The following is a 59,365-nucleotide window of genomic DNA, read 5'->3' on the forward strand; positions in this document are numbered from 1 at the left end:
AAATACACACAAAGAAAATGATCAATAGGCTGCGAAAGTACCCGGATATGTGTAAAGTATACCACGAGATTATGGCTGACCAACTGAAACGAGAGGCTCCGTAGAGAAGATCAGTGAAAAATGAGCAAACTGAAAACAAGGTATATTATATACCTCACCACGGTATGAAGAGGACTTCAACAACAACACCCACTACAATTGTATTTGATTGCAGCTGCCGCGAGTCACCCAACAAAGCCCGTCCCAATGATTGTCTGAAATCCGTACCACCCGCCATGAATGATTTTACAGGGATACTCACAAGATTCAGATTGAACAATTATGCTGTAACCCCGACATAGAAAAAATAATTTCTACAAATTGAGCTACACAAGGAACACCGAGGTATAACGAGATTCCAGTGGCTTTACGATCCATGCGACCTGTCTAGTCCATTAGCCACCTACCTTTTTACAGTAGTCCTTTTCAGTGCCAATTGTTCACCCTTCATTTTACATGCTACGATAATAAAACATTTGAAATCAAACAAATCATCCTCTACAGAAAAATGAAAGAATGGACTATACGTGGAGAACATACTTAATAATTTTGGAAGCGACAACGAGCTTATGTATTTCTACCGAGAATCACGTCAACTTTTTAAGAAGGAGGATTCAACTTGCGTTCGTGGTCATTTAACAATGAGACACTTCGCCAGTTAGCTTCAGATGAAAACTGCGTAGACCTGGACAAGACTATCAAGATCTTAGGACTAAGATGGAACTATGAGAAAGACACAATATCAATCAAGACAGTTTCAACGAAGATTTGGAGAACATACGCTTGACAAAACGGGAACTTTTTATCCCAGTTTCCGTCCGCGCGAAACTGCTAATGCAACATTATTGTAAGAAAAGTATGAATGGGACCAGCCACTACCAGAGAACACCAAGAACAAATGGACTGAAATTGTACAAGAAATCGGCAAAGCTATAACTATGGAGATTCCGAGATGTTACTATACTGACACGATAGCCAAAACTTCACGACAGAACTACATGCATTCACCGACTCGAGTCTCGTAGCACATGGAGCATTTGCGTACATTGTAAAAGATAACCAATCATCACTTTTGATGTCAAGAAGCAGAGTTGCACCAATGAAAGATATCACAATTTCAAAAAATAGAACTAATGGGAGCTATTTTAGAATCAAGATTGGTCAAACATTTACTTGAGAATCTTGGAATCATGAACGTCATATTTTGGTGTGATATGGACAGCATCAAAGAAACTTCAGAAGAAAGTCATAATAAATCGAATAAAGGATCTCAAGGAGAACGTACAAACACAATAATGGCGATATTGTCCAATCGACTCAAATCTCATCGATTTACTAACAAGAGGAACGTCAGCAGACAATACGAAAAATGAGTTCTGGATAAATAGACCGGAATGGCTCACCATGAAATCGCGATGACCAGAGTGGAATGGAAACACAGAAGAAGTGTTGACATGTTCATTGGAGGACGAAGACGATTTGTAATCGACACATTCCGTTGCTACAATAACTAACGAAGACTCAGGAATTCATACAATCATCAACACAGATAACGTAGGCCGCTTACAAAAACTACTGATAAAGGATCGCCGCCTACGTATACCGTTTCATATGAAATTGTAGAGTTGCAACAGAACTTCGTGAAACAAAGACACTCACAAAGACATTTTAGGACTAATTCAGAGACACAGAGGGAGACTTGGAAATGCACCCGTCTGTGAAAATGCTAAATTTCCCGATTTACTAAAAAAAGGTTTACCAAACTTGTAATTCGAATTGTACATGAACTTCAACTACACGCAGGGATCAACAGCACAATGACTTATTTACGCCAAACTTTTGAGATTCCACGAATCCGACAATCCTTTAGATCGGCCTTAATGAAATGTATGACGTGTAGTAACGTGACCTGTAAACCGATGCCCGACCCACCTTCTTTACCATAGAAGCGAATGCATGAGGACTTACAGTTTTCAGTTTCTTAGGGGGATTCTTGAGGACCGCTACATGCTAAGAACAGCGACAACACAACGAACAAAGTATATACACAAGTGCATCAACGCTAGCCGACCTTATCCGTGGATTCATTCATGCTTGAATTCAGAAGATTTGATGGCAAACATTCTATTCCGAGAAGGTTATATCGGATTATGCATTGGCATTCATAGCCGCTAGCATATAGACATATATTCGTACATTTCTTATGAAGTACACAATAAGTTGAATTCAAAAGGGATCACATGGAAATTCATAGCTGAACAAGCACCATGGTTTGAAGGGTTTTATGAAAGGCTCATTGGACTCACGAAACAATGCCTTAGAAAAGTGTTAGGAAACTTGTGTGTTAACACAGAGACTTTAAGAATACTTCTTTCTGAAGTAGAGGCGACAAATAAGAATCGTCCTTTAGCCTACATCTCAGCAGACTTTTCCGAACCTAGTCCGTTAACACCCTCGCAACTACTGTGTACGGCAGACATATCACTTCACTTCCGTATCCAATGGATTCTGTTGAAACCGCGAAAATTGAGTGTGATGACCGTTTGAATACTAACTTAACACATCGGTGTAATTTGATGTAACATTTCAGCGGTAGAGGGAAAACGGAATATTTAAACACACTTCGTGAATACTATCGAACCATTGGAAACAACAAAAAAATATATTACATACTTGGTGAAATAGTCTCAGAAATCATTGGAAGCTAGGCATCATGGACAAATTTTTTGTATCGCGCTAGACTTCTTACAATTAGTATGCTTCTGGAACAGGGTTATGCTGCTACAAGATTGAAGTTATCACTTCAGAAGTTTTATGGTCGTCATCATGAACTCGTGGATCGTTGTGGTGTATCCATCTGCACCATGAAAACTGATTTATTCAACGGGTCATAGTTTTCCTCTCCTCGTTTGTCTACCCCGGACTTGACTTTTTATAAGCAACTCGGCGGGTGTTTCTAGAAAAAAACAGAGGACGCTTACCTTACCAGTGCACCTGGTCCATGCTCCCAGTTTTTAGTGGAGTCCGAGTTGCTCATTTGCTTTTGTTACTTTGCATGTATGATTTTAGTTAATTTATGTTCTTTGTTGTGTATGTCTGTTTTTCATGCCTGGTCTTTGTCCCTAGATTGTATTCTTTTGATTACAGCTATAACTTTATCTTCTTGATTATCCTTTGATTACCGCTATAACCTTGGTTCCCTTGATTATTCTTTGATTACATCTATAACCTTGGTTCCCTTGATTACTCTGATTACCGCTATAACCTTGGTTCCTTTCATTACTGTTTGATTACCGCTATAAACTTGGTTCCCTTCATTACTCTTTGGTATATTCTTCTTTTGAAGACATGGCATTTTTATAAGACATTCGTCCCTTGGTACATATTTCTATTGAAGATACTTGGAATATACCTTGTATTGAAAAAAAAAAACACACAATTGGTTCATCTGATAAGGTGAAATATATTTTTGTTCGGTAATATAACGTTAATAGGATTTATAAATATTCTTGTTAGAATATGTTTTGTATATTGTGTAAAATTAACTCTTCTTTGTCTGTTATCTATATTTCATAATTCAGTAATATTTGAATTCCAATTTCATATTTAAAATGTATTATATCTAATATTTCTAGAAGACAGATTTTCATTGTTTTTCTCAACGATTAGTGTAAAAAAATAGGTCACCGAACTTGAGTTCGAGATAACTGAACCTTCCTTAGGGCAATTATTTACAACATTTTTTTAAGGATTCTGTCAGGAATTTTCACTATTTTGCAAACTGTTACAAAACTGGTATACAGAATTCCTGATAAATTTATGTAAAGAACAATTAACTGACATTTTTTCATATTCCAAAAAGAAAATTGCAAATTATCTCCCATTGGAAAGAATTTTCCCGTCAATTATTTCCTCTTGCAGGAGGCGTTTGTAATTTAACCCCAATTTTTTTTGTCAAATATTCTTTTGAAATAATTTAAACATATTATACTATTTTCACTCCAATGTTCTTGTGGCTTAAACATGGAGCACAGTGTGATTAACGAACGTCAAGTGATGACATGATGACCCTTGGGTCAAGTGAGGTAAAAACTTGAAAAGTTTTGTTGCAAACGTCTGTCTTTATTCAATTGAAGGTATAAAGTGCATTGAATTTAGTCAATGTGGGGTTCCGTATTTTCTGCTACGCATATAAATTAACCTATCCGCTACCGTCTATGATCTAGACCAATGTGAAACAACCTTTAAACTTTCTGATTTATATACGTGCCAAGTTTGGACCATATACAACACGATCTGTCAGATTTGTTGTAACCCACCTTTTTGTATCCTGTAATAACGCTAACGACTATATGCTGTATACAGTTAAGATGTAACCGTCTTCATTTGCCTCTCCGATAGCGTTATATCATTATGCATGATTAATGTTCTCTAGAATTATATACAATGTTAGGTTGCACTATACCAACGAGATTCAGGTGCACTGTTTCGTACACAAAGCTGACCCTTTGTAATTTTGTGAAACTTACAAATAAAAGGTGAACTTGGTAGAAATATTGATTGTGGGCAGTAGAGCATTCGTACATGAATAGATGCAATACTTGTGAAGGTAAAGAGATGTAAAATGCATGCTTTAAGCTATCCGGAAAGATTCAGGTTCTCGCCGGATTGGGTTCCCGTCCCTGCACCAACTGGCTGTTTTTCAAAGATGCAAGATTTCGCATGAACTTTAAGAATTAAAATCATGTACAAATGAGAAGAAAAGGTACACTTTTTATTTGCTTTTTTACAATAATACCATGCCAACTTTATTTTTTTGGCATTTTTTCAGTTCTTAATATTTTAGAAAACCTGTTTTTTGACAATTATTTTTGGGAAGGTGCCCAAAATTAGTTATGTTACCATGGCTACAAATTTTCATAGCAAAATAGAATATAATATCTACCTTTTTTTCAAGGATCTCCATAATGTAAGGTTTTGAAAAATGTATACTTTTTACAGGAAAAAAGTTGGATTTGCTTGTTAAGTGTCTCAATATAGCTTTATTTCCACAAATTGTCATAAAGTTATCTGTAGCGACATATCTATATAGTGGAACCTTACAGGTAGGTAACATAACATTATATACTCAGTCTCAATGACATGTTTGATGCGTTACACTTGTTACTACCATTGACACTTACGTTAAACTGGCGCAAGGTCTTATCAATAATTAGGTTTTATAGTAATTAATTAGCCAATTAGGAAATACATGACCTTTGGATTACACAGCTGACTGAAGTTTACCCTCCTTGCTTCTCTTTCACATTTTAAAGAGTATCTTGCTGAACTTCAGTAAACAAATACGTAATAAATCGTTTAAATTTACTTCACTTTTTACATCTTGTCCTGCACGAATGTAGATAGCCCTTGAGTAGTGGATACACATGGACATATACCGGATTTCAAATATCTTGTCTCCTAGAAGTCCGAAAGTATGGATCACACTGCATGACAATTACCGCAATTCGTTCATATTGTTTCCCAGAACAATCCCAAAGTAGTGGCTACACATGAACATTTTCTGCACTTCAAACATCTTGTCTCCGATAACAGCCCTTCATTGTGGAAATGTTAATTAACACAATTAGAATACTTTCTCTATTTTATGTGTAATGTTGGTATAAAAGCAGTCGATGCTTTCTGTACCGACGTTTTAAAATGTTTTCTGAGCTACTACACCTTGATCATTGCTCCTATTTGTGAGTTTTCCGTACTGGTCGATGTTCTCCGGTCTATGCTAGGATTTTGTGAGTTTTCCGTACTGGTCGATGTTCCCTGATCTGTGCTCCTATTATGTGAGTTTTACGTACTGGTCGATGTTCCCGATCTATGAACGGATTTTCTGAGTTTTCCATACTGGTCGATGTTCCCTGATCTATGCTCGGAATTTATGAGTTTTCTGTTGTACGTGTCATCTGATCCATGCTCCGATTTTCTATATTTTATGTGGCGATGCACCCTGATCCATGCGCCGATGTCGAATTCTGTACCGATCGACCTCATTAAAACTCCGATTTTGTGTGCTTTCTGTCGCGATGCACCTGATTTGTATGTTCTCTGTACCAATGCACCTAACCATGGTCCGATTTTGCGTGCTCTCTATACCAATGCTCTGATTTTCTGTTTTCTGTTCGGATGCACTCTATCCTTGTCATGATTTTGTATGTTTTTTTTTCCGAACCGGTGTACCCTTATTAATGCTCTGATTTTTTGTGTTTTCTGTACCGATACACCTAACCATGGTCCACATTTGTGTGCTTTGTTTCGTTTTCTTTTCCCATCATTTACTGTAGTTCACATTTTTTTCGTCATTTTTTTTTATTTGTTGTTGATTTATTGTGTTAATTTGACTTTTCGTTTGTTCTTTGTCGGTTTCCTTTTTAACTTTAAATATAAAGACGAAACTGCAAATAATTTTTTCAAGTTGGTTAGTCAGATTAGCACAATAAAACTTGCAGGGAATTAAAAACTAATTACAACTGAGAATTTCACCACTTATTTCAAGAAGAAAATTAACAAGGAAAGCCATTAATATTTATACATATGGAGGTCCCCTAAAATTAACCGATATTAGACTGAAAGTATAACGACAATAGGTATGGTGAATATGTCAAAGAGACAACAATCCCACCTGGATGAAAATGTCTGCTCAAGGTCACCCATTGATTTTCAACGAGGAAACCTTCACTCCACAGGGCAGGCTGCAGCTGGTTCCAAAAGACAACATAGGCCAAACATTTCTGACTTGATAAAGGATACGAAAGACTACCTACACTGTTACATCCTAACAAGTTGGAATTCCGTTTTTCCATACTCCAACGTTAGTATGGCATCTAGTCAGAAAGTAGCTTGCCCGAAAACCTCTAGCATTGTGTAGAGTAAAGCAACCTACGCCGACCTGTACCAGAAGAGGAGTATCAGTTTCTGCGTTGCCAGCACAATTTCACGTACATGGCTCAATGTATGAACGTACTTCCATTAAACTTGATGAACGCGGCTTCACCCTTTATAAATGTATTCCTCTGCCAAAAGAGTTTATTTAATTTTACAAATTCATGAATTAAGATTATTTTAGAAACATTTTGGTATTCCTAGCGATGTAGTTTCGTTTTTAGAAACAGTGATTCCTTTTTAAGCTTATTTCATGTCCAGGAAATAGAATTCACTGATCGAATCTCAAAATTAATCGAACTACATGCAGGTTTATATAGGAATTGTGATAAGAAAATGAATAAACTTTTACTATTAAAAAATACCTTGACGTAACATGACGTCAAACTGAAAAACAAATCTCATTCATCCTTCTTCGGAATGTGCAAACTATTGAAATTACTTTAGTAAAATCTTTATATCATTTTAATAATACACAACAATTACTTTTCAATAGGTTAATTGAATATTATAGACAATGGTTTCTCTCGAGTAAATGTGCTAGACTGTTTCTTTGGTGGAGTATTGTGTACAATTTTTCACACGCTTCCATGATCTGAGTGTGTCAGGTGATCGCTACATACGATTTCATTTTGACAATTCATCTGAAAACAACAAATTGCACTATTTCAGAAATCTTTTAAAATCTTTTGGTGTGGATAATTGTATCTGCCGAGTGGGGTAAATCAGTTTATAGAAGTCTAACTTTCAAATAAGGCACTGACTATTTTATATTGAAAAGGGGTGGGGGTGGCTTGGATTTTTTTTAAATGATAATAAAATAACTCCAAATTAGATCAAACAAAATAATATTCATCCATGGACTGAAAAAAAAATATGGTTCAATATTCCATACAATTAGTGTTGTATATATTCATAGAGGACCAAATCTTCATTATGGCAATCAATGCGAATTTAACCTTTGACCTTAGAAGCACTGAGAACCTGATTTCAGTCTGACAGGAAGTTAGCCTGTAATATCAAAGGTAATACAAAGCAAGGATTTTTTTTCGTTTCATATCTTTCACCAACATTTAATGTTTATAGCTCGCTTCTTAATGTTTTGTTGAATTATGAAGAAAATAAATCTTATTGTATTTATATAACTGTAAAGGGCATCGTTATTTTTTGCAATATCAATATATTTAACTTAGGTTTGCACTCATGGCAATGTTCAGTTTTTTCTTTAATTATGTCAATACAAAATGTATTTCTGCCATCGTGCAGAATGTCATTTACTATTATCAATTTGATTCCGTTTCAAAATTAAAGGTGGTCTCAACTGGAATTTTATCTAACATCCCAAACTTTTACAGCAATGAATTAGATTTTGATTGAAGATTTGATTATAATCAGCAATAAATTTTATTTCTTTCAGAAAATATTCTGATTAAAGTTGGTTAATCGGGCGGGATTGCCTCGATTATTGATGTGATAGTCGTAATTTCTCAATTAAAAAATAAGATCATTTTAAACTTTCGTCCAAAATATGCATTTTCTGTAATTACCGTTAAAACTTAGTTTTTATAGTTGATTAAAAGAAATTACAAGCAGGAAAGGGTTTATCTGCTACATGTAAAAGAGCCCGATTACAAGAAGAGAAGTGTGTCTACTGTGTATATGTAATTATCTCCGTATAAAATAAATCCTACTGGTTATGATACGGTATTTGTATTAACTGAAGGTAGTTCAATCTGTTTGACAGCGCCTTGATACTAAGAATATTCAAAATAATCCGTTTTGTAATTGGGAAATCATTAGTCTTCATACACAATTTATCTTAGTTGATATAAACAGACACTTGATATTTTTTACACTATATATTGCAGATGGTATTCCTCTAACGAATGCGTTGACAGATGTACCGGTGGTTTGGCAGTTCTTGTGGTTACTTAAGGTGAAAAGATTGTATACCATTGTCTGTCTGGCTTCTTTTTCGAGCAAGGGGATCGAATGACCACAAACTTTCTGGGTAATTCTATTATGAAACAGTCGTTTGTTTAGAAATACAGCAATATAACAGGATACGTCATATTACATTTTACAAGTTCATCTTCAGGTGCACCGTTACGGTGTTGGAAAACCGATACCATCATACAAGACTCATTGAATAGAAAATTCACAATGATAGCCTGGATAAAAGACGTTTAAAGCCACAAACGCAATAAGGGGCTTTGAGATCGTATAGAAACCTAAATTGGAGTAAACAAGTGGCAAAGCCCCCTTTACAAAACATCTTCTAAGCTTTTTGAACATACACAATTTTTCGGTGTAAAAAAAACCCAATTCAATCTCAATTTTTACGTCATTTTTTTTTCAGTGATTTACAATATGCAGTAAAGACAGTTGCATGTAGGCGCACTAATTCACACACCAAGTTAACAAAACTTGAAATTAAAAGCTGAAATTTGGTGGACATAATGATTAAATGTAGTAAATCATTTATACAATATATGTGATGGTCAACAAGTGTACATGTAATTTAAATGAAGTAAGGTATCCAGAACTGTACAGTCCCATGCCGTATTAGGGTCTCTCCTCAGCATCAGCTTGCTGATTTGCGAGAAAATGAATGGAAAAGGGTGTTATTATTTTTACCTCTTTTCTATACATGCTTTCGTCCTGATATTTTATAAAACATAGTATTTGGCTGTTAATTTTGGAAAGGCACCCCGATTTGTATTAAAACTCAGTAATATTTTTTTCAGTATATTACTATGGCTACTGGCTTTTATGACAATAATCATTAATTGACTTGTAAATTACTTGAACCTCCACACACCAAGGATTAAAAAATACGTACTTTTTTATGAAAAAAAAACACACTTGAAATCTCTGTGTGGACTCTCTCAAAGCAGTTTTATTTCAATAAAATGATATCAAATTTTCAGAATTGACCTAACCGTATAGTACTACTTTAACAACCAGAGAAATCACACTGCTATTTCTTGAAAAAAAATTCAAATGGATGTAATACACCTTGCGTATTCAAAAAAAAATGTAGAGGTATTATTCATGTTTGAGTGTTTATAACAATGTGTGTTCTGACTTTACAGTGTAAATATTTACAGTAAATCACTGGTACAATTTTAAAGCTACCAACCACGAGATACCGTGATACTATGCAGTGTTGATAAAACAAAATCTTACTATAACTTGGAAGGAGGCAAATACGACGGTTTAGGCATAAAACTACGACACCATTAGCATACATTGAATTCATAGAAACGATTTCGCTAATCATTTATATTTCTCTTGATATATGGAAGACAATTTGCTACTTACAATGGAAATTTTTCTTGAAGCTTCATTTTCAATTTGCGTCTTTTTAAATTGTCTACATGATCTCATGTCATCCTATTATACAGAAATAAAACTTTGCTGGTTACATTTATAATGGGTTGGAAAGAACTTGACATAGACATAGCGTCTCGTGTGATAGAAGTTAAACAAGATCCCCGTATTTTGTTAGTAGTTAACAATGACATGGATGGGGATCATTGTCATTTACAGAAAAGACGGAAATTGTACAATTCAGCGCATCATTATTTTCACCAGCCTTTCCTTTCCCTGGTATGCACCTTGTTCGCCGAAAACCAGAGATGATTCTAAATAACTGTTACAAGTTACACGTTCAGAATATTAAGAGGTCAAAATTACGTATATTTTATGTACCTATCGTGGGCTGAACTTTGTATTTCAAGTCTTTTTTAGAGGAAAAAATATGATTATGTTTAAACAAAAAACATGAACTACTAATAATTACCGTTTACGTGAAAATTAACCAGTATTTTAATGTTACTAATTCATATTTAATATAGAGCATATATATTTACCATCGTTGTTGTGAACAGACAGTTTTGCCCCGCTTGAAAAGGTGAGGAGTTTTGCTTGTATGCAAACCTCAAAGATCACAGTGTACTCAACAAGTGTAAAAGCTCTGAAAGAGTAATAAAATCCACGGTAAATGAACGATGACACCTTTTCAAGTATTATAACGACATTAAGACACATTGATGATCAACATCTCCTGACTGTGGACAGACACAAGTAATCTGTGGAAAAAATTCTACGGAAATCGGAGGAAAAATATCAAATTATGTTATCCTTTAGGATGACACCAGTAAACCATGATTTGATTATCAAAGGAATAATATAAAAGTTCCTTCTGTAGAGTAGACTAGCATAAATATGTACAAATGGGCGCCTTAGTGTTTACTCATGTTAAAAGTATTAGGATGAGACAGATGAAGCTCACAATACAGTGTATCATGTCAAATGTCATAACTGACACAACCTATGCACCGATCATGGCACCAACCTCCTGAAAAATATACCTCAGGTATATGCATACCTCCCTCCTCATGCCAAAGAGCAGTGCTTGGGGATGTAACCTATACAGCCGCACTCCTCTCGTGCATAATTTTATAAATACCAGTAATAGATATCAAATCTTTTGGGAGTAGTTGATAGAAGTATATTGTTTGATCAGTGCCTTCTCCACTTCTAAATTACCTATCTAATTTCATATATGCTTTATTTTTAAACGTTGGGGGAAAATCAGTGGAATTCAGTATGATTTGTTAATTGTTCAGTATGTTACAGATAACCATTGTTGCTCTTGTATATAAAACGCATTTAAATGGAAAAATATTTCTGTATGTTTTTACAATAGTTTTCTTAATTGTGGAAAAGTTTTGAAATTATTTATCAGGCCAAAAATACAAGAAAGTGAACTTGTTTGATCAACTTTATTTGGAATGAGACATTTTGAATGACGGATCAAGTGTTTTTACATATTGAAGATGAGGAAAGGACATTTCAAGAGAAGACGAATTCGGAAAATGATGAACAGCCTCAAAACAAGAGAGTTGAAAGTGAAATTTTAGAAGCGGAACTAGAAAAGAACCCAACTCTAAAAACTAAAGTATTTAAAAGTCTTTTTTTAACAACACCAGAACAGGATGAATTTAACCAGAATTTGGAAGAGGAACTCAATCAGGATGATTCAAAAGAGGAACATAACGATTGTGTCGACGAATCCGGAAATGTTATTTCAGGAATAGAACATGGATGTAGGGACGAGTTCTTAAACGAGGATGTGGGAAGTGCACAATCTAGAGCGGATCTGGTAGGAAGTGAACAAACAAAAAACGATGAATCCGGAAGTATTCGATCAAGGAGTCCACCGACACTAACATTTACTTCCGAATGGTACTATGAAAATCCTAAAGTTGATACGCCATCGCAAAAGTCGGAAACGTCGGACGATGATTTTCCAAACCGACGTTTATCAGTGGATACATTTAATGCTGAATCCGACACTGACAGCGAACTACCACCTCAGATACTTGACCGGAGGAGTTCCAAATGGAGTGCGACGATTTTGTTCGTTGCTTCCGAAATTCAAATGATAATAGATTTGGCGGAGTTTAGCCCAGACGAAGCTTTTCTTACTGCGCCAAAGAAGGTTGGTTTATTAATATTTTTAAGAACTAACTTCAAGCGATATTTGTTCTGGCGCATTTTTTTTCTTTCTCGACATTTATCAATCTCAAATACGATAATGAAAGACTCTTCAAGTGTAAATATTTACAGTCCGTAAAGCGTAAAGTAAGGACAATAGTTGTTCAATAATAAAAGTCTATTTAGTAAGGATAAAAGTGATCCGAAACTAAAGACAAAAAGTAGTACATTCACTGTAGTTTGTAAATTAATGACAAAAATGGTGCAATCATTATAGTCCGTAAAGTAAGGAAAAGACAATGAAAAAAACCTCTGTAAACGATTTTATTTTGTTTGCTTTATCAGTTCAAATATTTTCCGTTATGTTATCTGAAAAAAAGGAAATGGTCTCCTAACGGTCACCTAATGCTCTCCTAATGGTCTCCTAATGCTCTCCAAATGGTCTCCTTATGGTCGTCATTTTATTCATCTTGCATTCGTATAGCCTCCGCCTTTCGCAATTAAAATTGTATGCATTCTATTTTTCGTCGGTATTTAGTATTTCAGGTGTTCGTCTTTTGCACCTGTATTTATAAAACAGTAATTAGAGGGTGTCTATCTTTAACTACATTGAAGTTTTGAAGTCCTATCAAAATGATAATATTTTACATTATGGATATTAGTTTCATAAATCTCGTATTAACCAGACAACACCCTCCAGTTAAACCGACATATATTTATAAAAGAGAGATAAAAATATTCCTCTCATGTTTAATCAATTTGTTTTTAAGATGCCCTATTTATTTACAAGTAACATTACAGGAAAACATTCTGAGCCTTTCATGAGTTCAGTGATGGTTTTTTCCTTAAAGTACTATCAGTTTTTGCAGTAGATTAGATACACATTTTTCTACTAATTTAATATATTAATTTCATTTTAATTGTTTACAGACTATGCATGCTTTTTCCATTTTTTCTCTCGCCTTAATAATGATGTGATAAACATATGTAAAATATGAAACATAAACCCCTAGTCGGAGAAGGAACGTCTTTCAATAATCCATTTCCATCCCCTCAACGTAGCGCGACTTTAAGTGAATACACTCTGAATGAGTACCCATGAAGATAATTCATTTGTTACGAATATGTATGAACATAATTTACATATGCGAATAGGTTGCCGCTGTGTTGTTTAACCAGAACGGGTCAAGTATCTTTAACAGGCAACCAGTGTAAAACGAGATATCCCTGCTTTAACATGAAAGATGAAAGGGCGGGATTTAAGAACCGAAAATTTATATCAAATCAATACAATGCCTGCGATTATTTATACAATCATTTATATAAAGAATAGTAAAATTCATTTTCCCCTGTACTCTGTTGTCCTATAAATTAGTGTATCTTTGAAATATACGAATAAGTCTTCTTTTAATGCTGCATTTAACAGCGTGAAAGATGATCCTAGGGAAAGAAAATCTGACAAACTTACATGTTAAATCCCGTATCATTTTTAATACCTTTTAAAAGAACTTCTTTCTACTGTAAAATTCATAAAAAATATGAAATTAATTGCAGGAAAATCATTAAGAAAATGTAATTGATCATTTACAAGGATTCTGGTTAAGAAGATTCCTTGTATATACTAGGAATTTGTTATATCCATCACCAATGTCAAATTACGCAGAACGCCATTTTCTTGCATTCTCATTATTTAAGTTCATCACCATGAATGAAGGCGCGTTCGATTAACACTTGAGGTTTATTACCTATTCATTAGCACCAATAATTGTTGAAGATGTGCAAAATGAAGTAGTTTTAAGTGCTTCTGTTTTATCGTTTCCAAAGATACATTTTTATTGTTGATATTCACGTCAAAACAAGTGTAACAACATAAAGCTCCATTAAAAATGGTAAATTCAGCGAAGTACGAAGATCAATATTTACAGGAACAAATCAGTGTATATTATGTGACAAAGTGAGCAATACTATGCCTGTAAGGTACGACCAAAACCTTTGCTAATCATAATGTTAAAACATGGCGAAGCAAATTTATGTGTAACTAATGATAAGGCAAATACTCAAATAATATGTCTGCCAAGTTGAAACACACGCATAATACGTGTTCATTTTATTGTATATATTATCTATTTGTAGAGGAGCGAAGGTTTGCGCTCTGACTATGACATACAATACTCAGAAAATGTTCTTTATCTCTTCAAATATGACTATATTAAAGAGAATTAGAACTATAAAAAATGATTACGGCATCAACATTTGCATAGCAGTACGATAAAAGAAGACACCGACACCGTCACAGAGGTAACACTTGGACTCCTCTGATGTTTTCCACCAATAGTAATACAAGACCAATACTCCAATTGTAAATAGTGCAAACATTAGAAGAATGAAAAGTGGTTTCTTATAAAATGGTTTACTCCTCTTGATTTGAAAATAAGGATAGATAAAATGGACGTTGTACTTTTTGAGATCTCTCCCAACTACAAATTCCTTTGGTTTCGTATTGGTAGTTTCGCCATGATATTGGACGGTATCCTTCGGACTTTCACCAACATACGGGACAATTGCTGTTAAATTTTCACATCCGTTTATGACCGAACCTTCATTGCCATGCTTTTGCATTGCTTCAATAATCTGATCTTTCAGATTACTGGACTCGACGTCTTTCCAGAATGATAAAGTCGTCTTAAAGTTCCACTCGGGCGATGGTCTTCTCAGTTTTAAGGCCGAAGAATTCCTGTCCTTTTCACTACTTGAATTTCCGAAAGAGACATTTTTAAGTGTTGACAGAATTTGTTCGTCTAATTCGTCTTCAAGAATGTCTTCGATTTCTCGCCGCTGCATTTTTCTTCCCTCAAGTCGATCGGCCATTCTTTTGATTGCCGTTCTTTCATAGCGACAGAACATATTTATTTTATCTCCGAGTCTCTCTACTTTCTCCTTCCTACTTAAATTAACAAATTCAGCATAGTCGTCTCCCATGATGAACTGGAGCTCCGGCGAATGGTCTTTTTTTGTGGCACGTATTAGTTTCTTAACCAATACTTTTGTGTCCGTGGTTCCAAACATTTGCCGAAGATGGTTGGAAAAGATGTATTCTCCTAGTTCGTCTTCAGAAACATCAACATCTTGTAGCCCGGGGGAGATAGCCCCATCACGTTCATTGACATCTTGCAACCCAGGAGAGATGTTCCCGTCACGTTCATAGGCGTTGTTACTCATTCTACTTCATTCTGTAATTGCAAACAACATAAAATTTCGGTGAATCCCAATGATACAAAAGTATAACACAGTATTATATAACGAGAATGAATACGGTCAAAGAGACAATAACCCTACCGGGATGAAAAATGTCAGCTCAAGGCCACCCGTGTGGGTCTTCAATGAACGAGGAAACCCCCACACTTCTTTATAGGGACTCCTTGAGCTTACGATATTGTGTAGTGTTTCAAAACCATTAACAATAATTGAACGTATATAAGCATTTTTGATGTCCACATAACTTTCCAAAGTATGAAGATTTGTTTTCCGTTACATGTATGTTCGAAGCATGTGGAAGATTTACTGCCTACCACTCGTTGCTACGTTTACGCACACACCGAATATTTTCACGATATATGATAAAATACGACTTCAAAGCCATACCGAAAATTGATCGGAATAGTAAATGTAATCATTTTGACTGTATACACACACACACACACACACACATAAAAATATGGCATAAATAAACCGGCAAAGAAGTCGAATTCTTTTTTAACCTTTTCTTACAGGCATACCCAGTATAACATGTCATATAAAAAGAAGCCAAACATGAACTGCCATTGATAGTACAATGTGTCTCTAAAATTCACGAAATGTGGACAAAAGCAATAACAATTTTCAATACTTACCTCAAAACAACGTAGCAGGGCAGTCCTGTAAACATTGCTGTAGCGACGTCGCTCAGTGTTGCTAACAGCAACAGCAACGTGACAATAGAATAAGACGAATTCAAAGCTCCAGATAGCGGCAGACGTCCCTAACAATAGGTGCTATTGGTTTAATCGTACAATACCTGGGTTTCTACATGTAGTTGTAACCAATATGTTCTTACTTAATCTGGAATCACTGACATAAGTTTAGTTCGTAAACAGTCTTCAAATAAGATGGTGTACTTCAGTGAGATTTGTAACTCGGTTTTAAAACGGTAACAAATGGTCCAATCTTTCTGTTTACTTTCCCTACCACAGCACTTATTCCTCATTGTGAAGGAGCAAAAGAAAACATGGACAAAACCCAAATAACTGCATAATGTCTGAGCTTCATTTTCAATGCACATGAATTGCGTTTGAGTGCGTTTTATTATTTCTATTGAGTGCATTATTTATGATTAACCTAGTAAATTATTGTGTTAAATGAAATCTTTTAAATTAGACAACTCGCACACCTGATTATAAAGCTAGCAACACTATTACCTTCAATTAAAACGGTTAACAAAAATGTAAACACGATATAGTGGTAAAAACTGATCTGAATCAAGTTAACGATCGTCAGTACTAAGATGGATCTGCTTTCTGAGTTTATTCTTTTCCGACATGTTTTTTTTGTGCATTTCCATGAAATTTTAGAGTTTTTCAAAATTCACCAATTCTACAGGTGTAGCCATCTTTCCTTCTCTTTGGATTCATCCATGAATGTTTATGAAGAAAACACGAAGCAATGTGGTAGGTCTGAAACGGAACAACCATCGTGTACCCACACACACCCTCCCACACACATACAAATACTTATCAATTTTATTTTCTGATTGTTTTTATCAATGGTTTAGTTTTATTTTACTAAGGTAAATTATTATTTTATTTAGTTTTATATTTTATTTTTTTCTTAGGTATATTGTAAGTGTCTTTTTCGGATTTAATCGTGATTTTTTTGCGCTTTAACGTCGTGCACCGTGACTAATTAAAAAAACCATGACAAAATAATCAACAATCAACCAAGGACAATATTGTTTGGTAAGAAAAAAGACACAATGCTTTCTATTTATCTCACTTGGAAATTTTGAGAATTATTATTTTTAAGAACAACCAATATGGGAGCTGACCAGACACGTTCAAGAATAGGTACTGTAACTTGGCGATTAATCCGTTCAATATACAAACATTCTAAAAAGAACCAGACACCAACAATCTTCTCTGTTGCAAGCCCATAACACTTCATAACTTCCCAAAACAATTAACAAACTTTTATTAATTTATATTTTAAAATTCGATTCTAAGTGTTTAATTAACTTTTTTGACATTTCATGCAAAAAAACAGAATTAACAATTCAACAAGTAAGAGACGTCTGGCCTTTTTTAGTTTTCATATGATGCCCTCAAGAATAAACACGCAAGTTGTTGTTTGGACCAGGGTTATGATGAATGCACTTTAAATTAAAACATACACTTAGATATTTGAATGGTTTGGTGTTCCTGTTCAACAGAGTCTTGTTGGGAGAAATGTAAACAAATGTTAAGGAAATAACTTTCGATTCAATTTCGTTGTTCTTAATAGCAAGAGAAGATCTAGAAAGAACTACTTAAACACAAGCTGGATTTAAACGTGAAAAATATATAGGAAAACTGGGTGAACTTTGCTATTAAGCTAAAAATATACAATGCCTATAAGTTTTTTTCTTAAACAACCGTTAACAATTGTAGTAATGTTTGTTACGGACTAATCTATGTTTCACAAAAATCACTTTTATCATATGAACCTATGAAGCATAAATTAAATTTACTAATCACAATCGAATGTTTGTGTTTTCTTCAAATTTATTCTCTTTTCAAAACATTTTCATCGTGAATTGTAAAACCAACTACTTCTTGTCATTGGCGTCTGTTGGTATTCCATACTTTAATAAAGTCACGACAAGATAACATAAATTCTTCAGAAACTTAAAAATATTTGATAAATACTTGTTCTCGTCCCCATAAAGGTTAAGGCGATCTGATCAATTTTCCAGCATCAGCACTCCTGTCAACCATTATTAGGCATCAGTGATCATATAACGTCATGACAAACGTATCTCTATGGTGAATGTATACAGCATGATGGTAACCTAGTCATTAATAAAGCGAGGAATATAATTCTGACAAATTATGGCTTAATCTCCTGAATACCCAATACTAATAGGTGACAAAAATTATTTTCTCTAAAGTTTATTGTCTGATCCATTTCACCAGTTGTTCTATTTTTACGGTCATCAGTCCGACTGTAGATTGCTGGGAACAAACAGAGAACACGCGGTCATTCGCATTGTAGGGTACACATACTCAACAAGGAAACGATCTAAATGTTTTAAAAGAGTTCGAGTTTATAATTTTAAGATTGTGATATGTATATGTCAGTTTAACTGTGATATTCTTCTGGATTTAAGGGTGACCCGCTCGGTGATGAAAACTCTAACATAATGGCAGAGGAAGACAGACTTATTGAACTTAAACCAATAAAGGATAAACTAACAAACGACATATCATACGAAACTTATCAAATTCCACCTCATGAAACTGTGTTAGTGAACGATGTCTATACCGGCAGTAATGGAGATATTCCGATTGGAAATGACTCATCAAAAGACCTAGAAAATAAAGAGGAAGAACACGAAAAAGAAAATGAAAAGGACGAAAATCGAGAAGAGAAAGATGATGGGGAGATAAAGTACCCAGTCGACAACTGGTCAAAGAAAAGTGACTACTTATTAGCAGCTATAGGATACTCGGTTGATTTGGCCAATGTCTGGAGGTTTCCGTACTTGGCTTACAAGAACGGTGGCGGTAGGTATTTTCAGCTATAGGATACTCGGTTGATTTGGCCAATGTCTGGAGGTTTCCGTACTTGGCTTACAAGAACGGTGGCGGTAGGTATTAGCAGCTATATGATACTCGGTTGATTTGGCCAATGTCTGGAGGTTTCCGTACTTGGCTTACAAGAACGGTGGCGGTAGGTATTAGCAGCCATAGGATACTCGGTTGATTTGGCCAATGTCTGGAGGTTTCCGTACTTGGCTTACAAGAACGGTGGCGGTAGGTATTAGCAGCTATAGGATACTCGGTTGATTTGGCCAATGTCTGGAGGTTTCCGTACTTGGCTTACCAGAACGGTGGCGGTAGGTATTAGCAGCTATATGATACTCGGTTGATTTGGCCAATGTCTGGAGGTTTCCGTACTTGGCTTACAAGAACGGTGGCGGTAGGTATTAGCAGCTATAGGATACTTGGTTGATTCGACCAATGTCTGGATATTTCCGTTCTCGGCCTGCAAGAACGGTGGCGACAGGTACATGTATTTTCAGCTGTAGGATACTTGGTTGATTCGACCAATGTCTGGATATTTCCGTTCTCGGCCTGCAAGAACGGTGGCGACAGGTACATGTATTTTCAGCTATAGGATACTTGGTTGATTCGACCAATGTCTGGATATTTCCGTTCTCGGCTTGCAAGAACAGTGGGGGTAAGTATTAGCAACTATGGGATACTCGGTTGATTAGACCAATATCTGGATATTTCTGTTTTCGGCTTGCAAGAACGGTGACGGTAGGTATTAGATTCCACTGTATAGATAGGTCACTGCAGATAACTTTATGACAATTCGTGGGTTGAGACACTAAAACAACCAAATCCAACATTTTTTTCTGTAAAATATATATTTTTCAAAACTTTCCATTATGGAGATCCATGAAAACAGATATGTATTATTTTCTATTTTGCTATGAAAATCTGTAGCCATGGTAACATAATAAAAATATACATTAGTTTTCATAACAAATTCTGGGTGCCTTCCCAAAATTAAGTGTCAAATAAACAGGTTTTCTATAAACGGGTTTTCTAAAATATCAAACACTTAAAAACTGCCAGAAAAAGTAAATTGGCATGGTATTATTGTAAAATAACAAATAAAAAGTTTACCTTTTTCTGCTCATTTGTTCATGATTTTAATTCTTAAAGTTCGTGCGAAATTTTGAATTTTTGAAAAACAGCCAGTTGTTGTAGGGAAGGGAACCCAATCCGGTGAGGACCTGACTCTTTCGGGATAGCTTAAAGCATATATTTTACACCTCTTTATCTTCACAAGTATTGCATTTATTCATGTACGAATGCTCTACCACCCCACAATCAATATTTCCACCAAGTTTCACCTTTTATTTTTAAGTTTTACAAAATTACACCGGGTCAGTTTTGTGTACGAAACAGTGCACCTGAATCTCATTTGTATAGTGCAACCTTAGAAGCTATAGGATACTCGGTTCATTTGATCAATGTCTGGATATTTCCGTTCTCGGGCTGCAAGAACGGTGGCAGTAGGTATAAAGGACACAACATTAACAGATTTTGCCTATTGTTTTTTAAACTGTTTATCATAATCAGTGACGCGTTATTCAAATAGTGATATTTTGACAGGAACTCTTGCTTTATATGTAATATTAGTAGTCTTACTGTAATTGTTGTGGAAGTAACAACAATGGAATCAGAAACGGCTTGATAGTGGTTCACTATCTTTAGCATCCTCCGTTCACGATCAAGCTGCAATACTTGTATCATTGATTTGTATCCCTTGCTTGACATGTGATGGGGGTGTCGTATAACGTTTGGTTGTTCTAGTACTAGTTTATGGGGTAGGATATATTTATTATATTTGTGTAATTTTAACATTATCCACCATTCCGTCAATATCTATACTATGGATTAGTAACTGCAGCATAGATAATTATACTAAAGCAATGCTAGAGGTTGTCTGGCTAGCTATTTTCTGACTTGGTGCCATCCTAACCTCTAGCATCTGACATGTTGAAAGCCACCGCAAATGTCAATTAGCTAAACATGTGTTTTAAAATATTTTAAGTCTTTTATTTACATTAAAGAAATTTAACTTACCAGAAATCGAGCGATAAAAATCCTAAATATTTGTTAAATACCTAGAAAACATTTGTAATGAAGACAATTGTCAAAATGACCAAAAATTAGGTCACTTATTTTACGGAATGCAATATGTTTTTGACAAAACGAACTTAAAGTTGGTAAAGGCAATTCTTTGGTTAATTTGATATGTTCGTTTCGCAAATTTTAAAATCCGTAAATTTATCAACCGGAATTACACACCCAAAAAGCTAACAACAAAATAAGAGGTTAATTTTAACTGCTTTAACAAAGGATTTCCAGGATTGCTGGAATTTCTCATCAGGTAGGTCATTTGTTTTTCTTCAGTTTAGTCATCTTCTTCCGTGTTATGGTAAAGAAACTATATAAAGCGTTTTAAATGGCAAATAGTTAACTATAATTCTGCCGATTTCAAAGAAAGGCGGAACGAGCGTTATGCAGTATGGCGCTCTGAAGGAAAAGGTTGGGGTATGGAGGAACGGAATTCCAACCTCTTACGTTGTAGGAGTAAGATAATTAAAGTCAAAATATACAATATTATAAACTTGACTTCCGGAAGCTTCGACCGCGTGATAGAATGAAAAATTGCCCTTTTCCAAACGTTATATTTTCTTAAAAAGATAAGAAATTCAACGTTATATAGCTTAAGTTAGAATACTTTAATACATTATGATAAGCATATAATTGTACTTCAGACATTAGGTTCATACTTGGAAACTGTTGGTTGAACTTTTGTTAGTCCATAGAAATATGTTGCTGTCTTGACTCTACCATTGGAATATTCCTTGGAGTTCCAGAATAAATCCCCCACTAATCTCGAGCAACTCAAAGTTCCATATACATCCATGTCATTTGAAATCGTTAACATCTAAAAAGTAATCAGAAATAAACTTGGTTGTTGATAAATGAACAAGAATGTTTTCAATCAGACTTTTAGCCTTATTGTCATCTTAAAATGACATAGTAAATAAAATATTGGTCCTATCATTGAACAGTTTAGCACCTCGTTTTTTGACAAGCTACTTTTCAGTAGAATTTTGAACATAACCAATATGCTACAGTTGCAAGTTCAGACTTACTTTAAAAAAAAAATGGGTAAACATTATTTTTTTTCTATCAGCTAACATTTAAATCAATTTAAAAAAATCCCTTACCAAAACACATATGCACATTTTCAAGAAAAAAATGTTATTTGTTCTCGACCAACTGTAAATTTACATATGTTGCAATTTGACGTCAGTAAATGCGTTTTTCTCCTGTGTATAAATTCACATACAAACAAGTTAAAACATAAGTGCAAATTTTGACACCAGAATAGAATTATAGGCGTAACATCAAACTTTCATCAAATGTAGTAATGGCCAAGAAACACTGCATGAACAAATGCTGTCGTCAATTTGACGAAAAACACAAAAAATTTCAATGAACAAAATGGTACAAACAAATTTAATGCCATCATAGATTTCTACTAATTCCACTATTTGCCAACTCTCTGTTTTAGGAGCTTTTATCATTCCGTACTTTACTGTACTTATTTTTGGAGCCATTCCAGTCTTCTTTATGGAATTAAGTATGGGCCAATTTACACAAGAAGGACCAGTTAATGTTTGGAAAATGGTACCTTTGTTTAAAGGTAAGTAATGTTTTACTAGTCTCTCACGTTTGGTGTTCATACCATAGAAAGCCACCAGCTTTTCGGTTGTTTTTGTTTCTTCCTTTTATTAGTATTTTATTTAAACAATGGTCACCTTTTTACTTAAAAGTTCTGGTAATTGACACGACTTTGTGACTTGAATAAAACATTCCCAATTTAAGGTGACATATAAAAACAACCATAGCCGCATATAAATGCATATTACCCACCTTGTAAGACTGTAGTACATTGAACTTTTCCCCTCTGCCGCATCGTCATACTATCCCCACCTTGTAATGCTGCAGTACATTGAACTTTTCCCCTCTGCCGCATCGTCATACTGTCCCCGACTTGTAAGACTGTAGTACATTGAACTTTTCCCCTCTGCCGCATCGTCATACTGTCCCCACCTTGTAAGACTGTAGTACATTGAACTTTTCCCCTCTGCCGCTTCGTCATACTGTCCCCACCTTGTAAGACTGTAGTACATTGAACTTTTCCAGTCTGCCGCATCGTCATACTGTCCCCACCTTGTAAGACTGTAGTACATTGAACTTTTCCCCTCTGCCGCTTCGTCATACTGTCCCCACCTTGTAAGACTGTAGTACATTGAACTTTTCCCCTCTGCCGCATCGTCATACTGTCTCCACCTTGTAAGACTGTAGTACATTGAACTTTTCCAGTCTGCCGCATCGTCATACTGTCCCCACCTTGTAAGACTGTAGTACATTGAACTTTTCCCCTCTGCCGCTTCGTCATACTGTCCCCACCTTGTAAGACTGTAGTACATTGAACTTTTCCCCTCTGCCGCATCGTCATACTGTCTCCACCTTGTAAGACTGTAGTACATTGAACTTTTCCAGTCTGCCGCATCGTCATACTGTCCCCACCTTGTAAGACTGTAGTACATTGAACTTTTCCCCTCTGCCGCATCGTCATACTGTCCCACCTTGTAAGACTGTAGTACATTGAACTTTTCCCCTCTGCCGCATCGTCATACTGTCCCCACCTTGTAAGACTGTAGTACACTGAACTTTTCCCCTCTGCCGCATCGTCATACTATCCCCACCTTGTAATGCTGCAGTACATTGAACTTTTCCCCTCTGCCGCATCGTTATACTGTCCCCGACTTGTAAGACTGTAGTACATTGAACTTTTCCCCTCTGCCGCATCGTCATACTGTCCCCACCTTGTAAGACTGTAGTACATTGAACTTTTCCCCTCTGCCGCATCGTCATACTGTCCCCGACTTGTAAGACTGTAGTACATTGAACTTTTCCCCTCTGCCGCATCGTCATACTGTCCCCACCTTGTAAGACTGTAGTACATTGAACTTTTCCAGTCTGCCGCATCGTCATACTGTCCCCACCTTGTAAGACTGTAGTACATTGAACTTTTCCCCTCTGCCGCATCGTCATACTGTCCCACCTTGTAAGACTGTAGTACATTGAACTTTTCCCCTCTGCCGCATCGTCATACTGTCCCCACCTTGTAAGACTGTAGTACATTGAACTTTTCCCCTCTGCCGCTTCGTCATACTGTCCCCACCTTGTAAGACTGTAGTACATTGAACTTTTCCAGTCTGCCGCATCGTCATACTGTCCCCACCTTGTAAGACTGTAGTACATTGAACTTTTCCCCTCTGCCGCTTCGTCATACTGTCCCCACCTTGTAAGACTGTAGTACATTGAACTTTTCCCCTCTGCCGCATCGTCATACTGTCTCCACCTTGTAAGACTGTAGTACATTGAACTTTTCCAGTCTGCCGCATCGTCATACTGTCCCCACCTTGTAAGACTGTAGTACATTGAACTTTTCCCCTCTGCCGCATCGTCATACTGTCCCACCTTGTAAGACTGTAGTACATTGAACTTTTCCCCTCTGCCGCATCGTCATACTGTCCCCACCTTGTAAGACTGTAGTACACTGAACTTTTCCCCTCTGCCGCATCGTCATACTATCCCCACCTTGTAATGCTGCAGTACATTGAACTTTTCCCCTCTGCCGCATCGTTATACTGTCCCCGACTTGTAAGACTGTAGTACATTGAACTTTTCCCCTCTGCCGCATCGTCATACTGTCCCCACCTTGTAAGACTGTAGTACACTGAACTTTTCCCCTCTGCCGCATCGTCATACTGTCCCCACCTTGTAATGCTGCAGTACATTGAACTTTTCCCCTCTGCCGCATCGTCATACTGTCCCCGACTTGTAAGACTGTAGTACACTGAACTTTTCCCCTCTGCCGCATCGTCATACTGTCCCCACCTTGTAAGACTGTAGTACACTGAACTTTTCCCCTCTGCCGCATCGTCATACTGTCCTAAACTTGTAATACTGTAGTACATAGAACTTTTCCCCTCTGCCGCATCGTCATACTGTCCCCACCTTGTAAGACTGTAATACATAGAACTTTTCCCCTCTGCCGCATCGTCATACTGTCCCCCACCTTGTCAGACTGTAGTACATTGAACTTTTCCCCTCCGCCGCATCGTCATACTGTCCCCACCTTGTAAGACTGTAGTACATTGAATTTTCCCCTCTGCCGCATCGTCATACCGTCCCCACCTTGTAAGACTGTAGTACATAGAACTTTTCCCCTCTACCGCATCGTCATACTGTCCCCACCTTGTAAGACTGTAGTACACTGAACTTTTCCCCTCTGCCGCATCGTCATACTGTCCCCACCTTGTAAGACTGTAGTACACTGAACTTTTCCCCTCTGCCGCATCGTCATACTGTCCCCACCTTGTAAGACTGTAGTACATTGAACTTTTCCCCTCTGCCGCTTCGTCATACTGTCCCCACCTTGTAAGACTGTAGTACATTGAACTTTTCCCCTCTGCCGCATCGTCATACTGTCTCCACCTTGTAAGACTGTAGTACATTGAACTTTTCCAGTCTGCCGCATCGTCATACTGTCCCCACCTTGTAAGACTGTAGTACATTGAACTTTTCCCCTCTGCCGCATCGTCATACTGTCCCACCTTGTAAGACTGTAGTACATTGAACTTTTCCCCTCTGCCGCATCGTCATACTGTCCCCACCTTGTAAGACTGTAGTACACTGAACTTTTCCCCTCTGCCGCATCGTCATACTATCCCCACCTTGTAATGCTGCAGTACATTGAACTTTTCCCCTCTGCCGCATCGTTATACTGTCCCCGACTTGTAAGACTGTAGTACATTGAACTTTTCCCCTCTGCCGCATCGTCATACTGTCCCCACCTTGTAAGACTGTAGTACACTGAACTTTTCCCCTCTGCCGCATCGTCATACTGTCCCCACCTTGTAATGCTGCAGTACATTGAACTTTTCCCCTCTGCCGCATCGTCATACTGTCCCCGACTTGTAAGACTGTAGTACACTGAACTTTTCCCCTCTGCCGCATCGTCATACTGTCCCCACCTTGTAAGACTGTAGTACACTGAACTTTTCCCCTCTGCCGCATCGTCATACTGTCCTAAACTTGTAATACTGTAGTACATAGAACTTTTCCCCTCTGCCGCATCGTCATACTGTCCCCACCTTGTAAGACTGTAATACATAGAACTTTTCCCCTCTGCCGCATCGTCATACTGTCCCCCACCTTGTCAGACTGTAGTACATTGAACTTTTCCCCTCCGCCGCATCGTCATACTGTCCCCACCTTGTAAGACTGTAGTACATTGAATTTTCCCCTCTGTCGCATCGTCATACCGTCCCCACCTTGTAAGACTGTAGTACATAGAACTTTTCCCCTCTGCCGCATCGTCATACTGTCCCCACCTTGTAAGACTGTAGTACACTGAACTTTTCCCCTCTGCCGCATCGTCATACTGTCCCCACCTTGTAAGACTGTAGTACACTGAACTTTTCCCCTCTGCCAGATCGTCATACTGTCCCCAACTTGTAAGACTGTAGTACATAGAACTTTTCCCCTCTGCCGCATCGTCATACTGTCCCCACCTTGTAAGACTGTAGTACACTGAACTTTTCCCCTCTGCCGCATCGTCATACTGTCCCCACCTTGTAAGACTGTAGTACACTGAACTTTTCCCCTCTGCCAGATCGTCATACTGTCCCCACCTTGTAAGACTGTAGTACACTGAACTTTTCCCCTCTGCCGCATCGTCATACTGTCCCCACCTTGTAAGACTAGTACATTGAACTTTTCCCCTCTGCCGCATCGTCATACTGTCCCCACCTTGTAAGACTGTAGTACATAGAACTTTTCCCCTCTGCCGCATCGTCATACTGTCCCCCACCTTGTCAGACTGTAGTACATTGAACTTTTCCCCTCCGCCGCATCGTCATACTGTGCCCACCTTGTCAGACTGTAGTATACTGAACTTTTCCCCTCTGCCGCATCGTCATACTGTCCCCACCTTGTCAGACTGTAGTACATAGAACTTTTCCCCTCTGCCGCATCGTCATACTGTCCCCCACCTTGTCAGACTGTAGTACATTGAACTTTTCCCCTCCGCCGCATCGTCATACTGTCCCCACCTTGTAAGACTGTAGTACATTGAATTTTCCCCTCTGCCGCATCGTCATACCGTCCCCACCTTGTAAGACTGTAGTACATAGAACTTTTCCCCTCTGCCGCATCGTCATACTGTCCCCACCTTGTAAGACTGTAGTACACTGAACTTTTCCCCTCTGCCGCATCGTCATACTGTCCCCACCTTGTAAGACTGTAGTACACTGAACTTTTCCCCTCTGCCAGATCGTCATACTGTCCCCACCTTGTAAGACTGTAGTACACTGAACTTTTCCCCTCTGCCGCATCGTCATACTGTCCCCACCTTGTAAGACTAGTACATTGAACTTTTCCCCTCTGCCGCATCGTCATACTGTCCCCACCTTGTAAGACTGTAGTACATAGAACTTTTCCCCTCTGCCGCATCGTCATACTGTCCCCCACCTTGTCAGACTGTAGTACATTGAACTTTTCCCCTCCGCCGCATCGTCATACTGTGCCCACCTTGTCAGACTGTAGTATACTGAACTTTTCCCCTCTGCCGCATCGTCATACTGTCCCCAACTTGTAAGACTGTAGTACATAGAACTTTTCCCCTCTGCCGCATCGTCATACTGTCCCCCACCTTGTCAGACTGTAGTACATTGAACTTTTCCCCTCCGCCGCATCGTCATACTGTCCCCACCTTGTAAGACTGTAGTACATTGAATTTTCCCCTCTGCCGCATCGTCATACCGTCCCCACCTTGTAAGACTGTAGTACATTGAACTTTCCCCCTCTGCCGCATCGTTATATTGTCCCACCTTTTATGTAGTACATTGAACTGTTTAACCTGTTGATCTCCTGTTTGTTACAGCTGATAACCAATACGAATGGCAAATCGAAAATGCAGTGAGAAGATTTACAGATTCTTTGCATATTTTTGTTAACTTATCTCTGAACATTCTATTTCTTACATCAACTATCACTTAATCTTTTGATATTCATTTCCTTATCTTATTGTTCGATTTATTTCTGCACACATCCATTATCAAGGTTTTACAATGTGTTTTAAGCATAATTCTGTGTAAGAATCAGACGATTGGTGGCACATTTTTTTTTAATTTGGTCTTTTTTTTGCCTCAAATATATTCAATATCATATCTAAAAAACAACCAAAAAGCTTTTTGAATTTATCTCGAAGCATCTGTGACATAGATATATTTCGACTACTTATTTAAGGAGAGAGTGCGGGAAAATTTCCCCCAATTTTTCCAAAGTACATTTCAACTAAGTTCGACCAATCAATATCTTAAAAAGGCAAACTTTACCAACACTTTGATGGTTACCTCTGTAGGAAATGAGGTATAAATACTAGGATAATGCAATAAAATCCCTGGGATCTTTCTTCAAGACCTAGGCCTTACACAAATTTTTCATAGACAGAGAAGTAGTGTCTTAAATTATGATTCAAGTTCGGGATTGCTAACTGAAATCGTGCCATTTGAGCAGTCATTGCTGTGTGTTTGTATTAATGTTTCTGACTGATATGTCCAGTGGTATTTTATAGGGATTTGTACATAACATGCCACTACAACTGTCGACATAAAAACATGCACTACAACTGCTTTGGTCAGGCGTAAACACAATTGCACAATTGAAGTTTTATACCATATATATTATATATATATTAGTGCTTAATGCTCTTAGCAGGCGTTAGGCAAAAAAGCTTTTGCCTGCACTTAATTTTGCCAATTTTTTTTTTTGGAAATAAAATACATTCAGGAGAGGCATCAATGATGCTCTAAAACGCTATATCCGCGGAGCTTCGGCCTGACCCCTGCCGTAATTTTGCCTACACTTCAATTTGGCCTCAGCTACGCGCCTGCTTAGCTTTGAGCCGGTGCTACATTGACTGACCTATGAGTTGGTTCTACATAAATTGAGCTTTTAGCTGGTGCTTCATAAACCAAGACTTCAGTCAGTTCTACATTGACGGAGCTTTGAGCTGGCGCTTCAGGTTACAGACCACCAATTCAACCAATGAGCATTTGGAAAAAATAGTCCTACGCAGAAATTACCCCTGTTCCTCATAGTGCTGTGAAAAAAGTTCTCATCTCATTTAAAAAATTTAAACAGTTTCTGAAAGGGAAAACATTTCTGTACATTTTATAGGTGCATTTTGCTTCTTGTGATGTGAAGCCTAATCTCCATAATGATTTCTAAATATACCCCTATCTTGTGAAAACACTGGGATTTCCCATGCTATTTATAGACACTTCACTTCCGGTGACCAGTACTGCACTGCAAGTCTGCTAACCCCACATGCCATTCTGAGGATTGTGAGCTGACATATGTAGAATCATGCTGATATATAGTCATCTGCAGGTTAAAGTTAAGGTAAAGTCCAGAGAAGCCATTGAATATTGTGAAATTAGCATAGAAGTCTATGGGAAGTGGAATTAGTGATTTTTAGCCTTCATTAATTGAGCTTTGAGCTGGTGCTTCATGAACTGATCTTTGGACTGGTTCTACATAGACTGCGCTTTGGACTGGTTCTGCATAGACTGTGCATTGAGCTTGTGCTTTATATACTAATCTTTGATCTGGCTCACTGAACTTATGCTACATTGACTAAGCTTCGAACTTTAAAAAGAGATGTGATATCGAGGAATGTACAATTTTAAGATTTGCGTATAAATCTTCATCAAATAGTTTAGATTTCTTACTGATAATTTTTAATATTTTAAAAGATACGTCATTACAAAAATTATTATGAATGATTTATTGAATATAAATGAATGAAATTATTTTTGAAGGCAGTCGCCAGTGGGTATTGACGAAATTACATGTATGATTGGATACTGAAATTATTAAATAACACTATTACAATAAAGTTGAAAATGATAGCCCTTTCCGTATAACTGTTACACCCTTCGTTTCGTGCATTATAAAGCTAGGATATCGGTGCTTTGAGCAGATAATTCGACTGTCTTCGTGGAAATAAACCACTAAAATCCTCAAAAGTCCTTAGTAACACAGTGTTAGCCAATCATTTGCACGAGTGACGCCTACCATTAGCTGACTGTTCCTATACTTGGTTTAATTCTCATTTTCGTGCTAACATATACTCAATACTGTTAGACTCGGTTTGCACTCATATGTGATATTTGTAATACGTAACCAGTAGAGGGGTTTCTTAACGTCCTGTGGGATCTCTCGGGGACGGTGTTAAGCATTGAAGCGTTTACACAGTCATCGGGCATGTAGAAATACCCGTGAATGTGGGTCATGGCGTATTTGGGGAATTGAGCTGTCATATGACCACGTTCATTCATTAAATCCATTAAATGGATTATCACGCGATTTAATGTCGATCCATGACCTAGTGATCCAATTAGTAATCTGTACGGTGTACAGTCTACAGCATTTGCTGAATCTTTGACCCAGCAAAATACATCTTGCATCTTGGGATAAAATCAAGTGCATGTAAAGCAGAAAGGCAGGTCAACTTAATGGTGCACGCCAGTCAATTGATGAGAAATCTCCTAGGCCGAAAAAAATAATGTTATGTTTCCGATCACCATTCTAAAATTTTGTCGGGTTGGTAGCTTGAGGTTTATTTTTATTTTTTTTAAATGGAATAAGTCATAGTAACTTAAAATACAATGAACCAAATATGCAAAAAACTAATAGACCTAGTCCACGGCCTAATCCCTTTTGCGCGACGGTGGTGGTCAAAACAAAAAATATTTAATTCAATTTAATAATTTTTTTTTTTTTAAAATTACAAATAAAAAAAAAACTTTTGAATAGGGGGTCGGAAGGAGGATAGGGTGAACGCAAACATAACATATTTTAGGCCTAATAGGATGGTCTATTTATTACTCCAGCAATGTTAGAGGTTGTCTGGAAAGCTTTTGTTGCAAAACACATGGCACTGAGGAATCTGATAAGTTGGGGTAGTCTAATTAGCTGCCTATTACTGTAACATGAAGTTACGGGGACTCTACATTATACATATAGACATTATGTACGCGTAAAAGTGCAGTGTACATGTAAGTACATTCCCGAGGAGCTCCAACGATTTTTGCTATATATGTACATGTCAGACTGCATGTACTGACAACTTCTGATATGATTTTTATTGAACCATTTTTTGTTTATGACTTCATGCCAATGAAGTAAAGTTTGTACATGTGCATAGAAATATAATTTTAATCACATTCATAATAAAAACATTTGTTAAAAAGGGATGGGGTTTTATTAAGTATCAAAACATTAATACTACACACGTAAAAATAACTAAGTTTTAGTAAATTGTGAAGAAGATTTACAGGATTCAATGAAATAGAGATTCTAAAGTTAATGACAGTGTTGTGAAGTACCGAATGTACATACACGTTATGTTGGTGCTGAAACCAAATAATACTGGCAGTGCCTCTATATATTTTATATAGCTGCAAAACAAGTACTACAGTATAGAAAACATTTTTCATGCTATTTAGAAGTGTTTAATACAAGATTAAGTTAAAATATTGATTTGTGAAGTATTAACTGTGAGCCAGTATCGATGGATTTAGCCTTAAAGTCCTTCATATGCCGGAATTATAATTTTGATTCATAAGAATTTTGAAAGTTTTCTGTTGAGTTCATGACTGTAAGTGGGACAACTTTACAGTTTTGCAGTTTTATTCTCTTTTGATAGAGAACTGTTTAACTAGGACTATTGCAAAAACAACGACCTTATACATATATAAGGTCACACACACACACACACACACACACACACACACATATATATATATAAATATAATAGTGTCACCGCCAAAAAATATAGTTGGTTTCTGTTAATCCAAAAACAAACAAACAAACAAACAAACAAAAAACAAAAACCAAGAGTCCAGAATTTTACCAAGCTAACATACAAAAGTGAAATGGTCAATCCTTAACATGACATACCAAGTTCAACACATTCATGCAAGTACACCTTCATGAAAAAACCATAGTTATAAGTATATGACTTGTCTTATGGTTGTGTCAAGCCAACGTGGAATTTGTTCCCCATTTATTGATTTCAGTAGATATTTAGTAACATATATGTTAATGGAATTCATCAACAGATGCATAATTCCATTATTGATATTAATAAATGGAGGAGTTTTCTAGGCAATGCAAACACATGCAAGACAAAACGTATGTATGTTAAAATTTGCTCTTCGGGCAATACTAGTCTACGTCCATGCTTGCCCCTCGGGCAATACCAGTCTGTGTCCACACTTTTGATTATTAAACAAAAATATTCGAAGAGAATATGAAACGGTATCAAAATGAACTTACCGAACATACCCACAGGTTAAAAGTCACTTGAACGTGCTATATATCATATATGATTAATATAAACATTTACCACGTATAAAATAGCTATTACAAAAACAAAATACATATTTATCCAACTGGGTCAATTTAGATTAAAAGAAGCATTCAGTTGATGATAAGCATGATAACATCAGGAATGTGTTATATACAAGAATCTTTAATCTTTGTACTTATTTGCTCTCATTAATGGACAATTTTGTTGTCTATTGCTTGATGTTGTGCTTTATACCATTTTTGTTGTTATCATTCCGATTTTCTCATGCTTATCTTCCGAATAAACGCGAGTCATGGGAGACATTGATAACTTCAAATAATGATAAGATTTAAGTTACCTACCTACAGATATTATTCAAATGTATACAAGTGTCGGTCCGTCTGTCCTTGTTTCCGTGTTGCGCCGTTATTCTAGAGCTCTGGTCTGGCGTGCACACTTTTTGGATAAAATTCCTCTAGTTTCTGAGCTATGAAATGTTATTCAAAAAGGTTTTATAAACCTGTCAACCAATATATCTGTGCCATTCGTTATAAACCTGTCGACAAATGTATATCCACCATTCGTTGTAAACCTATCGACCAATATATCTCCACCATTCGATATAAACCTGTCGACCAATATATATCAACCATTCGTTGTAAACCTATCGACCAATATATATCCACCATTCGTTATAAACCTATCGACCAATATATCTCCACCATTCGATATAAACCTGTCGACCAATATATCTCCACCGTTCTTTATAACCAGTCGACCAATATATCTCCACCATTCGTTATAAACCTGTCGACCATTATATCTCCACCATTCGATATAAACCTGTCGACCACTATATCTCCACCATTCCTCATAAACCTGTCGACCATTATATCTCCATCCACCATTCGATATAAACCTGTCGACCAATATATCTCCACCATTCGTTATAAACCTGTCGACCACTATGTCTCCACTATTCGTTATTAACCTGTCGACTAATATATCTCAACCGTTCTTTATAACCAGTCGACCAATATATATCCACCATTCGTTATAAACCTGTCGACCAATACATCTCCACCGTTCTTTATAACCAGTCGACCAATATATCTCCACCATTCGTTATAAACCTGTCGACCATTATATCTCCAACATTCGCTATAAACCTGTCGACCAAAATATCTCCAACATTCGTTATAAACCTGTCGACCAAAATATCTCCACCATTCGTCATAAATATGTTGACAATCATCTCTTCACTATTCATCTTAGTTTTCCGTTTACTAAATGCCCACCATTGGTGTCGATCAAAAAAGGTCGTTATTTTCTGTATCTCCGACTTGATATGACAACTCGGTTGGTCGGAAAACCAGGGACGTTTACCTTACCGGTGCGCATGGTCAAAGTTGGAAGTTTATTTTTTTACACGAAGGGTTAATTTTGTTTTCTGCGTGATTTCTTCTAGTTTTAATATTATATTTGACATCGTTTATTCTTTTATCGTTTCGGATCAAACATTATGATATAAAACAAAGCTGTTTCGCCTCTTATTTCAGGTATTGGGTACGCATCGTGTTTTGTAGCGTATATAGTCGCATTCTACTACAACATGGTGATAGCGTGGTCATTTTTCTACATGTTTTCTTCATTCACAACATGGTTGCCATGGACAAGCTGTGAACATGAGTATAATTCAGAGAATTGTTGGGAGATTGATTGGGACACAAACCAAACCTATAATAACAGAACATACAACAGTAGTACCTCTGTATCTTCTACATTCGAGTTCTTTGAGTAAGTGGTATTCGGGCCCTTTTGGGATTTACTTAGTTGATCGAAAGAAAACTAATGTAAAGTATATTACTTTTCATTATAGAAACACCAGTGACTTACCGAATGCTTCCTCGATATTTCACTCTGAAATAAATTCGGTAATTCATTCTCGGACCTATCTCTCGCCAAAACTACATAACACGGATATCAGCCGTTCACAAAATTAAAAATTTATGTTGAAAATAGCGACGAATAATGGAGAAAATCTATATATTAATTAGGATAATTAATTAGTTATCGTGGATAACCTAAATATCATTTGTGCCAAGAACACAAGTTCCGCACACTCGTTAACTCTAGGCGTTCTTCGGCACTCGTGATCATAATTTGGTTATTCACTCTTTCAAATTAATCATCCTATTATTACTAGTATTTACAGTTAACTCGTTTCAGTTAACTTGCTTGAGAAAAAGTTTCAGCAAATCTGTTGGTTCCCTTGTTTCACCAACACGAAGCTTGGGAGACGTGCAGTTTTATTTTTACCCAAAGATTTGTTTTAAGCTTTCTTTAATTATAATATTTCAGGAAAAGTAATTATACATTTATGATATCAATTTCATTACAGGCGAGGTATGTTGGGACTTCACAAAAGTCAGGGTATAGCGGATCTGGGAGGTATTAGGTGGCAGTTAGCACTATGCACTGTGTTAACGTTCACTACGTTATACTTCTGCTTGTGGAAAAGTGTTAAAAGTGCCGGAAAGGTAAAAAAAATTATATATATATATAGTAGTATTGCAACATTCATAATTTGTTTAGAGTACATATAATATGACTGTTTCCAAATGTTTACATAGTCATTGAATGCTATGTTAGGATTAACATTAAACATGTAAGGTAGAACATTCTTTGTAAATGTATTCAGGTTCTCCTTTTATTTTGTATGAGTCGTTAGATAATGTCTCGGATAATACCGTAATTTTACACTTGACAGGTGATAACAATTACGTGGAATGATTATATACATTTATCCTAACTTAAGATTACATGTACATGAAAACATGCCATAGATTTGTGTTGTTGAATTTGTTTTAAGTTCAAGAACATCCCTGATACACAAGAACATCCATGATAAGTACAAGAACATCCTTGATAAGTACAAGAACATCCCTGATCAGAACAAGAACATCCCTGATCAGTACAAGAACATCCTTGATAAGTACAAGAACATCCCTGATAAGAAAAGCTTTCACACTTTAATAGACAGTCAAATCTTTTATAATTGTTCAAAACATACGGTATCATATTTAACTAAGTCTGCCGAAAGCTTCTTTTGTTTTCAAATCTCTGTATTGTTGTATGGAAAATTCATTTTGTTTCACAAGTGTTTTATTAATGTGGGTATTCTCTACCGTATTCTAACAATATAACTGATATTTTGCAGGTGGTTTGGTTTACAGCGACTATTCCCTACCTCATTTTGACAATATTACTGATCAGAGGAGCCCTTTTGGAAGGTTCTGGCGAAGGCATCAGTTATTTTATTACTCCTAACATGAGTCGTCTTGGTGATCCACAGGTAATCGTCCATTGATTTATTGGAAAAAAAAATCGAGTCTTCGTGGTGTCTTGCTAATACGCATGTTAGCGTTGATTTAGCTCTCTGAATCTGGTAATGTATCTTATGCGACAGATATACTAGCTATTTGATGTTATTTCATATCAGTGAAAAATCAGTAATTTCAATTGAATAAAACCTTTTCACGTAGTTTTAATAAATCTGCAGTAAAAAGTTTTACCAGTCAATACCATGATGTGATAAGACGAGTCTTGAGTTCAACCCCATTATTCAAACGCATTCGTGATCAAGCAGTTGTCAATGTAAATATGGCGAACCGCACGTCTGCTCCTGACGCAGAAACACAATTTGCATCGCTTACTGAAATGAAAAAACAAACAAACAAGGATATGGTTCCTCAATGAAACAAACATAATAGTTGTTGATTGACAGGTCAATATCATGATATTTAAACTGCCCGTAGGACAGTGGTATTCACTGCGACAGCGATAATGACCTGCTGCTCGGTCATTATCGCTTTCTTAGTCAATACCACTATCATGTGGGCATAAATATCATGATTTTGACCAGTTTATGAACAACTATTATACAAGTGATCCGTAAGTAGCCATAAAGGTTCTAATCAAAGGAATTCAATCCAGTGCTTCATACGAAAAGCATTTTATTAGTTGTCTCACTGGACAAGAAGATATCATCAAATATAAACTCAAATTTAATTTTAAGAAATATATGTAGAACCGTAACTATTAAAATTAGAACAACATAACAGAATCTACAATCTTTTTGTATTGATATTTGTATTGCATCTGATTGTATGGTCTCTGTAAATGATATTTTCTGATATTCTCGTAGGTTTGGATTGATGCGGCGGTACAAATATTTTTCTCCATTGGAGCTGGATTTGGAACCCATATTGCCTACGCCAGTTACAACAAGTTTAACAATAATTGTTACCGGTAAGTGTCTGCCATTTTAAGTCTTAGATATATATACCTTCGTGTAAACTGCGGGGTAATTGATGAGTCTTCAGCGAGGAAAATTACGCGAAGTCATACCCCGCGGAAGTATATGCCACGCATGCTCATCGACTACCCTGCAATTAACACGAAAGCGTCTGTCGAGATGCTACTTAGTGATACATTCAATTCCCACACAATCGTATCAGCATTTTTCCATCTCAGAAGTAATGTGATTAATTTTTTAATGTTTTGTTCTTGAAGGGATCATAAAATATTGAATCCTAGAGGCATGTCACTGGCTCATCATAGACTCTTAAATATTTCTGCTCGCTTCTCAGAATATAGTCCAAATGTAATTACATATGTATGATTCTCATATTTTAAAATCAGTTAGAGTGTGTTCAGGCAATCATCCAGCTAAAATAAATTCACACCTGGCTTGGGGTCATGATCAAGATGATAGCCAGGATCACTTAAAGTATTTACAAAATAATGCATTGATCCAAACTGCTGTGCGAAAAACCTTATGTTCGGCTAGTTGGGATACTGGAATAGGACATAACCAGGTAGTTGGGATGCTGGGATTGGATATAACTGCACATTGACATGTATTTGGAATACACTCATATATTGGACACTGCTTTCAGGGACTGCTTGATAACAGCTGGTGTGAACAGTTTCACCAGTATATACTCAGGATTTGTGGTATTTACTTATCTAGGATATATGGCATCACGTCAACATAAACATATAGATACCGTGGCACAGGAAGGTAGGTATTCGTTGTAAGATAGCTATATACGATCTGTGTAGTTAGTTTTATCCTGAAGAAAAACCGAAATAGTCTAAAAAGTTACGGTTCCACAACAATGAAGTTGGATGTAAAAAGAAGCATGGTCTATACGTACTTCGTTTACAATCAACAGGATAAGAACGTATAATATAGATACCGTCCAAAAAACCTGCAAATAAAAAAAATATCTAGTTTTAGTAAAAAAAACCCAAAAAAACAAAAAACAAGACAAAAAAACAAGCATAAACAAAAAACAAGTGGTCTTAAGCTTTGTTCACGTAAAACTTACGTCAAATGTTAAAAAAAAGAATACGTGATTAACCGTTACGTTAGTTCATTTGCAAGCATTCATCAAATTAAAATTGTTTTTCTTTAAGCGCATCTACCCAGAATTCATAATGACTTTCCTGTAATAATTCTGTTCAGTTAAAAAATGCACTTCAACCATTTAGAAGGGGAATATAGTTTGTTAGCTCACAGTTAGTTATAAAATAATACTTTATTTATTATTTAATTTTCAGAAGTCAGTTACGAAACCGGACCTCTTTAATTTTATAAATATTCAAAAAAAAATAGTCTTAATCTCCGCAATGATTATTTAGATTTATTTAAAGTCTGTTTTCACTTTCCTTCTGTTATTTGTAGGGCCAGGCCTAGTGTTTATTGTCTACCCTGAAGCTATAGCCACCCTTCCAGGGTCACATGCCTGGGCTGTAATGTTCTTCTTCATGCTAGTAACACTAGGGATGGACAGTGCAGTAAGTATATTCCCATTACAATGGCATTAGTGGAACAGTGAAAAATCATTATATCATAAAACAATTCTTTGTTTAACACACTTGTAGTTTTTGTATGGCATTCAAATACTGCAAAACAGTTAATATATACTATATACTTCACCTGTCAAAACGAGGATCTGGAATATTGACGTCATTAATCTTCATAAGCTTATCAAATCAAATATTACTTATGCCTTTTGACAAGCGCCGTTATACTATAGTACTGAAACTTCGTTTTATAGTTTGGAGGTCTAGAGTCACCATTGACAGGATTTAGGGACCAGTTCTACAGATTATTCCGCCATCGTTGGGCCAGAGAATTTCTGACTTTAATCATCGTTTTCTCAGCATTTCTCTGTTGTTTGCCATGTACGACTGACGTAAGTTTTTATTTAGTACACCATTCAAAGCTGACATGAAACGTAAATAGTATATGTCGTATTTTCATGGCTATCACCTTAAAAAAATCTATGGTACAAAAATAGGAACAAAACCACAGGTGAAACAGCCATCCAAACATCTATCAAGTGTGTTTTGCTCGTGTATAGTACCTTTTTGTTAATTTAGAAAAAAGTCTTTTCTATATTTTTTTTCTGCAGGGTGGTATGTACGTGTTCAAGATTCTAGATACATTCGCAGCTGGAACTTCTCTTCTGTTTATTGTCCTATGTCAAGTAACAGCAATATCATGGGTCTATGGTGAGTAGCTAACAATATCATGAATGTATGGTGAGTAACTAACAATATCGTGGATTAAAAGTGAGTAACCAGCAATATTGTGGGTCTATGGTGAGTAGCTAACAATATCGTGGGTCTATGGTGAGTAACTAACAATATGGTGAGTAACTTACAATATCGTGGGTTAAAAATGAGTAACCAGCAATATTGTTGGTCTATGGTGAGTAGCTAACAATATCGTGGGTCTATGGTGAGTAACTTACAATATCGTGGGATAAAAATGAGTAACCAGCAATATTTTGGGTCTATGGTGTGTAACCAGTAATATCGCAAGTCTATGATTACTAACAACGATTTCGCTAATCTATGGTAGGGAACTATCAATATCATTGATCTATGGTAGGTAACCAACAATATCGAGGGTTATTGACGATTAACCAACACTATCGTGGGTCTACGGTGAGTAACCAACACTATTGTTGGTCTGGGGAGTAACCAACAATGTCACGGGTCTATAATGATTAACTAACAATATCTGTGGTAACTAAGCAACAATAACGTTGGTCTGGGCGAGTAACCAACAATATCGTGGGTCTATGGTAACTAACCAACGATATTGTTGGTCTGGGTGAGTAACTAACAATATTGCAGGTTAATGACGATTTACTAGTAATATCATGGTTCTATGGTGAGTAACCAACAATATCGTTGCTAAAAGTAAGCTGTGTCTATAGTAAATTTGTCTTGTAAAAAGAAGTCAAATAAAAACCAAACACATTTTACATAGATTGTAGTAAATCTTATCATTGTATAAAGCTAACTTTTGTTATGAGAAATTTCTCCTTGAAAGACGCTTACAACATGCCGGTACTTCTCGTATTCTCTATCATCATCATTCAAATAAAGCAAATAAACTCTTTTTGTTGAGATTCAATTAGAATTACAGTGCAATTGATCTTTTATATTTATTTTGCACTTATTATAGGTGTGGATCAATTTTGTACTGACATACATCAGATGACAGGACACAGACCAGGGTTTTACTGGAGACTTTGCTGGAAACTAATATCTCCTACATTCCTCCTGGTAAGTTTTTTCTGGAGACAAACACGGAACTAATATCTCCTACATTCCTCCTGGTAAGTCTTTTCTGGAGATAAACATGGAAATAAGATCTCCTACATTCCTTCTGGTAAGTCTTTTCTGGAGACAAACATGGAAACTAAGATCGCCTACACTACTGCTGGTAGACTTAACTGGCGACGAATATGGAAACTTAGATATCCTACATTCCTACTGGTAAGGCTTTACTTGAGGCGATTGCTGGAAACAGATCTACAATCCTCCTAGTACGCTTAACTGGAGACAAATTCGGAAACTTAGGTCTCCTTCATTTCTCCTGGTAAGACTTTTACTTGAGACAAACCGAGAAACTTAAATCTTTTACATTTCTCTTGTAAAGTCTTTACTGGAGACAAATCTGGAAATTTATATATCCTACATTTCTCCCGATTTTGTCGGCATGCCCATGGAAACTTGGAAACTGATATCTGCTACAATCGGCCTGTTGAGTCTTTTCTTCAGAGTAACCTGGAAACTTATATCTGCTACAATCATCTTGTCGGCATGACTATGGAGACAAACCTAGAAACTTAGATCTCTTATCTGCTACAATCTTTCTGGTAAGTCTTGTGGGCATGGGCATGTAGACACACCTGGAAACTTATATCCTTCATTTCTCCGAGTAAGTCTTGTCGGCATGGCATTGGAAACAGACCTGGAAACTTATATCTGCTACAACTTTTACTGAAGACGGACCTGGAAACTTACAATCTGTTACAATCCTCCTGTTAATGTCCTTACTCGAGACAAACATAGAAACTTCTATCTGCTACAATCCTCCTGAGCAAGGTTTTACTTGAGACAACCTAGAAACTTATATTTAATACAATCCTCCTGGCAAGTCTTGTCGGCATGGCCATAGAGACAGACCTGGAAACTGAACTCTATTACAATCACTCTGGTAAGTCATTACTGGAGACAGATCTGGAAATTTAAATCTCCTACATTTCTCCTGGTAAGACTTTACTGGAGACTTACCTAGAATCTATAAGGGTCTTCTAGGGCTTACTTAAATGCGTGTTTACACTTATTGAAGACACTTTGGTGATCTCTGATAGTATATACAACTTTGTACTTAGGCTGGTGTATTTTTTACGTTTTACCCTTTCCGTTCTTTTTTCTTGGGAAGGTCTTTACTGAAAATAAATCTGGAAACTTATATATGTTACAATCCTCTTGGTAAGGCTTTACTGGAGAAAAACCTGGAAATTTAAATCTCCTACATTATCTTGTAAGGTATTTTCTGGAGACACATGAAGTTTATAAACCTGCATTCTTTATGTATGTCATTACTGGAGACTATCCCAAAAACTTGCATATCCTGATTCTTCCTTGTGTGTCTTTATTAAAATCTTTGCTGGGGACCTATTCTGCATTCCTCCTTATAAATATTCATTAGAGACTATCCTGAAAACTCATTTCTCCTACATTACTCTGATTAAGTTTACTGGAGACAAACCTAGAAACATATGTCCTGCATTCTTCCTGTTGTGTCTTTACTGAAGACAAATCTAGAAACATATGTCCTGCATTTTTCCTGTTGTGTCTTTACTGGAAACAAACCTATAAACATATGTCCTGCATTCTTCCTGTTATGCTTTTACTGGAGACAAAGCTTAAACAAATATAGGGACGTAACGTTAGTGACGTTCTTTATATGTAGATGCTCTGAAAAATGAGAAGCCCAAACACGTTCTGTTGAAATTGACGTATATAGAAAATGACGTATGCATTTAGGGAGTGGTTGTTTGAACTTTTAATGCAGACGCTCAGTACATGTATTTGAAGTCTCGCATATTCTTCTGGGTCAAGACATCAGCAGTATAATAACATAGCAGTGCATTGTCAATAAAGTCAAATGTATATTTAGGTACAAATATAGCATCGTCCCTCATAGGCAAAGCTTGGAATCATATCATAATATAAATACTGACAGTCCAGTCAAGAATCTCTTTAAAACGATTAAGTAAATCTTCTTTTCTACATTCCATTGCAGATAATTGTGATATCAAGCTTTTTACATTTTGAGCCATTAAAATATGTCGGCTCCCTTGGAGTTTATGTGTACCCAAACTTCGCCAATGTGATTGGATGGTTGATAAGCTGTCTCTCTATGTCCATAATACCAGGATACGCAATTTATAAGATCTGTTCAACGCCCGGAAGTTTAAAATATGTAAGTCATAATAACTCGTACAAACATTTAAAATAAAAGTAAATTTGAACAAGAACAATGATTTATATGGAAGTATGTGGGGCATTGACGGTATATATGGAAGTTTGTGGGGCTTGATGGTAGATATGGAAGTGTGTGGGGCTTGATGGTATATATGGAAGTGTGTGGGGCTTGATGGTATATATGGAAGTGTGTGGGGCTTGATGGTATATATGGAAGTGTGTGGGACTTGATGGTATATGGAAGTGTGTGGGGCTTGATGGTATATATGGAAGTGTGTGGGGCTTGATGGTATATATATGGAAGTTTGTGGGGCTTGATGGTATATATTGGTCCAAGGAAAACACGAATTTGGAATTACTTTTGATTCACATATAGAACGCATTGAAAAGATCTACGAAATAAAAAAGAGAGACTTTTAAATATGCATACAAACAAAAATACATCAGTTATCAAATTAATGCAAAATATAGAACATTATTTCAAATATTCAAGCAAATAGCCTCAATCAAAATGCATTTTCATTTCCAAAATATATTGAACACATAAATAAAACTCAACAATTAAGAATGTAATACTCACAGTTAACTATAATAGTACACAAACTGACCATTAAAGTTCGTTATAAGTACTCACTATAACAAGGTATCTTAGCATCAAATCAATTAAACTGACTCAATGATATTCAAAATCAATATGATATAAAGAGCAAAATAAAACTTGAAATACAAAAAAGTGTCGGTGCTATAGATGTAGTAAATTGATTTAAATCAAATAAAGATCAAGGCATTTAGATACCTGCTACATTAAAAAAATTTAGGCACAAGAAATAGTTATTGTAATTTTTAAAAGCAGTAACCTCCACCCCCAAAATATAACCAATCAACGTAAGTAAGTTCACAGATTAAAACCGAATAAAAAAGTTATTTAAATATGTTTTTAATTGAAACTTAATATATTTTGTTTTAAATAAAATTTCACACTGGAAAATGAATCAAACTAACATAATTGTCGTCCAATCGTCTGTAAACTGTAACCTATAAAATGTCCCAATATTTGATGGAAACATTTACCATCTGTGTTGCTTCTTCTTAAACGGATATTCTATACATGTGAACCCCACAAAGAACTTGAACCACATTTCCAAGTTTTTGTATTTATTCATATTGAAATATTCTAGGGAGTAAGTGTTTCAAGTATGTCATTTATAATTGTGTTTCGAATAGATTTCAATTTTGATTGGACGTGTTATCTACAAAGTAAAAAAAAACATAATATGAAACATACGATCTTAGCTGAACTGAAAGGTTAAACATCAGAAAATTACGTTTAAGCATTAAGAGTATAATTTAAACAAAATACATAGAAGTAAATAATCGAACAAAGTATAAACAGAGAACACGTACATGTATATCCAACCGACAGAAAACAATAATGATTTTTAGTCAAAAATCCAAAATTTCTTAATAAGTAACCAACTCTTTTTGCAGAGAGTAGCTCAGTGTATAACACCAAAATGGGAGCAAGAAAATATCAAAGATGGTCAAATAAAACGATTTAAGGTGAGTGATTGTATTTCCAAAAAATATTTAAGAAATAGTAAAACATAAATATATTTAAGGCAAGCACTTAATTCACATTAATTCTCAACTCTATGTACATTCATATATGTTGAAATAAATGTGTATTATTAGTTAGTATTTAAAATTACTGAAATATGTATAACTATTAAAACTCTGCTTAAATTATAGTAAATGAGTAGAAAATTATGAAATAATAGGTGCCAAATGTTAAATAATTAGACTCGATATTATACTTATTATTTTTCATTTTACTTGAATTAACATCATTCGGGGTTATTGTTTCTGAACTTAACAAACCAAACAAAGGCACTTTTTACAACTCTAATTTACAGCCAATAGGGGAGGTTATTCAGATTAAAATAAAAAGTCATGTTCCTCAACTGCCAGCTCTTAATAAATGTGAGAAGGATGCGCATGGCTAGCACTGTAGCTTTGCTACACGGAGTTCACGGAAAGTTGTTTTATGCAAATCATACATTAAATCAGCTTCATTACAACAGTGTAGGGTTTTTACATAGCTACTGAAGGGAACCAAGATTTTAGCGGACATCAAAAGAATGTAATCCAGGGACAAAGACCAGACGTGGAAGAGTAATCAAGGGAACCAAGGTTATAGCGATAATCAAACGAATGGAATCCAGGGACAAAAACCAGACATGGAAGAGTAATCAAGGGAACCAACGTTATAGCGATAATCAACAGAATGTAATCCAGGGACAAAAACCAAACATGGAAGAGTAATCAAGGGAACCAAGGTTATAGCGATAATCAAAAGAATGGAACCCAGGGACAAAGACCAGACATACACAACAAAGAACATGACGTAACTAAAATCATACATACAAAGTAAAAAAAGGCAAATGAGCAACTCGGACTCCACTAAAACAATCAATCCCTTGACATCGAGTTGAAGTCCGTATTTTGAACTGAAGACAAAATTGCATAAATCGAAAATATTTGTATTTTTCTATGTATTTCTTGGTCGAAGGTATACAATTCCTGCTCAAATACTCATTTCTTTCCTTATAAATGTAAATATAAGAAAGCCCAGCAAAGTTTTGTTATTTAACAAGATATATGTACAGTCCCAACCCTCCCGTTCAAGCTTGAATACGCAAAGAAGATCATACTTTTATTATATTTTTTTCTGCCCTTCCAACCTATTTTATTTTAAAGAAAAAATACAATAAAAGGGAAAATTAAGAAAGAATCTTGGCCTTAGTGACTTTTATGCCATTATTACAAATACGTTTCAAAATTAGTTCTTGATAGCACTTATTATACACAATTCCTGCTGAATATCTTAGTAATTATACTTAAGTACCATTCTGTGAAAGAATCAGGTGATAGGTGGCACTTCATTTTTCTCAATTTGGTCTTTTTTTGCCTCAATTTTATTTAATACATCAAGTTAACAAATTCGAAGCTATTTAAACTTATTTTGACATAGATATTTTTACTGGTTCTGATTCTTAGAACTTATTTCCTAAAAATTTCAGATATTATATATAGTTTCTACTTAGACACTTTTACTGTAACACATATACAGAAATACATCAATTTGGCTTTCCTCGAAACATGATAAAAATTCCGTTTTGTTATATGCATACAGCAACACATAAACATATAATTTGACTTTTTCACTTTAACATATAAGGATCAAATGGAAACCAACTGTAAACTTCAGCAAAGAAACAATCAGAAGGTCTTTCATACTTTCGCAATACACATACATTCTTCCAATCAACACTTTAAAAGCAATATGAGACCAATTCTACTTAACCACCAAACGACGTCAAAGACATTCCAATTGTTCATGTGAAAAAACGCAAACCTTTATTTTGGTCACTGATTAATAAGAAATAAGTAATGAACCACGTGACTTATTTTATTTATTTTGGAAAGACCCTTTTTATGCTTTGATATTCATACTTTGTCTTTAAAGACAGAATATATATGACACCGTTATGTGATGTATTTTTCAGAAAAATCACTGGTTGAATGTATAGGAGATGAGAAACATCGTGTATGCAGTAATGGTGTAGATGTCGTGTTTTATACAAGATAGAAATAATCATGTTATATGCCAGACCAAACTCTGACTCCTTAGCTCTTTGTATTTTAGACATTTCTTTTCAATGCTGCAGATGTCCATATGAAGAAAGTGATAAAAAATTGCCATCCACAATTCGCACTTGGTAATTGGAAATATGAATGCACTCATGGCTTCATTTGTTCTCCACGACTGCCTTCTATAAGTAATTGCTGATGATTTTCAGAGACTAAATATTTTGAACTTGACTATTGGACAAAACATATTTTGATCCTTCCAGATCAGCCAAAATCCAAACATAACGCTTTAACGTAAATTGTATTTGAAAAAAATTATGAGAACAATAAATATTTTAGCCGTTAACTTGCTGAATATAAATTCTTGGAGCCGAAGAAATTTTCCAATCCCTCCCTTTAATATCAAATGGTCGTCCCTTGTTTATTAGATCATCTTATTAAAAAATTATTTTCTTTCATTGATATCCAATAATAATTATCATTTTCACTCAATGTATATATCCCACAGACCTCTTTGACCTTCAATTTAATCTCGTCATTTCAATTGTGGAAAACCATAAATTTGTGCTATCCTCTTTTGGTCTCTCTACCAAGGATGATGATTGTGATTTATCGTCTATGTACTGGATTTCTTAACTCGACAAGAATCCATACAAACAACGTTTCATAGCTGGATCTGCAAAATGTACCACCAAATCTCTTTTAAAACTTGAAACTTCTATACTCACAACTGTCAAAGAGGGTATGCAGTCTTACCACAACATTTTTTACTCCCGTAGTTTTACTCCCGTAGTGGTATTAATTCAATGTGGATCCTGAAAAATTCGAAAGATCTTTTGGAGACAATCAGTTCAAGACTATTATCTGAATATAATAGCATTAAACTTATGATTTTTCAACACTGTATACTTCTATTCCCAATATTCAATTAAAATCCCGACTTAAAAACTTTATACATCGTTGTTTTTCCAAAAAAAGATGGTACACCTAGATACAAATATATTGTTCTTGGTAGAGTTTCCCCATACTTTGTAAGAAATAATTCCAAATGATCTTCCAATAATACAAAGGAAAATGTTTACAAATGCTGGAATTTTTAATCGACAACATATTTGTCCAGTGTGGTGGACGTGTTTTTCAACAAACGATCGGCATTCCAGTGGGAACAAAATGTGCTCCTTTACTTGCTGACCCATTCCTTTACTCTTATGAGGCTGACTTTATAGCTGATTTGATCCGAAAGAATATCGTTTGGCTAGATCCTTCAATCTCAGTTTCCGCTATATAGATGACGTATTATCTTTAAACAATTCTAATTTCGAGGATTTGATACATCGCATCTACCCCAAAGAACTTGAGATAAAGGATACTACAGACACTGTAAGATGAGCCTCATATCTTGATCTACACTTAGAAATCGACGGTAAAGGAAAACTATTGACCAAACTTTACTACAAACGTGATGACTTTTCATTCAGAATTGTCAACTGTCCTTTTATCTGTGGCAACATCCCTTCAGCACCTGCGTATGGAGTGTTCATATCACAACTCATACGTTATGCCAGAGCTTGCCGAAACTACGCAGACTTTTTGTATCGCGCTAGAACTCTAACAAATAGGCTTCTTGAACAGGGTTATGTTGCTACATGATTGAAGTCATCACTACAGAAGTTTTATGGTCGTCATCATGAACTCGTGGATCGTTATGGTGTATCCATCTGCACCATGAAAACTGATTTATTCAACGGGTCATAGTTTTCCTTTCCTCGTTTGTCTACACCGGACTTGACTTTTTATAAGCAACTCGGCGGGTGTTTCTAGAAAAAAAAAACAGAAAACGTTTACCCTACCGATGCACCTGGTCCATCTCCCAGTTTTTAGTGGAGTCCGAGTTGCTCATTTGCTTTTGTTACTTTGTATGTATGATTTTAGTTCCTTTATGTTCTTTGTTGTGATTGTCTGTTTTCCATGTCTGGTCTTTGTCCCTGGATTACATTCTTTTGATTACCGCTATAACCTTGGTTCCCTTGATTACTCTTCCATGTCTGGTCTTTGTCCCTGGATTGCATTCTTTTGACTGTCGCTATAACCTTGGTTCCATTGATTGCTCTTTCAAGGACATGTTGAAAGGAATATGGGTAGACCACGAACAAGGGTTATATGTTTTGACTGTCAACTATTTTGTAAATATGCAAGAAAAGTTAAATAAAGTAAATGTATAAATACAGTGTCTTATTTTATTAATATTAACCATTAAAGATTAGACAAGAGATACTAGAAAAATGTCTCTGATATGAAAGGAGTAAAGCAAACAGTTGTTTATATTGTTCTCTCGGCGATGACCGCGTAATGAAGAGTCACGTACTTCACTAATTGTGCCAATTAGAAAAAACACTTTCTGCATTGACTTGAACTGATAGAATGTATATAAAAAAAGATTTCAAGCAAGATTACGAGAATAGAAAGTAATTGATGCGCAACATAAAAATGAATTATGCATCCAGTTTTATTATGAACTATTAAGAAAAAGAGATTTATTATGTTATCATATTTCCCTTTTAATTTGGAGTCTGCAAGATCTGAAATAACAATTAACAAAATAATTACTAAAATAAATAAATAAAATTGCATCTTTTCATTACACATAAGAAATCTGTGACGTTATGCTCTCAAAAACAATATGTGCCTTTGTCTAAACTTGTGATGTGAAATGTATTGGGAATAAGGAATATGTTTTTCTATGGACATTGCGATGTGAAGGAATTTGGGAAATGAAATATGGTGCAAGTGGAAAGTATGCTTAAGTTTATCAATATACTCATAATGAATCTCAATGATAAATAGTAAATTTCTATTTTTCAACAGTTAATAATAAAAGAGGATGCTTATTGTATTTTAAGGTTGGGTATCAATATATTTCTATTTGCATAATCTTGCTTGAGCTATACACGTGAGAAAGACTAGTTCAAGTGTTTCAACAAAATAAATGAAATTTTGATGCAAATTCCAATTTCTATTATACAATTAATTTCTACTTGCACTGGCACTGAAGTCGGTTAATAGATGAAACATTTTTAAAATGATCACTATGAAGAGGATTTTTATCGTATAGTTTCACCTTATTGTAATAATTGCACTTGCAAGGAATGAAATTGGAAATTTATCATCATTGACCTTTGTAGTTCATGTTGTGAAAAATATTTTTTAAACAAGAATCTTAACATATAATGTTTTATCGGAGGACCACGTCAAAATTTTCATTGGATCATTTCAATGTTTAACTTAATAAACATCAAACCATCTTCCAGTTTCTATCGGGAGATGTAGATTTGAAGTATGCAATTCAGTAATTTAAATTCTACTAGGGTCTGAAAGTCTGAAAATTCTAGCCTTAATGACCCATATAGTTACCTTCTTGCAGTTATATTTATATCATTTAACCTTGTTTGTATAAATATTGCAAAAATTTTGTTTCATGATTCAAGTCCAACTGACTATCCTGATTTAAAAACGCATATCTCAAATCAGTCTCATCTGATATACATTAAATATGATTCTCTCAGTTCCATCACAATTTATCTTTTAGCACAAGAAATATAAAAAAATACTTTTTTTCTCTGTTATTGATATTTCAACACCACAATAACAACATCCTTCTTTTGACTTCTAATGAAAAACGACACAGTTCTCCGTATACAATAAAATTAAGGGTTGAGCACCGGACTTTCAAATTTCTTTTACAAAAAGTAAGGTGTATTTACTCTATTGCAAAATTTTCATAGTCCTTATTTTCAGAACTGTAGAGTAAATAGGTACAACCACAGTGCACATTTTGAAAATCAACAGTGATGTTTTGGTATTATTTATTTTTTTTATCTATACTTAATAAAGCACTTAAAGCTTGATTAACTAAAGTTCAGAAAAATTGCTGCTGTACTTATTAAATTCTTAGGTGGAAAAGGGAATTTACGATTTCTATACATCTTCATCTTTTTTTCTAAATTGAAAGTTGATATGTACAATTCCGCTTGCTAAGAATCATACTTTCTGTTAGAAATGTCAAAATTCCTGTCATAATAATATTCCTGGAAATATTAAGTGCGTTCTACATCCACGATCGAAACCTACAGCACAAACACATTTGTGTTTTTTCCAGCATTTATAGAAAATTTTTTAAATATTTATAGTTACTTTAAAGGTAGATAACTGTTTTGTATTGGAATATTTCTCATGAAATTAAACATTGATACAATAAATAGAAATGCGCATTTGTAATAAAAGAAGGGTCTAGCTGATTCATTTTATGTGTTTCATGATGATTACAGCGTATTAAGAATTGGTATCACGGTTCTCATTTTATTGATTTACGCTAGAAAGGAAATTAACCATTCTTAATGGTATTACCAGACAGATGTGTTTTGAATGCGATAGAAACCCACTTCAATTAAGTATTTTTTTAATAACTAAAGTACCCATACTGGATTTTAATCGAACTATGTTTTGTTTTTAGTGCATTCAGTCGAAAAGTTGAGGTAGAGTTATCTCTCTTTGTGGGTAATTATGATTATACATTCAGTTAATAATGATTATACATTCAGTTAATTATGATTATACATTCAGTGTGATATTATTATACGAATGTAGAACGAGTGATAAAATATGTATGTCTTTTTTTCAAGATGTATTTAAATATCAAATCGCGAGTAAGACAATAATCCATATATTCTAAAATTTCTTTATAGTCAGGGGGCCGTTTTTATCAATGATTTACAGCAATTTTGCGTAGAAAAAAGGAGTGCAATGTCTAGAAAAAAATGAATGATTGTTCTTACAAGCATATAAGTATTATCTAAAATTATTTTTACTACTATATGCTTTTGATCTCTGAAACGAAACAGGGCATTCCAATAATGTTGAATGCATTTCATGAGTATTGTGCAAAGTGAAAACATGATGTAAACATAGATGGAACCAAAGTTATTGTATTCGGTAAAAGAAAACATCGTCAAAATACCATTCATACCACTAAATTTACAATAAACGATAGACTATAGAAATAAGAGATTATTACCAATAGTTAGGAATTACACTTACCTATAACTGCAGATTCAGTATTGGAGAGAAAAAACTTGTAGATCAAGCTAAGAAAGAAATATATTACAAGACAAAAATGTATAATACCTATTGATCTTTGATTGTCTAGTCACTGCTATTTTACTTTACTCATCCAAGTTAAGGAGCTATGAGAATATGGAGGTCATTGAAAAAGTTCATTTTGAAGCGGATATGAGATGTTAGATCCTCGAAACAAAATTATATGGTTTATTGTGAAACAGGACACTTTCCTCATATAATTGTTGCTAAAATAAAATGGTCATGTCATTGTACGAAACTGTTACAATGTGGTCAATCGTAACCATCCGTCATTATATATGAAATTATGTATAAAATGCATCAAGCAAACATTGTCAAATTTAAATAGTTATTTCATTTTAAAGGGATGTAACATGAATGTGAATAAAGCTATTTGTGTTCAAGCCAATTAACACAAAATATTGCCGTTATAAGAATTACTTTAACTAAGGTAGTAGACCAACTTTATCAGAGACTAATTTCTAAAATGGAACAATCTTTAAAGGGTAGAATTTATCCTACTTTAAAAGCAGATTTCAAACTAGAAAAGTACCAATCTTTATTAAATAATGCAGAACGTTCAATAAGTATTCCAATTTATTACACTATAAACCTGTCTTCTAACAAAATGCAAGGTTCATTGTCCATTTGTTATCAAAGAATTGTTGCAAGATGATTTTCAAGGAAACAAGAAAAAAGGTTTTCACGATTTTGACATATGTTTGTGCAAATTTTTATAAAAGCTGTTAATATCTACCTTACCTTTAAAAAAAAGATTCACATACAGTTTATACAAATCCTGCAATACAACGAACTCCCCTTTAAGTCCAGGGTGGCTATAAAGGGGTTTCTTACACCCTTCACTCCCAGGGATTGTGCATACAAAAAAAACTCCCACTATTGAACTAAAATGAAACCAATACTCGACACGCTTTTAAACTTCGAGACTTCTATTTCAAGCATCGTTGGTTCTGAATAAAGATTAGAGAAAGAATGTGGAAATTGTCGTATACACGTGCTTTATACTGATAAAAAGAAGTACATGTACAGTATATTTATTAACAGAAAAAACGCGTGGATTATAACAAACCGATTAGCTGAATTTAAGTAAATTTTCTGAGCATTTGTGATATCTTGAAAGGAACTTGCAGAACTATGTAACAAAAATGTATGTAGCCATTACTATACAACGCATAGAACACATATGAATATTATAGGACATACATATTATATGATTTATATTATACTAGTAACAATACATTGGAGGGAGTGTAAACGGCTAGCCATACTATAGACTGCAATACTACAAAAAAAAAATAATCAAAATCAATGAAAACTCTTTTCATTTCGAGGTAGAGGTTCTCACCTATTTTACCTCTTGTTTGTTCTTGCCATGAAGCCAACTTCATTTATTACCATATTACAAATCATTAATTAAGAAATTATCTTTTGTTGGCAATATTCCTACATTTCCATATTAACCACTTGACTGTCAACAAAATCATTTTAATTAATAAATGTTTGACAACGCAATATTATGACTTTTTCTGAATTTTGTATAATGTTAATATTCATACGTGTGCACAAAACGGCGATCATCTCAAAAATATTTTTTCAAACTTCTTTTACCAATAATAACAAATAAATTATTTAAGTTTTCCTTTTCGGTGACCATTTGAAATATTTTGTAACAACTCCTCGGTATAAATAATATTATGGAGTAGTTTCCACTGCAGTTGCTTAACTTTCTTATTCCCAAAATTTTCTTTTAATGTAACCCATATTTTATTCCAATGAATATTCTCGTTTACGAAGAATTTCTCCCATTTTTGCTCACAATTGGGAATCAGTGGAAATTCATAGAAACTCTGTATGTGTTATCTACTTGTTTATATATTTTTCCTGTGGCACTTAATTGTGCTTGAGTTTATGTTCTTTATTGTGTATGTCTGTTTTCCCTGTCTCGTCTTTGTCCCTGAATTACATTCTTTTGATTTCCGCTATAACCTTGGTTACCTTGATTATTCTTAGCAAAATAAACCTGGCTTGCCTTATTTTAGGATAAGCTGGACATTTGTTTTCATACGTTGATTCACTTTGACGGATCGTGAATTAATCATCGGAATCGCATGTATATATGTTTTCATATAAACCATTGTTAAAACTCTTATAAAATACATACAGCCCTTCTTTGAGGTAAACATCCCACTGTCCCTCATTCTCCATTGCCCAATTCCGCATCCATAGTCAACATTAATATATATATATATATCCCATAAAGGCGCTGCATACCTTTCATTTAAGATACCATATGATAAATGTCGACCAAATGATTTTTATGCGCGTGTTATTCATAGGTATTTTTTCTTCAGTCTTAAACACATGTAATCATTTATCTTCAGTCTTAAACACATGTAATCATTTATCTTCAGTCTTAAACACATGTAATCATTTGTCTTCAGTCTTAAACATATGTATTGCCTTTTTTCTTCAGTCTGAAACATATTTTTTTCAGTTTTTTCATGTTGGTCCTTAAAATTTGTGAAAAACATATGTTGTAATGAATTTGTATTGTAATCAAGGCTCATCGTGGCACAAGAAGATAAACTAAGTAGCTGAAGCACGCTACACAGATAAAACTTTCTGTTGTACTTTCCAAAATGAGCATGTATATTATTCTTTCTCTTGTTGCTATTCAAACAGTATCAGAAGGTACTGAGTTTTCAATTCTCGTTGAAAGGATGTCTGCGATGGAGGAGAAGTTGTTACAACAAAACCAAGAAATTGGTATTTTACGGGGTTCGATAAAAGATCAAAATGTTGAAATACAAAATTTGCGTAATGTTAATAGAAAGCAAAATATTGAAATTACATAAAGCAAGCTGTAAAAGGCCCAGAATAAATGATGGGAAACTATTCATAAAAGACGAAAATCGACTTAATTTATACAAAAAAAAATAATAATAACGTAAAACCAATAAGATCAAAGCAACGACATCCACTGGACTTGGTTCCTGGCTTGGGAAAGGCACATTAAAGTATGTGGCGGGGTTAAACATGTTTTTGGAAGCTCAACCTTTCCCAACCTGGACAGTTTGTTGCATACTGTATAATGAAATTTAAGACCACGAATATTGAGTGTCACCCAAGTTTGTCTACAGTTGCATGTTGTTTTGAAGATGTGCAGTCTGTATCGCCATTTCTTTTTTCAACCATACAATAAAAGATCAAAACTGTCGTTATAGGATTCGTTCTTATAATAGAACATATTCAATATTTCTGTTGATGTTGACAACCACCCGTATTTTTCATCAAGGTAAAACAGACTCTTTAAATTACGCATATTGGTAGAACTATCCCCGTCACGCTGTCATGCTGACCTGTCGAGAGAAATGATCACAAATAGTTAAGTATTGCAGGTTGATACTAAACTGAGAATGTTAAGGATTATGAACAACCATTTTATTACCTTTCTGATAATTTCAGCGAAATATTGGAAAAGATGTTTGTTAAACTTGCCAAGGATATGGAGCAATGTGTTTTTATTTCAATAAACAACCTTTCAGAAAATGCAAAAGGCAACATTTTGCCCTATATATATTATAGCATGTTCAGCATATTCTACATATGAGACTTCTACATTATTTTAGCCATTCAAAGATTCACTATCTATTTTTAAATTTTTTTAGAGTAGTGTGTGTAACATGTTGTAATATATATATGTTTTATTAGCATTTTCTGAAAAAAAAAAAGATTCCTAACCCCCTCCTTTCACGACCAAGCTGGAATACTTTACATCTCTCTCGCAAGACAATGTGATTCAATGATCCAATTGGATAACGAAAGAGATGAATGTCTATTAGTACTTTAAAAGAGCAAAACTAGTCAACATTGTGACCCTCAACTAATCAAGTTCACTTAGGTCGTTAATTTTCTTAAAAAACTATTGACCAAACTTTACGACAAACGTGATGGCAACATCTGTGGCAACATCCCTTCGGCTTCTGTATATGTAGTGTTCACATCACAACTCATACGTTATGCCAGAGCTTGCCGGAACTACGCAGAATTTTTGTATCGCGCTAGAACTCTAACAAATAAGTTTGTGGAACAGGGTTATGTTGCTACAAGATTGAAGCCATCACTACAGAAGTTTTATGGACGTCATCATGAACTCGTGGATCGTTATGATGTATCCATCTGCACCATGAAAGTCCGAGTTGCTCATTTGCTTTTATTACTTTGTATGTATGATTTTAGTTACTTTATTTTCTTTGCTGTGTATGTCTGTTTTCCATGTCTGGTCTTTGTCCCTGGATTACATTCTTTTGATTACCGTTATAACCTTGGTTCTCTTGATTACTCCTTAATTCGCAGTAGTACAAATTTGGTATTAAACAAGTTTAATGCGTTGTACTACTGCGGTAGGGAATGAAAAAAAAACCCATCCCGTATCACAGGTTACACATGATCAAAACAATGCATGCAGAAACGAGGTTTTTTGTTTATTTTATCATTTTCATAATAAAATGTGACCGCCCTTCGTTACTGATGCATCGACTATTAGCATCCAGTTATACTAATCACATATCACATTGAGGTAATCATAAGCGACGAATAACTTTCTTAATCCTTAGTTTTTTTAGTTTGACGAAACACGGTAGAGATCTACGGTTAGAGTCAAACCACATGCTTTAAAAAATACGTGTATATGAACATAATAGTGAAGTCCTATACATGTATATAAATATTGTTTGAAGTGACGTATTTCTAAAATGACGTACAAGTATGCAGTTAGGTAGTGGATGTTTGAACTATTAACGTAGACGCACAACTTTTGTTTTAGAAAATCTCGCATATTTGCGATGATCGAGATATCAGCAATATAACAAAATAACGGGGCACGATGAACAAAGTTCGAGGTAATTTGATAACAAATAGATCGGAGCCTCAGTCCCCCATAGGCAAAGCCTAAACTCATTATAGAAACTTTGGATACAGGAGCGGAATTGAATTGTTGATCATTAGAAAAGTATGTCACTTCTCTAAAAACAAATTCGCCTTTTTCTGTACAAATGAACTTAACCTCCTATCACCCTGTCCATTTTTTGACATTATCACTAGTATAATATAAGAAGCACTGCTAAAATACGGACATCGCGAAGTAAATTAGGGAAATAAATAGAATGGTTAAAACTAACTGCGGCACTTCACTCTTCAAAGACTTCTTCAAATAACATCTATTGATATAATTATATGGTCTATCAAATGATGTGCACGATTTGTTCTTTTCTAATCATCCCAGTCACTCAAGAGTTGTGGGTAAATTGCATTCTTACTGTCGACAGTTGTTCATATTTTACCTTTCAGACGATGCATTTTGCAAAATTTATTTCGATGGAAATTTGGGACATCTTAATGATAAAATATTTGTCTGGAACGTAATAGCTATGTTAAGAGTGCAAAGAGAGACGAGTCTTTCCTACCGGTACATAGATATAACATTGCAGAGAATAAAAACTTTGAAAGAAAGATAGAAAGAAAACTTACTTATCGAACGCCTAACTGACTTATATGCACATACATTTTTTATACGGTCATCTATGCAAATACTTTTTCAATATATTCACAAACCTTAACTACATATATGCACATACTTTTCCTGTATATACACAAAAATGCACATGCTTTTTCTGTATAATTACATACCTTTCAATACTTGCACAAACTTTTTCTTTATACTTATTTGCTGATTTATATATATATATATATTCATTTTGTTTTTCTGTCCCACTACGAAATTGTTTTGACTTCAGGTACATGTATTTTCATTGGTCATTTGGTCTTATAATATGACTCAGTTTACCTGAATAGCTCATTCTCAGGTATGAACTGACGAGCAGGTACTTTTTTCCAAGGGAAAGATGAAAGAAAATGTTTAAAACGGTCTGATTTATGTGTTCATGATGAGTTTTTGCTGGTTAGATTTTCTTGGACTAAAACTGTTCAGCTTTGGGAAAAATGTCAGAAATCCCAAAAATGAAGAGTTACTGTAGTAATTCCTCGTTATGTACTTATCTTATGTCCCGCTTAGGATCTTGCCCGGCCTTTGCAGTTTTTCATATTAATAAGCGCACAGTCTCATACTATTTACTCCAAATAAATACATTTTGCTTACAATCGATTATGCAATTTAGGGCCTCTTGAGTGTGGATTTAATAAAACGTAAATAGTTTTTTCTTTTCCTTCTCTTCTGAAGGGTTTTTCCTCCAGTTTCCTAATAAAGGAATATATTTGTCAATATCAGAAGGAGTTTTGTTGGAAGTAGGAATATTAGTTATAGAATAGAAAAAAAAATCATTTAAAATGTTAGCCTTATTTTTGTCGTCAAACTCGAATTCTCCATTTCGGGTATTGATTGAAGGTGGTAAATTGAGCGATAGTGTAAATTTCCCAATCAGAATCTTAGCAAGTTGAAATTTTTTGGGGTTTTGACCATTTTCATTTAGCAATTGTACCTTTTTATATTGACACTGTCGACTCCAAATAGCATCTTTGTTAGTTTAATGTTAGTACACTTTATTTGGTAAGGAGATCGGGGTTCGACTCCTCGGCAGTGATTGTGAGACGGTGTTGAGCATTTCTTAGTTCATTTAGTAATTCACTCGATTTTTGTTTTTTGCTTACCTTCGGTTTGACGTAATGAATGAATTTTTTCAATTTCATTTGAAATTTTGAGGTATTTTTAACAAAATATTTATCAGATTTTATATGAATGCCAGTTATTTGAGTTTGTGATAGAATTTGAAGTAGACTTAAATACTTTTTTTATAATTCTTTTTGTAATTTTTATATTTACTACATGAACAAAAACACTTGCATTGCCAAAATGTAAATGTTTTTATATTTATATTTTGTTCTGAATTACTTATATTATAGTATTGATGTAAGGCCTATTCCATATTGGCCCTATAACCGGATGTAGGAATTACCGGTTCGTATTGACCACTTTTCGAAATTTTCGGTTCATAAAGAATCAGGTCTGGTTACAATTTTTGCCGTGCTGTACATTGTTTTTTATTTATTTATTGATTGATTATCTTTATTTTCTCCACAAATGAAGAGTTTCAAATATATTAAGTATAACACAAGTAACAGTTAAATCAATATATTTACATTACTCTTTTACAATAATCAGAAACAAATCTACATATATATAGTCCAAATGAAATGTTAAAGCGGCATTTTTCAATTTGCCTGTGTTATTACACGTGCAGAGTTAACGTAATACTACGACCGATCATAAATGTGACAAGATAAATTTGAAATCATCATGTAAAAGAGACATATATTTTGCTATGTGACACATCACCCGGGCCTAAAAATCTGATGACAGTGTGTGTATAGGATCAGTCACACCACCAAGCGTCGATGTTAGAGTTCGTTATCTTCTTGACCAAAATATGAAAAGGATTCCGGAATTGAAAGCATACCCACAACTTCGTAAAACATGTCACACCGTGTTGGGATTAAATACGTACAACTCAATACATAGTGTTGAAGTATACCATGTGAGTAATAGTTACATATGGAGCACAGTCCGTTTTAGATAGGTAATGATCCTAATTTAACAAGAAGCATTAGTTGTTCATTTAACCTTGGATATTGCACCGCAGGTCTCAATAGTCTGTGTTCGATTAGCTTCGTGTCTATAAGATATCCTTCGAGGAATCCTGTTAAGTCATATATTGATAACAGTTTTACTAATTCCGGCGTAATTCCCAAGCGAAATCTTTTTTTGCTTCAAAGGAAAAGAATTGTTGAGATAGAATGCATTGATTTAATATTGTGGATTGATAGAAAATTTAGGAAAATCGAAAGTGACGAATATCCACGACGAACGGGAAAAAGATATACATAT

General features: G+C 35.1%; 2 protein-coding genes across 3 annotated transcripts; one reads left to right on the forward strand and one right to left on the reverse strand.

Annotated features, from left to right (window-relative positions):
* The first annotated feature begins 10,868 nt into the window (after positions 1-10,868).
* Positions 10,869-48,516, forward strand: LOC148615528 (sodium-dependent dopamine transporter-like). The gene is made up of 15 exons (XM_088581823.1): positions 10,869-12,481; positions 18,875-19,271; positions 22,873-23,004; positions 34,356-34,593; positions 35,198-35,336; positions 36,017-36,151; positions 37,004-37,107; positions 37,758-37,882; positions 38,549-38,661; positions 38,925-39,062; positions 39,282-39,381; positions 40,346-40,446; positions 42,479-42,658; positions 44,149-44,220; positions 46,227-48,516. Exons 1-15 carry the CDS (start codon positions 11,786-11,788, stop codon positions 46,248-46,250), a joined length of 2,694 nt encoding a protein of 897 aa, XP_088437949.1. The 5' UTR covers positions 10,869-11,785; the 3' UTR covers positions 46,251-48,516.
* LOC148615529 (uncharacterized) lies at positions 14,547-18,486 on the reverse strand. 2 transcript variants are annotated; one of them, XM_088581822.1, is made up of 2 exons: positions 18,414-18,486; positions 14,547-15,707 (listed from the first exon to the last, which is right to left on the reverse strand). In XM_088581822.1, exon 2 carries the CDS (start codon positions 15,694-15,696, stop codon positions 14,716-14,718), a length of 981 nt encoding a protein of 326 aa, XP_088437948.1. In that variant the 5' UTR covers positions 15,697-15,707; positions 18,414-18,486; the 3' UTR covers positions 14,547-14,715. The 2 variants fall into 2 exon arrangements, with proteins under 2 accessions (XP_088437948.1, XP_088437947.1); XM_088581821.1 differs by lacking the exon at positions 18,414-18,486 and adding an exon at positions 16,368-16,512.
* Positions 48,517-59,365: the final 10,849 nt, after the last annotated feature.

Source organism: Perna viridis, chromosome 5, assembly GCF_037379345.1.
Source record: "Perna viridis isolate PV_CMFRI_1.1 ecotype Kerala chromosome 5, ASM3737934v1, whole genome shotgun sequence".
Lineage (NCBI taxonomy): Eukaryota > Metazoa > Mollusca > Bivalvia > Mytilida > Mytilidae > Perna > Perna viridis.

Bases quoted from the DNA above. Each gene is read 5' to 3' on its own strand.
- LOC148615528 (XM_088581823.1), top strand. From the start codon at position 11,786: ATGACGGATCAAGTGTTTTTACATATTGAAGATGAGGAAAGGACATTT. The intron at 12,482-18,874 runs GTTGGTTTATTA...TCTGGATTTAAG, and splicing joins TTCTTACTGCGCCAAAGAAG to GGTGACCCGCTCGGTGATGA. The intron at 34,594-35,197 runs GTAAGTGGTATT...ATTTCATTACAG, and splicing joins TCTACATTCGAGTTCTTTGA to GCGAGGTATGTTGGGACTTC.
- LOC148615529 (XM_088581822.1), bottom strand. From the start codon at position 15,696: ATGAGTAACAACGCCTATGAACGTGACGGGAACATCTCTCCTGGGTTG.